General features: G+C 43.0%; 1 long non-coding RNA gene across 1 annotated transcript; it reads right to left on the bottom strand.

Moving 5' to 3' along the window:
* Nucleotides 1-33,918: 33,918 nt before the first annotated feature.
* On the bottom strand, nucleotides 33,919-61,829 carry LOC114794773 (uncharacterized). Its single transcript, XR_003750378.1, has 3 exons — nucleotides 61,649-61,829; nucleotides 61,387-61,559; nucleotides 33,919-34,021 (listed from the first exon to the last, which is right to left on the bottom strand). It is a non-coding gene; the product is annotated as an uncharacterized LOC114794773 (long non-coding RNA).
* Nucleotides 61,830-72,089: the final 10,260 nt, after the last annotated feature.

The raw sequence follows: 72,089 nt of genomic DNA, 5'->3' as shown, positions 1-72,089 counted from the left end.
AGGGAACAGAATGCGAAAACGCGCACAAGAGCGCAACTTCGGAAAAACGCACTGCTCTGCTCTCTGTGATGTGTTATTAACTGTGCTAAGCATTCAGAATGCGCGGCACCGGCACAGTCGACAATCCATATTCCACAGTGTTCCGGAATATTCGATTAGATAAGATGACACCTCTTAGAAAATGGCTGGTACTTGGCATGTGGGAACAGGGTGAGACTTCCACCCCAACAGAAAATGAAATCCATATTGATGAAGCGCTGAGGTGACACCGGATTGATGGCTTGTTAGTTTCTCAGTCATGTGGGTGCAGTACAGGTATATCATCGAGACATCCCGGCTCTCTCTGAACAGGGTGAGGGAAGGGAGGGGAGGGGAGGGAATGGAAAAGAGGACATCTGACACGCTCCTCAGCAGTGGAACCAAGAGTTCAGGTAAAACACACCAAGTCCATCAGATTCATTCCTGACCAGTTCAGAGGACAAGAAAGGGAGATTCAAAACCATCCACAAATCCGACATCACATGCGAAGCCGAGCCCCTGGGAACTTTCTCAGTCATATTTCTGGCGTTTCTTGATATTAATGTCGTTTATTTCCTGTTTTTTTTTCACATTTATTTTGGGTGTTCCTTCCCCCATCACTTTCACAGATTTCAATATTGCAGGAAATTAAAGTTTGCTCCAAACATAAGGAACAAATGCCTTGAGAAGGTAAATAAATAAAGCAGCCATGCAGAGGAGTCAATGGCAGTCGAAGCGCGTCTGCTTGATTAATCGCTTCGGGGAGGCAAGAGACAAATGAGACAAAAGGAGCGCCAAAAAAACCTACTAAATAAATCACATGAAGTCGGTGAAAAGAAGGAAAGGACGGCGAACGTTCAGCCTAAAGTAATGTCTAATGTCCCATAGAAGCTTATTGTCCAGAAATTACAAATACTCTTACAAACAATTACACCTAGAAAAGGGGCAGGAATGTGATAAAGTGGCAAAAAGGATTGCAAAAGATGACGCCAATTAAAACCCGGTTTGGACATTCACAACCATTTTGTCCTGCAGAAGACACTCTGAAATCAGGCAGAATAATGGACCTGTGTTTGTCGCTAAGTAGGTCACTAAGCTGAGGGAAGCATACGGACCAAAAAGGGACCACGTCGGGTCTGAAAGGAAAGTGTTTGACCCTGTTTCACACTGGCTGAGCCAGTCAATGAAGCTGGTCCCCCGTTCAAGCAATATTACTTGAAAGGCACGTCTGTAAGGTGGGACACAGACTCAAACTGGTGCGTCATGATTTGTTGTAGGGATGAAACAGAAGGATGTGTAGGCATATTTGTGTAAGGATTAGTACAAAGTTGCCGAAGTTAACAATTGACAAAATAACTAACCAACGATTCACGCGTAGCTCCAGCTAGATTATTTGACCAACATCTTTGTCGGTGATTCCAAACATGGCTCCATCAACTTGGGTGCATCTCAAAGGTATAGCTGTGTAAATAAGAAACACGCAAGCACGTACTGTATTAAAGACTCATCTGATGTTACCTGGCATGAAAGAGGCATGGCACAATAGAGGCTACAAGGGTGAACAATTTCTAATTTATAAACACTGGTAGATCACTATTGCATTTACATGCAAATATTATACGTAAAAAAGTCACCAATGTTACAGAAAAACCCAAATGAAAAGAATAGAGGAAGAGACAGAAAAAAGCCATGAACCAGCCTGCCCAGGAGGAACAAGGAGAAACAGGCCCAGAAACCCAGTAGGGGGAAACCCCCCAGGTCCCGGTGGATGGGGAAAAGGGGCAGTGGTGGCCTAGTGGGGGAGTGGTGGCCTAGCGGTAAAGGAAGCAGCCCAGTCGTCCCCACACACTGCTCCCCGGGCGCCTATCATGGCTGCTCACTGCTCACTAAGGGTGATGGTTAAAAGCAGAGGACACATTTCGTTGTGTCACCATGTGCTGTGCTGCAGTGTATCACAATCAATTTCACTTTTGATAAGAGAAGAAGCTTCAGCACACAAGATATTTTTTTTTTTATACATTTGACTCCCATAAAGTTCCAACAGACCAATCAGGATTTGTCCTTTTATGTCTCTGCCTTGTCTTTTTTCTCGTCGTGACACTTCAAGCCATTTGCTGACTTTTGACACCTCTTGTTTGGGGGGGTGGGGGGGGGGGGGGGGGCGGGGTGGGGTCACAGCTTGACAAAGATACAGGCGGGGGACCTTCATGCTAGACAAAAGCACAAAATGCCATGGACCTGGGATTTCCCATCTTGCAGTGGGATCCATCCAAATGAATAGGTGCTTTTGGGACTTGCTCAAACCTTGATTATCCTTAACAGACTCCTATATTAACACACAGTTCTGAATGTTTAGGCAGTAGTGAAACTTTGAACAGCATTGCATTGCTGATCAGAAAACAATAGCTTAACAAAGTCTCTTTCTCTAGAACATAATGTCAATGCTTCATGAAAACAAGGAATTTCTGCCAAAAATGACTCAAGTAAATCAATATTTGAGTTTTGTGTTTTATGTTAACAAAATTACTCTTTTGAATTGGGGATTGTTCGCACCAATTTTTTTGAAGACTTTTGCACAGTACTGCATAAGCAGCAGACAAGCAATATTGTACATGAACACAAGAGTTTACAAATGCTGTTGGCAAGAACATATCTGTTGAAGATCTGTTGTTAGTGCATTTGAATCAGTTTTTCCTGATCAAACATTTTTTTACTGAAGAGTAGCCTATATATTTATTTAAATAAAAAATATCTCTGAAAAAGGTCTTGATTTCTCAGTCTAGAAAAAAAACAAAACAAGGTAAACACTAAAAACAAGTGTATTAACTAGTCTTTAATAAAGGGTGTTTTTCATATTCAGGGTGCTCTTATATTTGGGATTTGCACTTGTGGCTCAGCTGGCTGATGTCTGAGTTTGTTACCACCCCAAGGCTTCCAGCACCAAAAAAACGTTAACTTCATTCCTACGGCAGCGGCATATGAGGCCTAGACTCGTCGTTAGCAACCCTGTTGTGTGATGTGCTCAACCTTGGCCACCGATTCTGAACGTTACCGCACTCCAGCTCATGTATTATTGCTTAAATGGGGTTCAGCTGTCTTATCCGAAAAAAGCTGGTCCCTTCGCGCAGATACCCTTCACGAATTCACATGCCGAACCAGAGGAAGAAGTTGACACCTCAACTTGTTTCTGGCAGGAAAGAGCTGGTGGCAAAGGAGCCACCAGCTCGTGAGTAGATGCCGCCAGCCTGGCATCGGTCCTGGAATCCCGGTTTGGGGAAAATTAGCGAGTGAGCCGGTAGGAGGCTGGAGACGTTTCCCAGGCCCCCTCATCAGCAGACTGTCACGATCACACTCTTGCTTACTCGCTCACTCATTGGCTCAGAGCGGAGTGGAGTCCCAACACTGTCTTCATACAGACATCATCCTGGACGGAGCTCATACCTGCACAGCAACGCCGCCTTCGATTATGTGTCCATGCAAACCCCGGCCTGTCACTCAGGTCCTGCTCCACGGATGATAAATGCGTCGTTCTGCTAAAAAGATTGCTTTCCAAAAAGGAGCGAGATGGAAACGCAGTGTGTGTGTGTGTAGGTGTGTGTGCCGGGTAGGGGGTAGAGTTGTGTGCGTTCCGAATTCTCCCCACCCATGCGGAACAGAGGAAATCAAACATCGAGCCCCTCCGCAGAGCCACCTTTTCCGAGTCAGTGGGTACAGATGCTTTCCCATCTGTGGCAGCTGGAGGGAGGGCCTGGTTCCCATCAGCATCGCCGTTTCCCAACAGGCGCGGCTCCGCCGCCAACACCTCACCCGCCTGGCCACCTTTGGGGAACCACTAGAAGAAATAAAATACTGTCTCTTGTCAAACCACCAAGAGCATTTTTGGACATGAAGGAGCAAAAAATACCCCAAACAAAGACAACTAGCTAAGGATAGAAATTTTATTTCAAAAGAAGGCCTATGTACACAGGCAGTATATAAATAAATGTGAATGTTTATATAGTTAAAATGAAAAGAAATGATGTAAAGAAAATGAAACAAGTGAAATCTCTAAAATGAAGAGGAAATGAACAAGTCGGCTGCACCCTGACCAAGGACCTTGTGTTTTTGCCACATCTTATAAATAGATTTGCTTCAGAGTATACGTGTCCCTACAATCCATCAAGATGGCAAAAAAAAAAAAAATTCTGGAGGAGACAGAAGCTGAAGGAGAACACACTTCAGTTCAGAAGATGCCATTTTTACCATTACAAACATGCAGCCGTCATGAGGAGGATTCTACTGGACGATCCTAAGTGCATCACTAGAAGTAAGTAGTAAGTAATGTATGTCGCCCTTTGTAGTTGAATTCATGTTGTTGTCTCTTTTCGGGTTCTCCCGATACAAAAAAAGACTAGGCAAAGTTTTACGCTGGACGTCCTTCCCTTCCCGACCCTCGCTCCATGTGAGCAGTGGGCAGCCATGAAGGGAGCACGGGGAGCGGTGTTTGGGGACGGTACGTTGCTCAGCGGCGATTCGGTGTTCTGTAAGATGGGACGTCTCGGAGGTGTTGAATCTCCATGCACAACAAAGGCACAGAAATGTCATTCGAACCGGCAACCTTTTCATTACGGGCCCGCTTCCTTGCCCACCAAGCCAACCACTGCCTGTAATTGATATAGGATCAAAGCATCGTACCGTAAAAACATATTTGAATGGAGAACATTGTTAAAGTTCAATTGAAGTCTAGGACTTAATCCATGAATGGTGAATGAAGGCCTGTTCACTGTCCTAGACTAAAAGGTAACTTCATCGAATAGACTGGTTCAGCAAAAAGTATGCAACAGTGCATGAGGGCTAAAAATACATAACACCAGATTGTGTAACGCAAGGATCATGTACTTGATCTGTAACAACCGTAAACCTATCTCTGCATTAACATGGGCAATCAGTAGACCCAAAATGACACTTTTTTGAAGTCAGGTAAGGCCAGTGGTGCCAATGTTCATTTGCTGAAGTATGATGTGAACTACAACTGGGCTGCAAGACTTGAATTGTACAATAAGACAACAATGGGAGCCTCCAGCCAATAAAGTCCAATTTCTTTTGACAAGCTGGTACCAGGAGAACTCTAGAGCACATTGGGGACCTGGATTACTCAATTGAGAATGATGGGTTAAGGAGACCACTCAAACTTCTGGCCATGCAGCCATAAGATAGGAGAGATAAAAAGCCTTAATGGCAGGCCTGTCGTCGTGTTTTTCTCTTGTTTATCACCCTGTCTTTCCAGCCATTTTTATTGTCAGAAAGCCCATCACTTTTCTGCTTGTTTGAAGACCATGTCATCTTGTCACTAAAAACCCTGGGACGTTCATTCAGGTCCACATCTATTCAAGCTTGCATTTCATGTTTGAAGAACAAATGTAATGAAAGGCCAAAAATCGCTCTATTTCTCCTTTTTGTACAAGCGGAATGAGTTAGTAATTGTGGTTGGGAAAATAAACGGCCGCAAACAGACAGCTCCGTACATCGTCACGCTGCCGATAAGCATGGCCTGTGTTGTTCTGGCATTGCAAGGTTTAATTGTCGCAGCTCTGAGGTTGATCCTTGATATGGCGCGGCGTTCCATTTCTTGCTTGTTTCTTCCCCTTGCCTTTGCAACCCAACCAAAAAACTACATTTTATTTTATCATTGCGATGCGTTTATTCCGTAAAAATAGGCGCGAGTCGTTCAGGCTCAGGCCCTCAAGGCGTGTCATCTCCGCGGAGCTTGAGAGGTAGAGGTGAATAAGACACACTCGATCCAGCGTTATTAGTCTGAGTTCGCTCGTAAACACAAACACACGCATGTAAACCCCTGCGAACCCGAGGCTTTTCCCACCTGAAGTGGCGCTCTTCCCTCTGGCTGAGTTTAAGGAGGAGAGGAGAGGCGAGAGAGGGTTGTAAATCCTCCCACCGTCGCTGCTCGTTCCTGGCGGAGAGACAACCAGGCACCATTAACACGACCCTCCTGGGATCAGTTCTTCCGTGCGTTATTAGTTGATTTATTTACTTATTTATTTATTTTGGTGATATTTATTACTGGCAGGGCTACACCAACACAAAACCCTGCACACACGTTACGCTGCACTTATTTCTTTCTTGTCCAAAAAAATTCTGCGTTTATTCATGAACCGTCTGTACTGTTAAATAAACAGTGGCCTCAGGCACGTTATGCATTTACAAAGTAACTCTGAAGTAAACAGCACTTTTTTAATATACTTCTTGAACTGAATAATAAAAAAAAAAAAAAATCCAATAACCACATGCTCCAATGAGAATAATCCAAAACTAAAATGGAAACACTAATTGCCCAGATCTAAGGAAGCCTGCTGCCTGGGCTCATTCACTTCATCTCCGATAACGAACGCGCAGTTCATATTACCTAACCCTCCGGGGGGGAAGAGACGAGTGCCATAACACATACATCAAGAATTATTAAAATAAAAAAACACAGCTCTATGGCCCTCGTAAATCTCGGGCAGGAGCGGAGCCGGGGCATTCTGGGTGGACCTGACTTGAGCCTCCCCGGAGGGCTGGGATGGCTGGACCGAGAGCCATTGTGATTAGGAAAATAATTTTAAACCACAAAGAGCTAAACAAAGGTTTAGAAGTTAATAATGTCAGGAACCTTGAGAAGAACAAAAGTAGGCTACATTGTGCTTTAATCAAATCATAATGTCCTATGAAAATTTAACAATAGGTTGGAGAGCGCCAGCCGAGATAATATCAGCGCACACGGAGTTAAGTAGGTTGAAATGAGGGCTCAGCGCAGGCCGTGAATATCTGTGTAATGCCATTACTGTGATAATGGCCAAATCTGACGTCCACCACCCCCCCCCCGCATCTCCCACCTCTCTCACTCGCTCTGCATGGAAACTGTCTGTGAATATTTTTCTTTTCATGCGTCTGAACGCAGACCCTTAAAGCCAACATGGCGCCCTCAACACTGCACAATCGCCCCCATGACTCCCAGCTGACAGGGTGGCCGCCGGCTTTCATAAACAAATAATTATCGCCCCTCAAAAAGTGGGGGAAAAAAAACCTCCCATTTAGATCACCAGAGACGCGCTCGCGTTCAATGAGCGAGATCAAAGCCGAATTCAAGGTTCTTAGCATAGCATCATATTTTGAAGAGCATTTGAACTCGTTCGCTTTCATGTGGTAATGAAAAAAAAAAAACCAAAAAAACGCACTGACACGTCCTGAAACCATCTGGGGACTTTGTGTGAGGTGTAAACAAAACCCAGAGATGTCCCTGCCGGTTTTGGTGATTAGTTAGGATCTGTTCACCTCCACCTTCATGGTCATTTTTTTTTTTTATTACCAGTATTAGAACCAAAACTTTTTATTTATGTTTGACCTAATGTCCAATCAACAAGTGGAGAAAGAGAAAAGGAACATTTTGCATATTATTTCAGACAAGTTAGGTGATTAACTGGGAGATGTTCACCTCACCCTGTTTTTATCTGATAGAGAAGAACCAAACATTTGAACTAGAATAAAAACATGCATTTTTTTGTGAAGAAGGCGCCCGGGGAGCAGTGTGCTCAGTGGCACCTTGGCGGCTTGGGATTGGAACTGGCAACCTTCCAGTTAGGTGACTGTTTTCTTGCCTGCTAGGCCACCACTGCCTCTCCTGAAGAATAAGTGGAGGAACATATTGCATCTATTGTCATGGCCAATACACCTCCAGCCCACCAGAGAGTGCCAGACCAGCCGGGCAGACGGCAGCCCGGAAACGGAAGTGAGAGCGGGCAGAGCCAAGTATAAAAGCTAGGTAACAGTTCCCTAACATGTTCTTTCCTGACAAGTTAGGCCTTAACAGGCTCTTAGTTTTGCAACTCAAAATATATAGAAATCGAATGAGAATTGCTGGTGTCTTCCTGTTGTAAGTCACTTTGGATAAAAGCGTATGCTAAGTGAAGTAAAGTAACGTAAATCTTGTTAGGGACGTGCTTGGATTTAACAGAAGAGTACTTGAAATATTTGCATGCTTGAAGGAGAGATGTACTCATATATAATAAATTACTGAAAACAAAGACATTGTGTTTTTGCTTTAATTTGATCTTTAAGAGTAGTGTGATGCATAAGAATGTTGCTTTGGCGTACCGCAGTGGTGGTGTGTTGGTTAGAGTGCATCTGAAAACCGATTTGAAGAAGTGCGCCCCACCAGCTGCCACTGCAAGGTACTTCTCTTTTATTTCGTTTAGCATCATTTGATGGAGTAGCAAAAGATATAACAGATGTCTTCCAGAAAAATCCTTGCTGAGAGATTCTCATCTCCACCTCCACAATTAAATTATATATTCCAAAAAGAATCGTAAAAAAAGTTTACTTGTAGTTCAATGAAACTAACCATTGCTATACAAGTGTGTTTAAAATAATAGCAAAGTAAAACTCAAATTCCTTTTTATAGTTTTTTTGTTTCCATGCATTGTGGGCACTGCGCATTTTGGCCCTCAATCACTGTGTTTAAATCTCGTTTGAAACTAACTTTTACACCCTGGCTTTTATACCAGCGTGGCATGGTTCTTATACAGTGGTTCTTATGTGTTTTTATGCAGTCCTTTCTTAAGCCCTCTTCTCCCTTCTACTGTTTGGCAGTTACGGTTCCGCAGCATCAGAACCATAACTGCCAGACACTGCAAGAGCTTCTCCCCCCGAGCAGTCAGAGCCCTCAATGCACTGCCGTCACCCAGGAACACTGTTAAACTCAACACGCATTCTTTTTGCACATTCGTACACATTTTGCACATGCTTGTCTTGTCTTGTGTGTCCTGTTTGAAATATCCAACATGTCCACTTACAAGCATCCTACATGATGTTGTCCAGTGTTACGAACCGGTCTAGGGGCTCCGGCCCGTAACAAAAGAAAGGACACAAACGTAACCCTACTAAGACGAAACGGATAATTTTAACAAGTATTTTATTAACAACTAAATATATAAATAAAGAAGAAATACATACAAAACGAATTACAACAAATAACGGCAAACAAAACAGGAAAACAGAGAAAAACAGACAAACACCGAAGCAGGCCGACACAACAAGTTGCAGGGGAAACCGGAAGTGATGTCAAAGGGAAAGGATAGGAAGGCGGGTGGGTGGATGGCACGGCAAGCGCAGCCCCGAAAAAGGAGACTGAGGCTCCTTTTATTCTGTCTGTCCCACAGCAGGTACAGGTGGGCTCAATTTACAAAATCACCAGGCACCTGCAAACAACACAAAACACAGAACAGAAACACACCCCAAAATACCAGGACGTAACACCAGTTATGTCCTGTACGACCTGCTCATTGTACAGAAAAGTTCTACTTTTCTACTGTAGAGAAGCCTGTACAGTATTTAAGCTTTAGTTTTAGTATGTATAGTTTATACAGACAGACACACACACACACACACATACACATTAAACAAACTACACTAATATATATATATAGTCTGTGTGAAACATTATTTCAATACACGGTATACTGTGTATACTTTTGTACTGACAATAAACCAATTTTGAATTTTGAACTCTTTTAACATAAAGTCTTAAATATTTTCTGTTTTATTCAATCCCTTGTTTAACTCAAATTTCTGCATGTTTGTCCTGTTCCTGACCAGCACTTTGGTCAGCTCCTTTGTTGTGTTAAAGTGCTTTATAAATAAGTATGGTATGTTATGGTATGGTATGGAATGGTAAGGTAATAAGTTCCTATTTGTTCCACAATGTCCAGTTTCTGCACCCACATCCCAAGATGTGACAGCAGTAAAATAATTTCTACAAAAAAGTGATATATCTGGTTAGTCATGTTGGACTGCCATTTTTTTCGACACAACTGTGTAGGAACATGAATAGGTCCTGCTGACCTCAGTTGCAATTTTGACGATAGGAGGGGATTGAAAAAGGTAATAAATGATAAGAGAGTAAATAGGAACTGCATCTAGAGTGAAGTTTGCATTTGGACATCAGTTAATAGAGTCAAACATTGATCACAAGCTGTGACAATATTGTGCAAACACAAAAGTTTACTGTGAGGACAAGACTCGATCTGCTGAATCAACAGGAGCACCCCGTCAAACGACTGTGTGCTGGATCAATTTGTGTCAGAAAAAAATACTTAAATAAAATTGCTATGTGAAGCTTGAGGCAACCTGTCAATCCGAAGCTATACACTAAAGGGTGGATTCAAACAAACATTCCAATGGTGGAGAAGGTCATATAACTGTCAAAAAAAATAGGAGTGTTCTTTACTTCTAACATTATTTCTAGATAGGGAAGCGAGGAAGACAGATTTTGGCCGTAACTCATTGTCGCATCGTGAGGCACAGAATGGAATGGCAGTCGACTTTATTGTCATCTCACTATATACAAGCACACATAGAGAGAAGAGATTGCGAAGGGCTGTCGTCAGCTTCTTAGCATTCTAACTTTAATAAATATGTTTTCAACTAAATATATTGTCATCATTGAAAACCCCTTGAACATTTAGTTCAATTTGAGATTCTTTTTGAATCTTTCAATTTAGTGGTTAGACATTTAATCTCTTCTGAATGAAAAAAAACAGCAGCAGCCTGGACTCATAATTCAATTCCATGTAATGGTCCATTCAATATTATTGGCATTGACAAAACTCAGCAAATTGGTGCAGACTGACATTTGCCCAGTTGCAGTGTGAATTGGATTCCCTCAAGTCGTCCTGAGTTCATGTCAGAGGTCTCCTCCATTAGCATCCTGCGATTTGAGTTATTGCTTATTCAAATAAGTGCAAATAGTGTTATGAGCTGCCTCATTCTCTCAGGTTCCCAACCAGCAAAATTACACATTACATATTCCTCGCCCTTGGGTTTTCTGAGAAGAAGGGGGAGCAAAAAAACATAAAAGATGCTTAATGTCAAATTTCACAGAAGAGTAAGTAGCTCTGCAAACTGCTTCATGAATCATGTATAACTGCTACTCTCCCTCATTCTTTTTCTTCCCCCATGATGTGCAAGTTTGGCGCTTGCTCTTTTGGTTCTTTCTTTAATAACACTGTTTTTTAAGTGTGCTGGCCTGTTTCCTACTTTTTTTTTATGAAACCTAAATACTTTTTTTTTTATTTTAAATTGTCATGGTACAAGGTGAAACAAAATATTTGCACATATTATATGGTGTTACACAAAAACACAATTTTAACTACAGATTCAAACTATTATTTATGAAATACAATATATATGAAATACAAATACAACGACAATAGAAAGTTAAGTGACTTCAACTGAATTCAACCAGCCTATACTGGCCAAAGAATTAGGAATACCAGTACGTGGAGCAAATAGTTGTAAAGTAAATCTCATTAAAAACATAAGCCAAAATGCATATCAGAAAAAATGTGAAATAAGTTATAAATGTTGTTAATTATTTTTGTTATTTTTCTACATTTCTTCTTTTTACAAACAACATGTACCCTCTGTTTTTAACCATCACCCTTGGTGAGCAGTGGGCAGTCATGACAGGCGCCCGGGGAGCAGTGTGTGGGGACGGTGCTTTGCTCAGGGCCACCTCAGTGGTACCTTGGTGAAACAGGATTCGAACCGGCAACCTTCTGATTACGGGGCCGCTTCCTTAACCGCTAGGCCACCACTGCCCCTGATATTTCACCCTAATAGCAAAATTCTTATGGGCCAGCTCCAGCCCACATTCACCAGCGTGCACAACAGTACAAGGAATGATGCTCCCATGGTGCACCAGATTTGATTTCGCAGATATGGACCATAATGGGCCCAATGACTGTCCTGACACAGACATGGGCCAGAATCATTTTCCAAGTCAGAGATCCAACTCTCTCCCCAGACCTTGTTGCCAAACAGGCAGTCTGACAATCAGACAAAATACTTTCGAAACTGGCAAACGCAAAGGATGCCTGCTGTCAGCCGAAATGGCCTGAGTGTCTCGCCGGCGCCGTAAAAAAGGCCAGATGCACCCACATGTGCTTGCTATCGAACAACCATGATTACATTTGCACAACAAGGCCGTCCAGTACAGCCCGAGTGAATCGCTCCATCTGCACGAATCCTTCTTTTTTGTCGAAAACGATAATGATGGCCATTAATATCAGGAACGAGCTGCCTCATCTCAAAAAGCGAAATGCCTGACATCTGTGAAGAGAGTACAACGTGTATTTCCTTTAATGCTGCTGAAACATTTACATCTTCTTAGTGGCACAATCCTGTTTGAGAGAGGAGACTACATTTCTTTCTGCATGCTTTGTCGCCCTAATTCCCAGGAGCTCTTTGCAGCGTACTTACTGCCAGGAAAATAATGCGACTTGACAATCCTTTAGCCCCGCAGTTCAATTGTAAAATAATGGTAATGTGTGAAGCGCAGTTCAGCGGTGTTAATCGCTCGTGACAGATAACCTGCCACCGCCCTTGCTCTCTAATGCATGAGGAAAAAAAAAAAAAAAGTACAAATATTCCAACACGTTTTCCGACCGGGTGCATGGGTGGAGCGTGCTGACGGCGGCATTAGCAAGTCGGTGCAGGGTGGTGCTGCTGATGCCGGCTCGTATGGAGGGCAGGGGATGGAGCGGTAGGTGGAGGGGGGGGGGTGCATTTGCATTATAATACAGGAGGGTAAAATTCAGAGGCACTCACTCTAAAGTGCCTCCATTTTTCAGCAGCTGACAGACCTGCTTTCTCTCTTCGGGTCGGGGAAGAGGAGGAGTAAAAGAAGGAGAGAAGAAGAAAAGAAAAGCACTTAGATCATCATTAGAAGACAATTTACAAAGCACTGGCTATAATGGCAAGGTGGCGCGTCAGCTGCGAAGGCAGCAGTTTCCTAAGCAAAGCCTGACAGGGGAAACCGTGGTGCCAGGTCGGGTTTTATCTCTTACAAAGTGAAAGGAACGTTTACCATTAAACCATTAAAATGAAGCTGGCCAGCAGATTAATAGATTACCTTAATTGATTCTTGAGTGGTTGCAGGCTGCTGATTTCTAAATGCAAATTAACCCTTAAAGCCTCTGAAAGGAAAAAAAAACCTTGCTAGTAATCTGCATCTATAGACCTACCCACCAGCCTCGAATTTATGGTGAAATAATTTCTGTCACCCAGTAAAAAAAAATCTTAAATTATCTTTTTATATAGTATAAACAATATATATAGTTTTTAAATTGTAAGAGACAGTTTAAGTCCTTGTTTGGATGATTTCAAAGTGCAAGTAGTGTTCGCAGACCCCTTGATTTTGTTCCTCCATAGCTTTTTTTCAATAGTGAAATTTGACCAATCTGGCAACGCTTGGTAGCCCTGTGGACATGACAAAAACCATCCATGTTACGATGATCTGATTTACCACAACAAAATCAGAAACCCAGTTACTTTCTAGTGATTAGGAATGTCAAAGTCAATGATCCAACGTAGTCTGAATGGGTTCTTCAGAGGCAAGGCAGGGCTGCTTCATCGTGTTTCTACAAACGGAGAGTCTTCTGGCAACCAGGTTTGTGAAAACAAGCATCAAATGTGTCACTTAGCACCAAAACTAATATTTTAACATACAAATAAACACACTAGATAATGTTTTTCTATGATTGTGGGTGTTTTGAGTAAAAAATCCCAGAATGATGGACAGTTGAAAGATTTAATTTATAAGAATAAAATATTATAGACGTACAGGAACATTACAATTTACAAAAAGCCCCATGTACATCCTTGACTTTGAGAAAGATTCTAAACAAGACTAACTTAATAGTTTTTACTATTTAAATTCAATGCTAAAGTGTAAGGAAGTATAATCATATTTTTTCTTTATATTACTCCTAAAGGAGTTGATTTGATCATTTTTTTTTTTTGGCTGCAGGGTTTCCAGGAAACTGCAACTTGGAAAACACCATTCATGGGTTGTTATGGTTTATTTGATATTGACGTGCTTCATACTGGCACGGCCGGATGTGTTTCCTACAAAGCCACTCGAGATCTCGCTCGATTTTATCACAGCTTAGGTGTTAGACACTCTCTTTCATGCGTAGTGGCCTTAACTGTGTAAAATGGCCATACCTCGCGGCCTCTGGTGGATTATTGGGTAAATTTTAATAGCAGGATTGTCAGTGGGCATAATAATCATAATAATAATTACAAATGAGGAAAAAAAAAAAAGAGATAATTAGTACCATTGCGTGATTGTGGCTCAGGTTCGCGAGTGAGTGGAAGTACAAGCCTACCACTGTCACCACTGGGTACACCTGGAGACGCACCTGGCACCAATCTGCATGGCATCGGAGCCTGGTTATAAGGAACTTTAGATACGCCGGCTGGGTCTGCGACATTTTTATGTGGACCGTGCCAATCGTTGGCAATAGTTTTATGCCCTCGCGCCGGTTTGGTTTTTGTATCGTAAATCATTGTTTCCAGAATGTCCCGTGTCTGCGCTTACTTCACCCGTCACCTCGCGTACATGGCAACCACGCTGCGCTTCCAGTTCGATACTGGGACAAAAAGTGTGACCCTAACCTGGTGTCTAACCAGAAGAGGCAAAATCCAACAGCTCCACGATGAATTAATGTTCACATTTTTACTTTACCAGAAAGAAAGAAAATTTAACAGCGCTCTCTCTCGGCGCTCGCGCACCGCAGCATCCCATCAGCGCGCCGCTGCATTGAATCAGCTCCCGCGGACGCCAGCCTCTGATTGATTCGATTTCGGAAAGTGCAATTCAGCGTCAGCACGTCTCACGTCTCCTTCCTCTCGGCCTGGTCTTCGGAGAGACACGGTGACCTAATTAAAAAATTGCTGAAGCTGAAATCCACAGTTTTTGAGATTTTCTTTTGTCCCTTTGCGACTTCTTAGCCGAACTGTAATGGATTGCACCTTAATAGGCCAGAGTAGACCTTAATAGAACGAGAAACGTTATTACAGAACCCATTTCCCTATAAACGTTACACTGGCGCATTCCTCCGACTTTAACTATCGCTGGAATGGAAGAGACCTCACTACCGGTGCAGAAGTTTGAACCTCCCTTCTTCAAAACGTCAAACAGCGATGAAGAGCATGTTGCATCAGAGGTCAAGAAGCATCCAGCTGGACTCAGAAATCACGCAATGTATTATCTGGCAGTTCTCACATTTGAATGTCTAGCTTTGGGCCTCAAAATACAGAGCTGCACGACAAGCACTAGTTTACTATTGTAACAGAAAGCATCATGATCTTTAATGATTGCATATGCGACATTGGTGGTTTAAATAATCCAGAATGACAAAGAGTGTGTGACAGCTGTCAATCACTGCGCTCCTGCCATTTTACACATCATTAATGATCATGTACTGCATAAGAGAAGTGAGTAGACTAAGTACCCAACTAATTTGGGTACTTAGTTTCTCAACTTCAATGTACAGAAATCTACCAAGCGGTTCTATCTTTTTTTATCTATTCCTGTAAATTATGAGGATGCCAAACCTGACACTGGAAAACAAGCCCCATGTCAAAGATTAGGCAACAGACAATAGAGATTATGTTTCACACCAAATGTTGGGCCATTATCGCATTTCATTTATATTTGAAAGATTTTATGAAATGGTTTTATTCTCTTAGGATTTGCTTGGGTATGTGTGTATGTGCGCGCCTTAACAGCGCTGCGCCTCTTTGTAAGTCAAAAACTGTCCTGCAAAGACAACAGCAGCGAATGCAGGGTGAGAGGGCAGATCACTGGAGATGAATAGTCAATCCCCAAAATCTCTCTCCTCTGCACTCGCACTCCTTTCCGAAGCTCTCCAGTCCGCTGCTCCCTCCTTTTCCCTTTGTAGCCGAGAGAGCCTTTGTAGCTCCGACGCTATGCACTCAAGTGTTCTTTTGGGCCTCAAAAGCCAAGAATGGCACGATAGAGCCGGGTGAAGCGGGTGGGCAGGGAGAGAACAAGAGGAGGAGTGAGCAAAGGGCTTGTAAACGAAGGACCAACACATCTCTCATAGCAGGGGGAAAAGCACAGATGCATTGGGGGTGGGCACGGAGGAGTAGATAACGGAGGCCTGAGGCCGGGTGAAAGGGTTTCCGTCTCGCAGGCCGGACTGTCACTTTATCTGAACGTCTCCCTCTGGTCTGAGGAAACCCTGACAGAGACAGACATGAGAACAGCATTAAACGCTCACCCAGTCACACACACACACATTCACATGCTGACATGCCATTTAACACCATATATTTAGTTCCGCCACTAAGTGTGCTTCACTTAAATGCCCTCCTCTCATGTTAGGTTAACACACTTGCCTTCACACACATTAAAAAAAAAAAAAAAAAAAACTCATTTCAATGCAGCCTCTTAATGCACTCCAAACACCCTTTTACCCAAAAATAGCATTACGTGCATATGCGAATGCAAATTCATTCATTAGAGGTTCACTCTGCATACATTATGAGTGACAATTCATAATGACTTTCATGTACATTATTTGTGATGCCGAATTACATGCATTTGTACACAAATGCCATTGGGTCAGAGGTTGTTTGTTATCTGGTCTGAGGTCATTTATGTCCTATTGCAATGGCTGCTACATTGTGTCCTCTGACCGTGCCGGTCACCTGTCCATTTATTTTGACACTCTTTTTTTCGAAGAAAAGAGGAAAATTTGTTTATATTAAGTCGTGAAGTGATTGTGACGTGTGATACACAGCAGTACACACAGTGAAATTTGTCCTCTGCATTTAACCCATCACCCTGAGTGAGCAGTGGGCAGCCATGACAGGTGCCTGGGGAGCAGTGTGTGTGTGGACGGTGCTTTGCTCAGTGGCACCTCAGTGGCACCTTGGCGGATCAGGATTCACACCCGCAACCTTATGATTAAGGGGCCGCTTCCTTAACCGCTAGGCCACCACTGCCCAAGTGACAGACAGATGTCATAGACCGGTCCGGACCGGACCCGGAACACTTGTGCAGGTTCTCCTATACAGGGTGGAAAATGGGTGTAGGGAATTGGGAAGGGGCGGGGCCTGCACTCAGTTCCCAGTTACGCTAGACGCTGGGGATAATCGTTTCAGGGAATTGTTAACACATGCATTATGACAATAATTCCTAAAAATGCATGTATGTTTTCTTGCAATTGTAGCTGAATGAAATATACAAGTTGTTCAGCACATAATACAGATACATAAACAATAACAACGCTGTAACATAAAATGAATGCTTAACGCTTTTTTTAGTAAGGTGGCGTACTTGGTATTGCATCCATTCGAAGTCAGAAAGTCGTCTAGCTCTCACACAAGCAAGCTGTGCATGCTGATGTGTTGTCCGGTGGTGGAGGGGACGAATCTGCTTGAGCCCACGTGGTGCGTTGAGTGCTTGCAGGCCCACAAGGCTGTTTATGCATCATTCCTGTAAATCCTGAATCTGACATCCAGTTACGGACTCCCTCCCTGCCCAAGCTGGAAATTAATGTCTGGATAGGAACCACCTCTTCTAGGGCTTTTGAAGGGTGCTGGCAAATGCGCTTGGTGTGAGCGCGTCTAAGCGCGACGGAAACAGATTTTTAATGTGCCTGTGTATGTTTATATGAGTGTGTTCAAGCTTCGCTTGGCTCATACAAACCGCTATTAAATAGTGAACCAGCTGCCCCTCCACAGGACCCGTACTGACACAAGCAGCAGGATCACCCGCCCTAATCAGCAGCCAATATCAACGCTTAATTACGGTCCCCCACCAAAAGCTCCGCCATTGCGAAGCCCCCTGTTGCCAGAATGTCTCTTCCAAGCCCAAAAACTGAATAAAAGACAAAATCTTTGGCGTTCTCATCCACTTAAACAGTAGGAGAGGTGAAATGCGAGATAACTGTACCATATCCATGTCCTTGACGAGACATGCAATGGGTGGGAATGGTGGTACATTTGGAGCCATTAGTGGACACAATATAGATGGAATGAATCCAGACAGTGGCATCATCTACATAGTGACAAATGACAATAGAAAGTATTTTGTCTTGTCTGGATGGGTTTGAATCTCTAAAACGCTGTAACACAAAAACCTGCATTTGTGTATCATTATGTCATAATAAATAAAATGTTGTAAAGCTTATATTCAGTACTTATTATTCAAATGAATTGTAGAAAATGGAGAGTTGAAATCTCAGCTCTGTTCAGTGGTGACTATAAAAGCACAATGTGCCCATATCAATGGGATTATAAAGAATTGAACTGCTGTGTGGACATTTGTCAGTAAAGTTAAGCACAAATGACTGTGGAGAAATGAAAAAAAAGGTAATGTGATCTGATGTGTCCCGGTTGACCCTGTTCCAGAGAGATGGACACATCAGGGTACGAAGAGAGACGCACAATGCACACATCATGCACCATATGGAAGCAGTGTTGCGGTCTTAGGTTGCTTTGGTAGGGAACTGCAGCATTACGTGGAATTCTTCCTAAATATACTTCCATTGGTGGCATGGACATATTTAAAGTCAACAATGCTAGGGCTGTAAATATGAAATAATGGCTCAGGGATCATAATCACACTTATTCACATATGGATTGGCCACCGTAAAGTCCCAATGTGCTGCAGAAAACTTTATGCAGTGGTTCAACTACAACAACAACAAGATTTATTTCTTATTTAGCCCACAATCACATAAAGTTTGTCTCAGTGGGCTTTGACAGGCCCTTACAGTTGACAGCCCCCAAACTTAGACATTTTCTGAACACGAAGAATAACTCTTCTAAAAAAAAAAACTACCATGGAAATAGAAATGGAAAAAAACCTGAGAAGGAGTGAGTCAGAAAAACCCCCTTCCAGTCTAGAACTTTCCTATCTTTCTGAAAGATTAATTCAACTCTGGACTGACACAAATGTACTGACATTGCATAAATTTATTAAAACAATACTGCAAATGTCATTGTGTACTCAGAGCTGAAGGTGGTATAACCAAATATTAGAGCATGCAACCGATTAATAGGCTATTAAAGTATTTTACTTCACGTCATTTGCACTCCAAAATTGCCCCAATGAAACCTTCTGTGATGGTGTTTAGCCATATTAATGAATTAATTAATGTCAGATGAAAATAAAGCTGTATTAATTATTCCAGTTTATCTTAAACTAATTAAGATCAATTTAGACGCTCTTGGCACAGTCGCGGCCCCTCAACGAGGGCCGGATGTGCCGCAGACCGGCTGTATTTTGGGTTTTAGGGGAATGTGAATGGCCCCTCTGAAACTCTGATTTGGCTTTAGGTATGACTAGTCGTTAATTTAATTACGAGAAAGTACACCACATAAAACACAGTCTATTTACCAGTGTTTTTTTTTTTTGTCAACGATGAGCAACAGAGGTGGAGATGTAGAGATACAAAGAACAACGGGACAGGGACTGCAGTCAATTGCCCTTATAAAGTCTGATTAATTAGAATTAATTAGAACAAGAACTACAATTACAATGATACAACGTGCCCAGAAACTCTCATAGGGTCTCCATACCAATAAGCACAATTCGGTAGCAGTGAAAGGAATTTAAGTGATATGGGTGAACCCACTTGCGAGTATCACTATTTTACTTCACGAATGCGAGTCGGTCTATACGGCACTATACTGCACCACCGTTACCATTTGATTAGGTTCATGAGTGACGAGACGAAATGAAAACGTAGTACAGGAAAATACGTGCGCTTGATCTGCAGAGTTGAACTTGAGGTCGCTTTGCTACTCAGTGACTGAGCATAGATCTCAAGGCATCCTTAAATTAAGGTAAGCAATTACATGGAAAACAACAATAATGGAAGTTGCATTTTTCCAGAAGCCTTTAAAATGTTCTCATAACTGCTCATCCTCATCTATTCATGGTGGCCTCCTCCTCGCCAATCTAGATGAGTCTCATGTGCATCTTGCCTAGGCCCACCAGAGTCTTTAGAGGGCATTTCAGTTAGCGAAGTATGTGGACATTAGGGATGCCATAATGTTAGTTTATGCTGCTTATTCATGTCATATTTACATTGTAATCAGCACCATTAAGTTAATGAGTAAGTTACTTATTCATGTAGATGACTTGGTTGGGTGGGTGGGAGAAAGTTGTAGTGGGGGACACTGGTGGGTGAAGCTTGTCTAGGGCTTCAGATGTGAGCGTGGAAGCCTCTGGTTTTCACTACATTCTTTGTTGACGAGTCTAAAAATGCGAGCGTTGAACGCGCAGTAATCAAAGCAAAAATGCAACGGCTGGGTTTGTTCGCTGTCATTTGATGCCATCCCAGGGGTGCATTTCCACTTCCTCTCATGTCTGATTTAATAAACTCAAACGATCTCAATCAGAATATCACATTAGGCTTCTGAATGCACTCTCAGAAACATAACCACAAAATATTGCTGGGGGTTTGTGTTTCATGTGGGTCCTTCAGAGTTCACCCAAAGACCAGTCTGATGAGCTGGTTGCCTTGTCTAGAGGATGGTCCATAGCTTCCTGAAATACATGAATGGCTACGTAGGGACAGATGGTGGAATGATGGATAGATATGTAAGAGTTTTAGAAGAAACAAAGCGAAATAATCTTTACATTCTCACACAGTCATTAAAATATAATGATGAGAAGACGAAGCTACTTGCAAACTCGCTCAATTACTGAATGCATTAAACAAATGAAAACATGTCTTGGTTTTAATTAGATATCTACTGAAGAATCTCACAGTGACCCATATGTGAGATTTCACCTGCCATGAAGGGTGAAGATGTACATGTCAAAACATGCTGGAACACCCTTTTCCATGGCTCTGATGTTGTCCAGCTCTGATTCTCATTGTAGGTTGTTTTGGTGGTGAACACAGGCGTGACTGAGTTGTCGTCATTATGGATGAATTAGCTTTTTGAATCACGACAGTCTGACTACCTATATTAGTGAAAACAACTATGGGACTTAAAATGTAAACGTAGAAGGATTTGTGTGTTTACACCGTATCTAATAAGTTAAACAGTTTATGCACCATTTTACATGTACTGCTAAAACGGTGCATAGTCGTGTCTTATTTATTCATTCAGTCTCGGTTGTCAATCACTTTCTGACCCCTAACTTACCAGCATCGTCAAATAATCATAAAGGTTAATATTTGGCCAGCTACTGAGAACCTAGTGGTGGAAGAGTGTACTGCAAGCAAAAAAGGAGATACTCTTGGGTGAGTACTGTGAGAGATACTAGAGGGTGGACTAGACACCACCGTCCCACTGGACTGGTCTTTACCCACACTTGAGACTTGGGTGCTCCAGCCCTCCCCACATTGAGCTCCAAACACCTGGCAGCAAAGCTGATGCACTCGAGTGCCTGCTAACTATCACACAGCGAACATCGTTGGAGCATCGAACAGATGGATCTGCTGACATTTTCCCGCTGCGTCTGCGCCATAATCCGGCGGTCTCCCATTTGTCCACCTCCTCAATGTGCCCCCCAATGCACGAACCTCCCCTCTCCTCCTATGGGGTTTTTCAGGATTCTGATAGCAGAATTCCGTAGCCAAATGGATAATCTGCAATTTGTTACAATTTATCATTTTTTCCCCTCAGTTTGGATACGCTCAAGCTCTGTCCAGGCCAGCAGCGGCAGGTGCTATCGGTCAGGGCAAGCCTGGCCCAACATAAAAATGTAAATGCCCGCCCTCATCCCACTCGACAGGCTGTTGTTATCCGTTTTTAACAGGCCACCTCTGATGACAGGCCATATTTCTAAGTCCACCCCCGGAGTTATGCTGGCGCTTTTAAACCCCGTAAACTTTGACTCAACTCATTCAATTAGACTTTTCAAAGCCGGCATGTCCGATTTACAGCGTCCCATGAACGCAAGCATTAGGTATATTTTCCCCCGCATTTGGCACATCATTTTGGCCATAACGGATTGGATGTGGGGGGTGGGGGGAAGCAGCGGCAGCAATAAGGACTTCTGCGTCGCTCATCCTTGCATGTTCAGTCATTAGGTTAAAACTTTGCCAGAAATCGCTCCGAAGAACACTTCAGCACCAGAGAAAGAAAAAGGTCTAATACAAAAAAAGGTTTCTATTCTCTGCCGGTCTGACTGCCAGTGCAGGTGCCACTCCAACTCGGCAGCTGTTATCAGTGCTGGCCACATGAGTTGGCTTCAATACTTTTGAGACTTTATTTAATAAGATTTGTCTGTGCCAAACGCACAGCCATATTGGGCCGTGGCGCAAGGGCTGCACAGGACTTTAAGAGCTATTAATATGAAAAACGGGCGTAAATCCTTCATTATAATGAGCTGTCAGCTTCTGGCAGTGGCGAGAGGTGCGGAGTTGTCACTTAGTTCTTGGTGAGATTTTTCGACAGGGTTGTGTACTGTAGGTTGGGGGCTTCTGCAGCTGCGTTGATTGTAATGAAGACTGAAAGTTGTGATGCGCATCTCAAATATGACCTTTCAAAACACATTAGGAGCAGAGTACCGCATACAAAACACCCAGAAAAAAGAACATTCAATCATTCCAAAATGCTCAAAGAGTGGAAGGCCTGTCCTTCCTCAATGGTGGACCTGAACAGTGGTGCCTTAATCCAGATATCATTAGTGAGGGCTATTAAATCCGTCTTTCAAAAACGTTGTTATTAACAACGTTGTTCACTGAAATAACTACATGAAAAAATTAATACATTTTATTTGATTACTTTAAAATAAATCGACACAGCTGCGTTTTTAGTTTCTTTGGGGGGGTCTGACCTTTGACATGGACATGGAATCTTATTCTGGCCAGAGTCTACTGGGTGTTTATATATACATACATACACACACCCACACACACACATATATACAGTATTTTTTATTAAAAGTTTGGACACACCTTCTCATGTGTTTTCTTTGTTTTCATGACATTTACATTGGTAGATTCTCACTGAAGGCATCAAAACTATGAATGAACACATTTCCCATGTTTCAGTCTATGTGGGAGGGGTTTTCAAGTAAGAATCTCATTGTGCTCTGTACGCTGTACTTTGTACATGTGACAATAAACCTCAACCTCATGTTTACCCTGCTTCCCTCCACACTAGGCGGAGACTGGTAACTCAGAATTGTCTATAGGTCTGAGTGTGTGAGTGGATGGTGTGTTTGTGTGTGTGCTCTCTGTGGTGAGTCCCCATCCTGCGCCCAGTGTCCCGGGACCTTGAGTAGGGATAAAAAGTGAGTTGAGTGATTGAGAGAATGCTGATGAGTCTGATTATGCCGAAAATTGAGCAGTAGGAGGATGAAACATAGGCGGCCAGTTTTATCACATTAAATATATACACTTAATATGACATAGCAGAAACGTACGGCATATGGGCACATTTAAACTTTGTTACGAGTTTGTAGTGTTCACATGCCGCTTCACCCCATGTGGCGGGAGAGTTAGCTGATTATTTCCATAAATAAAATCAAATTCAGATTCGCTTAATCGTTAAAATTCTGAGCTTTGAAGTACTGGCTGAACGGCAGATGGCAACATCTTGCCGGCAAGCGAGACGTGTTCAAATTACTCTTCCAGATGGATTCGCAAGATATCTGAGCGAGTATGCAGTCTGCTCTTTTCTTTCACTTTTTGGAAGTGTGACTACTTTTCATTGTGTACTCCTGGGTCTGATCAGATCTGAGTCCTGGCAGTTGGATTTAGCCAGGCGGCGGAGAAAAAAAAAAAAAAAATGAAATCTGGGACGATTTCACTGTGATATTAACACCTTGCGCCCGTCGCAGCCGCGTGCTCTGCGATTGTCATTTGCATTACTTTAAGCCGCTGACTTCAAACGGTCGGCTGAGGAGATTTGGAGCTCCCCCGAAATTGAGTTGACCTGTCCGACGCGCCGCTGAACGGCCGAGATGACGCTCAAACTGTCAAGATTTGCTAATTAAACACATCACTCAGCAGTCATGGCTGGCCATGTAAGCACTTTGCACAGCACGCTTTAATGTCGTAAAACCGCGGTTTAATGTCCTCCATCCCGCCACGTGTGGCGGGTTGAGGCAAATTGTGTTAGTGTTAGCGAACTGAGCAGCCATTACGCCAAAGCGACTGGCTAAATTACTTCTGTTAATATCACACATTGATTGAGCAGGAGTGAAAAAGAAAGGATCAAAGAGGAGGCGAAAAGGGTTGAAAAGAGATACGGCTGAAGAGGGGATGAAGAGAGAGATGGAGGGACAAAAGGCGACTCTCCTCATGCCTCCACCATACATCTGAAATATATGACACCATTTTTATACAGTACAAAATTGATATTCTTTCAGTACTTTTTTTATCAATGCTTCACAGATATTTTAATAGGTCACATTGGAAAATACACAATACATTCTGAGTATTTATTTCTGTTATTGCAAATTATTACCATGGTGACAAGTACCTCTTTTGTACCATCCGACCTCTACAACTCATTCAAAATACTGATGCTGACCTACAAAGCCAGACATGGAGTAGCACCATCCTACCTCACAGCCCTTATTACACCCCGCACTGCACCTCGTTTACTCCGAGCCTCCAGTACTGCTCACCTGGTCCCTCCATCTCTGAAGGTAAAAGAAAGTTATTCATCTAGACTCTTCTCCGTCTTGGCCCCTCGGTGGTGGAATGAACTTCCCCTCGAGGTCAGAACAGCTCAGTCACTGACCACTTTCAAACGGCAGCTCAAGACCTTCCTCTTTAGAGAACATTTAGAGTAACGTGTAACTTTCTTATTGTTTGTAAGTTTTGATTTTACTATTACAGTTAGAAGAAAACATTTCTTTTACCATATATTAACATATGATATATGAACATGTTAGAATCAGTTCATAGAATATTGTGACATTAATAAGCAAATCAATTACATATCTATCTATCTGTCATATACTGAGTAAGTGATAATATATTAAGTTTGAACAATTTTTTCATCTTAGTTTGACTTTACTCAAAAAATGGAATGCCGAATGTTTACAAAATGCAGTTTATGCACACAATTCATGGCCTGATGAGGACATGAGATGCAAGCCATTCATTTTTAAAATACTTCAGCTGGACATGAGGGAAATCAGGAAGACAATAATAATACAAAAACCTCCGAACCGTGGAATCAGATGGTCTTGATTTATCTACACTGTGATTTGCCAGTCATCTCTCAGCACCCTTGTATATTTTTGATGATGGCAAGAAAAGTGCCTTCAGCTTCACTGCTCTTTGGCTTTGGAGATTCTACATTCTCACACCTCAAGCATAGGAACAGATCCAATTTTAAATATGTTTCCTTGATTAGAGTTGTAATAGTGGTGGACACTGTCTCCCAGGGGTGTTCGGTTGGTGTGACATCTGGTGTCCATGGCATATCCAGAATGTCTGATGACTTCTGACAAGAGTTCGGTAGACTAAAGTATCATCTAATAAAATTGAAGAGTAGCAGGCCCAGAACTGAACATTGCAAGTCACAAGCAAAGCGATAAAATAATCCAAAACATGCTTTAATAATTAAGGCGCTGACCTTGAAGCTCTGCTGTCTGAGCTGTTATCTGTGGACCACGGGAAGTAACGGATGGGATCAGGTACAGCAGGCAGGTTTATGAAAGTTTTACTCGCTTCATTCTCTGGCCCTGGGCCTGCTGACCGCCAGCCTGGCAGCTGTCTGCCTGGGTTTCCTTTGTTTCTCACTGAGAGATTTGCAGGGGTCCACGAGCTGGTTCTTGATGGCAGAATCTTTGAAACTGGGGTGTCCATTTTTCTAAAACGCTGCCGGTGAACATTTTCACCGGTGGCTGAATGTGTGTGTGGCTGTGAACCACCCGAGCGCTGACCTTTCTGCGAAGGGGCTGATGGGAGACCCATTGTGCTGCTTTTTGGCTCTTTAAGGATCTCAGCTTTAAAGTTAAGTGACGGCATTTATGTGGCTGGGAACAGGTTATCCTCTATGGGTGACAGGGAATTTAGTGCCTTGGCTCTAAAAAAACTTTAAAACCCTGAATCAAGATGTCTGGGATGTCTATCTATCTCCCATTTTCAAACAAAAAACTCAACCAAAGAACAGGGGAAAAAATCTGTTAGCTCTGCATTACATTCTTCACCTTTTTTTTTTCTTTCCAGATTCTAATTGTAAAATAATATAAAATAATAAAACATTGTTTTATCATAAAACACCACTGTGTTTGAAAAACACACTGCATGCAACTATATATATATATATATATATATATATATATATATATAGTATGTTTTAAACATGGATGAACAAAAGGCTATGGTCATTATCTGCCTGAAGCCATTAAACCATTAATGACAGTAGATGGTATTATGAGATTTTATGGAAAATTTACATAATGATGTCACATGACTGCTCTCTAACCTACAGTAGGTTTTCCAAGGGATTAGCTCACACGTTTCGAGTTAGTGGTTCCCAGACATTTTCTGTTAGCCCCAACTTTGCAGAAATATTTTCACAACCCATGAAGATGTTTCCCGTTCAATTTGAAAAGGGTGTCATTGTGAATCAGCAAAATGAATCATGGGATTGTCGCTTTGCGTTCCTTATGACAGAAATTAAAAAAAAAAAAAATCAATCAAAAGCATTTAATGCAAATGATCTAGTGCAAACAGCGGCCACGCTGCAGACACACTCACGCTCAAACACTGACTCAAGGCAACATTGTGAACCGCCTTTGTTGTACTACCACAACTTAGTTTAAAGAAAAGTAGAAAGAAAGTGAAGTGATTGTCACATGTGATACACAGCAGCACAGCACACAGTGCACACAGTGAAATTTGTCCTCTGCGTTTAACCCATCACCTTGAGTGAGCAGTGGGCAGCCATGACAGGCGCCCGGGGAGCAGTGCGTGGGGACGGTGCTTTGCTCGGTGGCACCTCAGTGGCACCTTGGCGGATCGGGATTCGAACCGTCAACCTGCTGATTACGGGGCCGCTTCCTTAACCGCTAGGCCACCACTGCCCCAGTGTACATGTGAGCGCTCCACAAATGTATTGTTCCACTATGATGATGACTCCAATGGTACACAAATCTACCTCGCACCCTGAGAACCAGTTAAGCACTGTCTTGATAGAAGTGTCCCCTTTCTGTCCCAGCTGCTGTAAGACAATTTTTTTCATGGTATGAATAGATGAAACGGTCCATCCATTATAAATTGGAGGTGTTGAACACCCTCTGAAGAACTGTGACCCATGGCCTTTGATCACTCTTTAGGCTTAAAGCCTCACCTTGTTTCTGTAGCGCTTTCATTGCCAGAGTAAAACGGACCACAGGGTGTCAGGTTCTCAGTCCGTGACATGCCGTTTATGTGCTGTTCTGTACCGGTGTAGGGAACCATTGGCTGCACTCCACTTTCCAGACTGGAACAGGGAGTCCAGAACAAGGTGATTGCAGTGGGAGCCGCTCGCAGATGATGAAGTGGTGAGGATGACTGATGGCTGGAATTGAAGAGAAAAGAACAGGCTTTCGCGAATCCACTGAAAACAGCGCTTGGGTGTGGGGATGTGTTAGTGAGACAGGCGGGGAGATAAAATGGGAGTTAAGGAGCAAGGTGGCGGCACAGAGCGTGGTAAAGATAAAAGAAGAGTGGGAAAAAAAGTGTGAAAGTGAGTTTGAGAGGAGAGGGGAGGGGGAACAAGAAAATGTACAAACAGCAGAGTCTCTCGAAAATGAAACAGCCCAGGGGAATTAACTTAATGCGAAAGGCAAAACAGCGATGAGGTGAAATAACCAAAGGAGAGACAATCTAACACCCCCATCACGTAACGGTATCTAACCGTGATTAAAAATTGGATATAAACAGACAAGAACAACGAACGAAGCGGAATGGTAAATCTCTTCTCTGCTGAGTCTTCTGTTTGCTTTATGTAATGTTTGAAAGAGCTTTTCTCCAAGGAGACACCAAAATGGAAGTCCACACAAAAAAAATGTAATTTGCTATGGTAGTAGCTCTTCGCTCATTTTCTGTTGTAATTTAGCCGTTCCGTAGAGGGTAGTTTACGGTATCGTAGCCTCAGGGCTTTGTCCGGGCAAATAACCTCCTTATTTGTCTACAAGGGCCCTAATTTAGTCAAGCTGAGCAGCAAAAGCACACACAGGTTCTTTAAAAACAAGAAGAACATTTTTGGAAAGAATGAAAGCAGAATCTTCTTTCTGGAACGGTTCGGGTTTTTTTAGAGAACAGGGTCAATTCTAAATCCATGCGCTGTGGTGGATAATTTCTGTCAACCTATCATGGCATAATTAACAATACTATCAAGCATCCTGCTCTATTTATTTCATTCAGTCAGATTTTTCACATTTGTTTAGTGGAATTACAATTATTATACAGTTTTGTGTATAATTTGTCTTATTTTATTGTGTATTATTTGTTTTATCTGCTGTAATGCTGATGAAGGAGGAGGCACAGGCACATATGTCAAAATGGAATGGACTGATTTTGAAGAAACAAATGGAAAACACGGCATGATGGCCACTTGCCCCACAACTCAAATAATTGTCATATGTGTCGATTTACTTTGTGGCATGACCTCACCACACCAAATACCATCATCAAAATAAGAAAAAATGTTCTGAAAGAACGTTCTATTTGGAAATCTTCTGGGTTCCAGAAGTTCTGTCAATGAAAAAGCAAATGAAATTCCATCACGTTCTGCGAGCATTGAAGCTGTTCAATCAACGGTGCTTCTAGGTGCCATTTTTTTTAATACAGGACTTTTTTAAATACTGGACTAATATAAATATTTCAGAAGCTTGGGGCTAAAAGGGGGAAAAATATAGAGATGCACTGTATATTAGAAATATGTTGGGCATGACCAACATTTTATGTGGGGTATTCATAATGTAATCAAATTTTTATATTATGCTGTAATCAAGTGGTGTTTTTGTAAAAGGGTTTTTGAAAGTGTTTCCTCGTTTCTCAAATAAACTTCTCACCCTTGCTGCCTATACCATGCCTCCCATGGTATAGGCACAGCGCGATCATTCCCAACTGATTGGAGAACTGGATAGGGAGAAACTAGTGCTATGGTTACTTTCAGCCCTATTTCTGCCGCACTGGTAACCTCTACCAACCCAGCTGCCAACCCTATGCCCATTGGTCAAAGCATCAAAAATAAATACTTGTTCATGCTTCGTGAACTGGCCTTTCATGGTGGCATCATTGCACTGATAAGATGTACCGGGAGAGGGACAATTATTAGACAACTGATCGTCATATTGCAAAGACAAATATTCCCCTTCAGAGTCAGAATTAGTAAACAAAATTCAGAACACATCCTCACTGTACAACCTTTTTTTTTGCCATTTGGCAGCTTTGTCTAACAAATCTCACAGTTCACTCAGAAATAAACAGTACTGTAATCTCTGACTGCCTTCAGATCAACAACGCAAGGCTCGCTTCCACTGCTATTTACTCTAAATTTTGAACAGGAAGACAACGCAGTTTTGGTCTAGAGTTAATACTAAAGTAATTAAAGTGTATTTTATTAAATATGACATCTTGTCACAATTTAGTAACTTTAGCGCATAAAGGGTTAATTTGTCTTTCATCTGTATTGGCAGCAAAAACATCTTGTGCTGTGACTGGAAATGAGCCCCTGCTTGAATGTAAATGGTTAGAATGAGGGTCAGTATTGATCATACAAGCGAAATAGGGGTGACTCTGGCGTGGTCCTCATGTTAATCCTATGTAGGTGGGGTCACGGACACATTAAGTGCACACTTTAAATGCATGAAAGCCTGATGGCTCTGCATTTTATTGCTTCTAATCTGCAAACAAATGCACACTTGCATGTTGAGAACATCACAAGCTTTTGAAGGACACATGATTTGAATCTCCATCTTTCTTTTACCCCCATCACCAGATTTACTTAACCCTGTCTCCTTGCTGACATCACTTAAACTCATATCAAAGACCAACCTGCCACAGTGCAGTCTTGTACATGTCCTTTTCATAGGTTCATGAAGGATGCTAATTCAAGTTAGAATGCTGGATGGGCTTGGATTGCATTCAGACTGGATTTACTCAACAGATGGCAGAACACACGTGGGCCTCTGTAAGATAATTTATGCACAAAAGTTACTTGGAAGCTTCCAGAAGCCAGTGGGCGGGGTCTGACGTCCATGTGTCGAGGGGGAGGGGGAGTGAGGAAAAGGGGGGGGGGGGGGGGGTGCCTCATTTACATTAATGGTAAACATTTGGCTGAATTTAATAGATTTGTGGTTGGATTTCCGAGATTGTAGAGCTACCAAAAGTTGATATCAAAATGCTGAGATAATGTGAAAATATACAGTGACCACTAAAATAGTGCTATATCTGTGGCTCAATGTATTTATCTATTAGTGCAGGCACTGAATTAATGCACATAGTTGTTTTGAATGGCAAGAAATGAATGAGACCAAATGGTTAGCAAATAAATTCAGAGTTTGGAGCAATTCGGGCCAATTTTGGTAGGTGCAGGCAGGAAGAATGGACTCATGACTTGACAAGATGCAATACAGTCCATTCATGGTTCCAACCAACCCCCATGGTCGGAACTATGATAGGACTCCTCGTCCATGGCGCCTTACATACCCCAACTAGGCATTGCATAAGTCCAAGTCCTCCAATCTCCTCGTCTCGGTGATCACTTTGGACCATGCGATGGGTCTCACTGTTGTCTCCTCAACCCCACAGTAGCATTCATAGGCTGCAAGGTCCAGCTGCAGAAATCCACTAGAGGAAGTCCATACAGACGAGTTCTGGCTATACTGTACCAACAGGTTCAGGCCCAGGCAATAAGGGGAACTGGCACCCTGTCCAACATGCACAGGCTGTACAGTCAGTCTATGGCACACCCCACTTAATGGCCTCTTATCCTCGCCCTGAATGCCACCAGACATGGGACCATGGGGCATCATCAAAATAAGAAAACATTTCTGAAAGAATGTCCTCTTTGGAAATCTTCTGGGTTCCACTTGTTCTGTCAATGAAAAAGGAACTGAAATTTGAAAAATTTATATTAAAATAATGACTGTGTTTAATGCTGGTAAGAGATGGTATTTCAGATGATTCAAAAGTGGCATATTTCACAAAACGACAATGGAAATAGTTTTTCACGTTTACAAGACAAGCAGAAATGTTTGCAATGAGCAGGGGTGACTAATATGCAAAGAGCATAACTGGTAATACTGGGTCACAATAAGTGGATTAGCTGTCTGCTAGGTTATTGTCACAAACGCATGTAGACATGTTGCTTTATTATACTTTACGTTTTGGTTAAATACTTCATTGAAATAACCACAGGTAGGAAATTAGATTTCATTACTTTCCAATTGGAGATTTCAAGTGGGAGCTCACCTGTGATTGTATATTGTGTGTATTTAGTCACTCAGTTCATAATAGCGTTAGTTAGGCCCCTAATTACAGTCATCAGCTAGTGTCATTTTACACACATTCATGCACACACACTCACAGAGACAGACACATGTAAAAAATGTGTCTCAGAGGTATCTCTCATGTTACACACAAGACTTTACACACTCACCACTGTGGGGGCCATGAATAAAGGTGCAGCCATGTAAATGATCCAACTCTGCAGAGACAGTGAGAGAGGCGCCCCTGGCAGAGAATGACAGCCACCTCCGTGTAATAACTGTACACACCAGCCAAATAAAGCACAATTTACTCCCCATCTTCACAGGGCTCAGCGCTCTTGAGGAAGACGCTAGAATGTCAATATCTGGAATGCTGCAAAAATCTGCTCTGGTCCAATAACAACAGAGTTCCCATGAGAACCTAATGCCCACTTAGAGAGCAGGCTCTGTTTTCATCCAATCAAAAAGACCTTGACCCAATTATACATTTATCTGATACTCTTATCTAGACCTTCTTCACTAATTACAGGTTTGGTCCCCCGGAGCAGCGCAGGGTTAACTGTGTTGCAAAGATCAGAGCAGACACTCAAGTGCCAGAGGCAAAGTCCAAACAAGTCCACAGATCCACAAGGCAAAAAAGGGGTCACCAGATGTACAAGCAAGAGATCAAGAACCAGGAGACAGAGCCCAAACCCTAGGAAGCAGTGTATGCCAGCAGTTCTGAATTCGTGTCAAACAGGAACACTGGACCCAGCCAGTGAAGGCCTTATTATAACGGTCTCAGGAAGTAGATATGGTACGTCATGCTATGAAATCCTGAACCCATACCAAAGCAGCTGTCTAGGTCAATATCTAGTGAGTAGATGTTGTTTCACTCCTTTGTATAGCCTGGAGCAATGGCTTTTGTTCAGAATGTTTTCCTTCCAGCCCTTGCGTGGGTTGAAATTAAGAAGTTGATTCATTCGGTTATTTATTGGGCTTTTCTTGCCACCAGAAAAAAAATGTTCAAGCAGATGCGTGCAGCAACTGGCGAGAAATCCAGTGGAATCTCATTCTCCAAATCAGGCTCTTCACTCACAGCTCATCATTTTTTTTTTTTCTCATCCCAAATATTTGATTCACAAGCAGGTAAGTTACTGATAACTTTTAGAATATAAATGTATCATTTTAATACCAATTTAGCATAGATGCCTTTTATACACAAAAACTGATATATAATATATAAAATGTATATAATATAGTTTAGAATAGTTTAAGACAGACAGGCGCAAAGTCAAAATTTTCATTTGATAATTTCAAGTTTTATTCTTTCCTATGTTGTCAAAATAGGCCCAATGATTTTGTGGTGCAGCTTATTGGGAAAAAAGCATGAACCCAACATGGCCACTCCCCAGCGGTCGGGCCACTCCATGGTCGATTGGGTCGGCTTTCTCTGAGGCCTGAGCAAACCCAGCCAAGTACATGCTCCCATGGTGCCAGCCTGAGCCTGGCATGGCCGACGCCCGGCTCCCTGGAAGCCGGTTGTAGCACCATTGTATGGCTGCAGGCGCTGCTCTTTTCTCTAGGCAGGGACACTGGGCTGGGGCCGTAGAGAATTGGGCGGTGAGAGCTTGCGGTGCCGCCGGGCCATGTGGTGCCTAGTGGTGGCACCGCGCCTGCACCAACCTCCATGTCCTTCCCAGTGGTCTCGCGAGGGTCGATGCTTGCCTAATGAGCTAATTTTAGCATCTTAATATTTTTTTTTGTCAGCTCTCTATTGTGTTAAATTATTTTTGATGACCCGTGGTATGACCACTGAACTAGCCTTTCAGAAAATAAATAAATAAATACCTCGGTTGAGCTGACAGCCAACGCACAGATGGGCAGCATAAATTAAACTTTTTTTTTTTTTTCCTTCTTTCGGTAAATTGCATTTCATATTTAGACCGTGCTCTTTTTGGGTGAACGTGCACAGGCTGCCAGCAGTGGGCGTCGGCGGTCGGTCATGTGGTCTAATGCGCTGCTTATGGGTGGACGTATAAAACGGTGGCCTTGGGCTTGAAATGACGAAAAAAAAAAAAAAAGTCTGCCTCTCTTCTGCCCGCTTGTACCTCAGAACACTCCAATTTTTTTTACCTCTTGTGACACGGATGCGAGTTTTGGCGTGTGAAGGCAGCAATCTGAAAGTGAACAGCACTGCCAGGCAGCCAGAGAGAGGGAGATAGAGCATGGCGGAGAGGTGCACAGATAGGCAGGATAAGAAGAGAAAATATATATATAGATATATATATATAAAAAATCTGGAAAAATAAGAGCCAGGAATTGAATTGAATGAATCGGAGATGCAGAGACAGAGAGAGCGAGGGGTAGGGAGAAGAAAACAGAAGAGGGCAGCAAGATTAGCCGGTCAGTCATCAGTTCTCGGCCGCACCGCTGTGGGGCTGACAGAGTCCTTCATATGGCCAGGATGAGGGATGTACTGACCTTGGCCCTGCAGCCCCGCATCCTTCTACCTTTACGCTGAGAGAGATATGGAGAAGTTTGTCTTAGTTCCTTCACACACACACACACACACACACACACACACACACACACACACACACACACACAGACACACGTACACACCTGGGGCTAGGTAAGTCAGTGTGTGGTCTGTACAGGATCTCATGCAGGCTGAGCTGTCAATATTATCAACGGCAGCAGGTCTAGCCTGCAGAGCGGCCCGATCGTAGAAGAGTCGACACGCCCACTGCAGCCAGGCAGCTATTGACCAGAGCAGAAAGAGGGAGAGACTAAATATTCAAAAAGCACAATCCAGAACAGGGTCATCATAGCGCACACATTAATTTTCCTTCGGTTTCATCCATTTTTGCCCAGAGCTCAGACTACAGGACTTTCAAACTGGTTGGACTTCCGTGCAGTTTACACTACACAACTGTGACCTGCTGGCACCACAAAAGGTAGAATGCATAAAGTTAGTGTACGTAGGGATTGGGCGCTGCCAATTAACCAGTGTTCTGACTCTCAACCTCGGAATATGTGGCCTAAAACCATGCAGCCCGAACCAGTTATTATACATCACACTCACTGACAGAACCATTTTAACCACAGTATGGTTGAGGCTGCTGAAGCTCATCCCTGTACATTGGTCTCAAGGTAGGGACTCACTCTCGCCAATCCCCCTAACATGCATGACTTTGGCAGTCGGACACCAGAAAACCCACACCAACGTGGAGAGAGCATATAAGACTATTTTTTTTCCATCTCATACAGCATGCAGGCTTCTGTTTTTCATGCTCTCTTTAAAGGCAGTCTCGCTGAATTGAACAAATTTTAAACATATTTTTTTTTCTTGCTGCGGTAATCATTATTGAGGGTTTGTTGTTGCTCGCCCCGAGGATTACTGTACCCCTGAGGTGTAAAGACAAGGCATATGGAGCCTTTTGGATTTTGGTATGCAAATGAGCTGCATTCATGTTCACACCTGGATACTAATTACCTTATTAATTCACACCTAGAGCTCTTTCTCTTACCTTGCATATTAGCAAGGGCCTAAGAAAGAAGATACACTTTTTGGATACGCTTTGGATCTACTTTCACTACCAGCAAGTCAATTATTTATTTGTTTGCCGTCACAATAAAGAAATTATTTTTTTGGTGTCTCGAATTCTAGTGACACTTCAAACATTACTATTATATTCAATAGACAGATTCTTTTTCTTTTTTAGATCACTTTAAAAAGGCTAATGGTTTTGTTGGCTTGCCAGTCTGCCTTTTCTTCAGTGCCATGTCTGTTTTTAAGGTATCATGTCAAGTTAAAAGTGGTTCATCTTTACTGGGGCTACTCAGCAGATCACTGTCACATTCAATATCGGGGGGCCAGTTGTTCCATCCCTGATAAAGGGACACTACTGACAGAGGATGCAGTTCCGTGACTTCACACTCTTCAAGCACGGTACTGTTTTGCATAAGACGTGCCATACTATGCATAAACAAATGCAGCAAATGCATTATCCAAAAGGATTTGTCACGTTTACTAGTATTAATGCACATATTCATAGTCCTCAAAAGGATTGAACCTCATAGAGTACATGCTTGCCATGGTGAAAGCATTACAGCAACATATTTCCAATTTACAGTTTTAAATATAAACTTTATGCAGATTTTTATATGCATAGATTTTATATAACAGGACCCAAAATTAAGAGATTATTATTTTATACTGTGTTCAGTAGCATTTGTAAATTCTAACTCTAACTTGAAAGTGAAATTAAAGTGATTGTCATCATGATACACTGCAGGACAGCACACCGTGCGCACAACAAAATGTGTCCTTTTGCTTTCAATCCATCACCCTCAGTGGCACCTTGGCCATGTTCGCATGTTCACAAGGAAGAGGAAGTAATCTTTTAATTAATATAATGACAGCCTGAGAAAAATAATATTTTTGTGGTTGATTGATCAAGGTTGATTTATCACCCAAGTGTCAAATGGACAAAATGCACATCAGGTGCAGCATGACAGGACATAAACACAAAATGCTAATTTTTTTAAAACCCAAGTTTCCAACTCGTAATAACTATATTGTTTCAATGTTCATGTGCTTGAGACTCATAATTACGATATTTCTGATGGCACATCATTAAACACGGCTTGCCCTAAATATGTTAGCCTGAAACCAAGTGGCTCTTGGCACATGCGGCTCTTCAGATGAATGACATCGCAACACAACAGGTGCTTGCCTTTTCTAATACCCATTATCAGGACCTGGTGAGAAAATACCCCTAAATGTCTTACCCATGCAGCGGGTCATCTCACCCTGTGCATGAGCAGCAGTATTTCATAAATTATTTCTCACCTGACTATTGCTTACTACAACCAAGTTGCAGTAAGTGCTCCACTGAAATATGTGCCAGATTTAATACTTACAAATATTTGGTGCATAAGTATGGACCACTGTGACATCCAAGTGGTGTCTGGAATGTGTTTACTGCTTTTACGGCTTTCTGCCGGTTCGAATCCCGATCAAAGCGCCGTCCCCACATTAATCCTGTCGTGGCTGCTTACGGCTCACCAAGGGTGATGGTTAAAAGCAGAGGACACATTTCGTTGTGTGCACCGTGTGCTGTGCTGCAGTGTATCACAATGACAATCACTTCACTTTGACTTTTCTTTAATGCTAAAGTTGGCCAACCTTTTGTTTCCATACAGACATGAATAATAAAGGTCTACAGGGCAGCATTTTCTATAACCTTAAAACAAAATAAATGTCTCTGTTATTGATGATAACACACATGGAATCAGACAAATGAAGCTAGAGTTTTTATGTTAGCAAATTTGTAATTTAACATTTGACTAAAGCATTTGTTAACATTTGTAATTGTGGCAAATTTTTGCAGCCCTTATAAAAAAGTACGTGTCACAAGATCATTCTTTTGAACACAAAAGTCTTTATAAATCTTTTTTTTTTTTTTTAGGTCTTATAGAAATGTCCTTCAAAGGACACGTCCATTGTGTGTGATGAAATACAGTCCTGCATAGATCTTGTATTGACCTTTCGGATATGTTATTTTACCCTGAGGAACTCTGGCGGTGGTGCTAAGATAACAACAAATTATGGCTGAATGGTTTGCTTGTGACTGCGAGGGTTATGTATTGATCGGGGGCCGTCTTTGTGTGGGTGGAAGGAAACGCAGGACAGAAAACTCTTTCTGTCTCTCTCTCCCTCTTGTTCCAAAGATTGCAGACTGCTACAAAAAGCCAGGAAGGCCGCTTTCATTCGAGGTGATTAGACCCGATTCATTTTGATGATCTTGAAGACAAAACGGCGACTTCAGGCTGTATCAGCCCAGCAGGATAATGCAGTGAATACGGCAGAAGGGACTTTACACGCTGGCGAGGTCTTTTGTTCTTCACCTGCTCTGCAAACTGGCATGGACAAGCTGCTTTAACACACGAAGAGGTGTCCTTGCTTACTGGCTTCAACAAGCATGGAGCTCAGCTATTACTGTGCAACAATTCACTATCACAGCTTCTACACCCTTGATCTTGAGGACCATCTGAAAAGTCAGAATGTGTGATTTGTGGGGGTTCACTTTCTATTCTTTTAAATAGTTTTTTTTTTAGTTTAGCAAAATTTCATTAATTCTCCAACTAATATGACTTAACTAGAACTCCCAGAGAGGGGCCATTTGGCCCGGTTGTTTTTACCTAATGTCCTTAATCATGTGTAAGGGTGTGATAGTAGTAGCTTAGTGGGTAAAACACTCATCTATGAACCAGAAGATCCAGGTTCAAATCCCACCTACTACCATTGTGTCCCTGAGCAAGACACTTAACCCTAAGTTGCTCCAGGGGGACTGTCCCTGTAACTACTGATTGTAATTCTCTCTGGATAAGGGCATCTGATAAATGCTGTAAATGTAAATGTAATGTGAATGGTTGCCTTTGTTCTGCAAATGTGGCAATCTGCAGGCCATCAGTTCATAGACAGACATGTCCCAATCTACATTCCATCTTGCGGCCATGCTAAACTGTACATTTTCTTATAGTGTGAAGGATGTCCCAACTCATCAAAAACAAGAAGCTCTGCAAGCGATTTTTGACAGTTCTTCTGACTTCTTTTGTTGACTCTCCATTACATGTATATGTTTCTAGTTGTGGCTGTGAGGGAGTGGCCTCCATACTTCTTCAACCAACACTGTGCCATCTTCGCCGTCTCATACTTTGAGTCTTTTTGTGTGGGCTGTGTCTCCAGCCGACCTTTCTTCTGAGGAGGAGTTCTACTCTAAAACCTGGAACACATCTCATCACCTGAAGACATGTCAGAGTCCGAACTCTCTTGCAAGTGAATGGATACTTCCCCCGTCATCCGAGTCACAGGAGTCCATGTTTTGCAGCAGAGCCAAAACTTCTGCAGTGCACTGCAGCTCTTGGCGTCTTTGTGGCTTGTTTGTACCCGTAACCATACCACAGCCATGCATCCCTAGATTTACTACATTTTTATTTTCTGGTGAGAGTCCTGAGATGCTTTTCAGTAGCTGTATTTTTCAATATGTAGCCAGTAGCTGTATTTTACAACATGCTGGACCTGGTGGTGGCAAATTCCAACGTTCTGTACAAGGTATGTACAGTGTGGGAAGGCAAAAGAAGATTATTTTTGAGTCTTCTAAGCCAAGGAACTCCATTGCCAATTTATGCAGCAAAAGTCAATGGAAACAGATATGAAGGCTGCTGCTGTGCCAGGACTTGTATGGACAAGTCAGTGCCAGGTACAAGAGAACTGCACCAGAAATCGCAGCAGGTTTACCTGTGCAAAGTGTTTCAAACTCACTTGCACCAATTGCAGGGACAGTTGTCACTGGGTCTGCAAACTTTGAAACAAAGTTATAAATAAAACAGACTATTTTGTGAATGTTTGTCTATCATATTTGCAGGTCAGTCACTGTGTTGTGTATTTTGTATAGACTTTTGTGAGGCCTTCAATGTCACACACAGAGGTTTGGCCTGCCTTGGATCTATTCTGCGTAAAAAAACGCAAATGTGGCAAGCCTTACATTTCATGGGCTCTTCAGGTAATGGGGGGATGGGGAGTGACACATTCCAATGGGCCACCCATTAACAAATGAATGGGAGCCAATTGTTGGTGATTGAGTTCTTAGTTTCAAATCAAGGGGCCATTTGGCCTACCTCTGGTAGGGCTGAGGGGGGTCAGAAAAATCTGGGCATTCTAGTGTTAAGTGCATACTGTCTACAGGTAATGTAGTACCGCTTGTTGCACAGTGTGTTCTACTGCTGCATGTTCAGTTCTGGACCGGCAAGCCTTGTCTAATGACAATATCAAGCATTGTAATTACCCGATAAGACAATGCATGATGTAGCACTCCTAAAGCAAGGACAGAAATATGAATAAATCCTCAGACAGTCAATACATTTGATAACAACACAATTGGGCTATAGTTGTCTGGCAACACCTCATCTGACATGGTTTAAAAAAAACGTTGAGAATTCTGTCCCTGATCATGATCTTGAAAGAATGGAAGCTCGTAAATCGGTCCGGATAAGGGCATCCGCCAAACGGCTCAAATGTAAATGTAAATCCTAGTCCAAATGTCTAAAGGTTCAGACGTGAAAGACAAACCACCCAAACCTGTACAGTGACTATGAAAAGGTCCCATCAGGACTGCTGTCTTCAGTGGATTGTACTGCTTGTGCACAAATAGAGGTTGTCACTGCCTCACACACACACACACACACACACACACTGCTGTGCCATTTAACTCCAGTAAGACTCTGCTCCCCACTCCCTGTGGTCTCCCCACTCACTCCCTGAACTGCAAGCCATCCCGCTGTCAGAAATCTCTCCTCCTCCATCCACCTCCATCCCTCTCCAGTCTCTCTTTTCCCTCCTTGACCTTTCTGCTCTTTTTTCTTTTTTTTTTGGTTTGTTTGTTTTCTTTGTCCACCGCATTGTCCCGTAAACTGTGCAGCCTCTGTCTGGTTTGCAGTCCCTCGCCGTTTCCTGGTCACTTCCGCTGGCTGCCCATCAGATCGGTTTGAACTGTTGGACCTCTCGAATCCTCGCTGCTGCTCTGCTGTCGCCATCCCTGCCAGAGTCGGCCGTTTCGTGGGGACGTGGTCTCACAGGCGGCACATGCACTGGCACGTTATTCTTTCGAGTTTCGGCACTAAATCCAACATTTGTTTCCATTGCCAGTGTGTGTGCTTGTGTGTGTGTGTGTGTGTGTGTGTGTGTGTTTGTGAGTCTCTGGGCAATGGGTCAGACCCTCTAGAGGAGAGAGATGGCTGCTGACAGCTGTGAGTGGGCAGGTTTGTATTATCCACACATTTTCTAATACACATACCAACATAATGACCAATATTGTCACACACACACACACACACACACACACAAAGACATTTGGGGGAGGTGGAAGGGAACCATGCGACCACTTGAGTTATTATGCCCTATCTATTCCTTCCCCTTATTAATTAATATTACAGACCAGCCTTGGCTGATGAGAACCTCGTAATGAGGACGGCAAAGTAATGATATCTCATTATTTCCAACAGATCCCTGCTGGATGCGTGTTCTGCCAACAATGCAGAACTAAGCGTGCCTGCATGGAACAGGAGTACACTCACCGTTTGGCTTAATATAGCAGCAGCTTCTACACGTGCATCTTTGTACATCTACAATATAAACACGTTAAAACAGTTGTTACCAACTGCAACATGGTCTGGGGTCAGGAAGAAAACAAGGGTGAAGAAGATTTAAAGGATGTAGGTCTTGTGAGAAAACCAGGGCAGCCAAAGTGTACAAAAACTGTTTACAACATGGACTGTGCTAAAGAAAACCCCCTAGTCTAACTATTATTTACACACTGGCTGACCCTTACATGGGTTGGTGCCCGCCTGCTTCTCCTAGTGTGTCTAAACAGAGACACCAATTGGTGGTGCTGCACACGGGGTTCACACTGCGCTGGAAATCCAGAGCTATTTGCCAATCCACATGCACTAGTAAATAGTGAGGTGCACTGTCAGGTATTAATGGATAATAATGATAACACATTCAGGACAATAATATGTGGGAAACCCCATGCATTGATAACACTGGATGCTTGAACAGGAGCTGGGATGCTTTGGACACAATTTTTCCAAAAAAAAAATAGCTGAAAAGGATGCAGTGAAACATTTGAATCATACATAAACTTTCACATCCGTTAAATTTCACTGAATTAACTAATCATGAGAAGTATTAATTTATTTTAAAAAATCTGAAGGTTGGCAGTATGAAATTTGACAAATCTGGTCATTTTGCACTTTTTTGGTATTTTACAGCTTTTACTATGGCACAACGACAATGTGATTCTCAGGGTTAAGAATCTTAATCAGGCACATAACTGTATTAAGCGGGATTTCAACCTGTGAATTTTTATGTGAACAGGCCAGTTGCTGTTGTTTGAAGAGACCCATCTATACATGGGAATGAATTTTAGGAAATAATAATAATTAAAAAAAAAAAACCCTGATAAGTGCATCCAGGGTCACATGCTGGTCAATGCATTCATTAACGCGTCTCAGTAGTACAGGCTGCTGTCATTAGTGGCAGTAATGGGACGAAATGTGCCAGTTCCGTTCTGATGGATGGTAATGGACGGGCCTGGGGCTGGGACCGTTGGAACCGTGCAGTCGAGGGTCTTCCCGAGCAGCAGGGCAGGTGTGTTTGAAGCATAATAGTGTCGTTCGCTTGACAGGAGCGCGCCATCAATTTACAGTTCAATAAAGGATGGCGTTTCATGGGGGATGGTTTAAACCAGAAATGTACGAAGCGGTGTGCACAGTAACACACGTCCTTCAGTTTGAAGTGTCTGGAAGGTTCTTCACTCATGTTCATTATCTGGCAGCAGATAATTGGATTTCACCAATTAACAGCAAGTGATTTTATTTTTCCTTCTCCAAAGCATACGAGTGCAGAATAAGCAAAAATAAAACCAGAAACTCAACTATTTGCAGAAGAACATATGTCAGGCATGAGGATCAATCGCAACTCATACTTGGAACTCACAATGACCTTTAAAAGGAGTACAGAAATCATTTGAGCACATGGCTTTAAATTGCATACTGCGGGTACTTACAGTTCTGAGTCTGAATTCAGAGGCCTCATCCTTCCGAAAACGCATTGTAGAGAGAACTAATACAACCAAGGCCATCGAAGCTCTGAGGATCCTGGATGAACAAGGACATCCAAGCTCTGAGGATCCTTCAAATGACAAGTCTACCCAGTTGAAATTCAAGACATGCAATAAAGCTAATTGACTGCATGGCATTCTATAGTGAAATGTGCATTTTGGGACACAGTGAGTTGGGAGAGTGTGACTCTGATGCCCATAATGAAAACTTTGAGAAGAAGAACATGAACCAGAACTAGTATAATGCAGATTTATGCAATTAAATTCCAAATATTAAATAGTTTTGATTTGAAGTGGAAACCTGTATTAAGTCTCCTCGTATTAAACCTACTCCAGTGTCTGATGATCATTGTCACGATGAAGAAAAAAAAATAATTATGAACAGACCAATGCCTTAGTGAATTTGCATAAACCTGATTATGAAGTATGACAATAACACAAACCTCTTTGATCGTAGCTTAAAAATGTTCATTAATCTTTCAAGAGCGGCACAGATTATGAACTCGACTTCAGCACATCGGAGCACCCAAAAGGCCAAGTGCTGAGTGTTCCGCTCTGTTCTGGAAGGTCAAGTGTTTACCCCAAAGTGGCAGCTCTGACATCCTTGATGAAAATGGCCCAGGACAGAGGGTGTATATTACGGAAAATGATGTTTGTGTGGCACAAATTAATTTGTGTGTGTGTTGTTTGCGTTGTCTGCGCAGCCGGGCCAGCGTTTGCTTTATTCCCAGCACTTCTTATGCACACAATAATAAATCTCGGTGACACAAACCAGGGGTAATTAAGTGAAAACGATTTGCTTCCTGTAATAAACCACGCCGCATTTTAGACTATATTCTTCCGAATGCGACAGCCCTTGCAGCGCTTTCCAGGACAGACGTCAGAGGAGTAATTAGTCTGAGGGATAAGAGATCTCTGTACAAATTGCTGAGCTCTGCAACTATACTCCATTTTCCACTGAAACCGAGAGCTTCCGCTTCATACGTCATCGTGAGTAAATACTGGCTAATCTCTTTTCCCATTAAGAATGATGGAATATTTAAAAAGAATGTCAGACCGTATTGTACTGGTGTAACACGTATCACGTCCCATCACAATTACAGTAGCCAATAAACACTGTGTTGTTTGCGGCATCAATCTGTAAAAATCCGTGTAGGTTTGGTGGATTAATATAAGTATTAAGTCTTCAAATCAAGAGACTGTTAACTACACTTTTTTGGTGTTTCTTCTGGATGATTTATACCCATGTCACATGTTAAAATATCTGTATAGGCTTTTTTTGTTGTATTTTGGTAAATTCTACAGACAGCCTTGAACTTATACTAACATATAGAGCCAGTTTGAAATTTGAGGTCTTTTCGCGTGCCGTTTTTAGGTGTCGATGTTATCTGCCCTATCCTAATTAGGGGAAATGTTTGCATGTTTTTGTTTCATGCTTGTTGTCATGTACTCTTGTCTTACACAAATACCCTTGTCTACGTCAAGTCATGCGAACGCGCAAGAGTTCAGTATTCTTTTCCTGCCACGCCTTGACAGGTCAAATAGATTTAGACTTTTTTTTTTTTACTCTCAAAAAATTAGCCTTTCAAGGGCACAGCCGTGCACACAAATGCAAATTATAGTACAAAAATACGAAACAATTAGCAGTGGTACAGTGTTCACGTCAAGGAGAAGGGCTCATCCCCTGCACCCACTTTCGTGTTGTTTCACTGGAGAGGTGACTGGAGGGCACTTATCCCGTTTTTGGATTTACCTCTTAATTAGTGCACGTGATGTCCAGTTCTTGCATTCAATAAAATTGTGAAAGGACATTTAATTCAAGTTGTGCAGGGCTGGTGCCATTTTCCGGGCCAACATTGGTGACCACTGTTCCAAAGCCTAAAAAGTCTTAAATGATAAGAACATCCTAAAACATTCATTAAAGTTGACACTCATATTGTGTATTTGCTAAGGGTCAATTCTGAGAGGTCAGAGTTCATAATTTGACATTGACATTCATCACCGAGCTGCCAAAGTCTCTCCAGAAAAGCACTTCTGCGGACAAGAAGCGATCGTAAAGAACGGGGTGAGACTGGCCCGTTGGTGGAGGAGAGCATCTGTGGCGAACGATTGTGCGTTCGATCCGAGAGTAAGTGGAAGTCTGGTGGGTAATCTGAGGACGTGATGGCTCAGAGTGAAGCAGCGTGAGTGATGAATGTGGGCGATTTTTTTGGATTCCACACACTGCTGCCGTTCAGCTGTTTAGACAGGAGACTGTTGGCTCCATCGGCGAGGATATTATCAGACATCAATCACACACACATACACACACACACACACACACAGAAAGAAATTACAATTTAAGAGATCTGGAGACACATTGTGCCCTCGGCCACTTTTATGGCGAGAACATTAAATGGTTTCACTCAAATGCACACAGAGACAAGCAAGGTTTTCAGTAACATCACCCAAAATATTACAAATTGTGTAGATACTGCTACATTTATATAGTGTTTGCTGTACACCCTTGGCAGGTCATGGTAAAAACTTTGCACGAATGGAGGAGGGGGATTCCACAAGGGGACTGGGACGTGACACACCGCGTGACCTGCGCGGTGTTGTTGTAACAGAAGCGTGCTCCAACGTTAGGCCCACGTTTTAAAGTTTGACACTATACATTCATGTCTTTAACAGTGTACGTGTGGTAATTTACCAGAAATTTCATACTTAAGCTTAATAAAATCATTGGTCAATTATGCAAATCAATGCATTATGGGTCGATTGCAATAAGCTCACCTATTGCATCCCGATTATGTTGCAAACAGATCTGACCTGGTGATATAGACTGAAAGCACTTGTTACTTGTTATCTACTACGTCAAAAACCACTGTCACCGCAAAACTCTTGCCACCTTTTTTTTGGTCCCACTCTGTGCTTTCCTATGCTTGGTCTAGCTGAGATATGCTCATAGATCGACACGGCCATTTAATCATGGATCTGTCTATGTTCTGGTACACATGCTCAAGTATACTTGTCCAATTCCACCACGACAGGCGGCAATTCGCTTGTTGTTACTGCACTTTTTCCGGATGACCTATTACATCACAGACAAAAACAGCAGACAAACAATTTGGCTGGCGGCAAATACATGTGGAGGAGTGAAATGGACATCTTTGCAGCTCTGCAGGAGGAGCTTGACAAACAATCAATCACGTTATCTGGCTGTGTTTGTCCAATTATCTGAGAAGACATTTGAAGACAAAAAAAAAAAAAGAGATATGCGCAGCAGTGGAAACGCATTACTTCCTATTGGCTTTTTAAATATCGTAGAAAGTACGTACATATTACGTACCTACATAAATACTCTGTTACCATAGGACTTGTAAATATCAAATTAAGCAGTTGTAAGATGGGAAGTCACAAGTCCGTGACGTCCTGCGCTTTTGTCTTGCGTAGAGGTTCTTCACCTCCGTGTTCTCCATACCTTTGTCAAACGGCCTTCCCCCGAGCAAAAAGCACGAAAGGCCAGACAATTGTTTGGGGTCCCCTGCTTGTGTCTATGTATAAAATAAGTTGCTCCTGTGGACTCTGGGCACTTCTTTTTCCTCTCCATTAGGAAACTGAGTCTCCCATCCCCCCCCCCCCCCCCACCCCCCCCCCCCCCCCCCCCCCCCCCCCCCCCCCCCCCCCCCCCCCCCCCCCAGTTTCTGGGCCTTTCCCTCTCCCTCTTTCTCCTGGACCAGGTGACCTCTCTGTAGCTTGGCTCCTGGCGGTTCTCTATCTTTCTCTATTCTGTTCTCCTTTCTTCTCTTTTCTTTTATTATATCTCCTTTTTTACATACAATATTTACCCATAACTGAAATAGTAATCAACTGGTGTTAATAAATGTGAAACGTTTGACATCTATTGTGCCATGCCTCTTTCTGCCAGGTAACACCAGATTGGAGTGTTTTTAATACAGCGCTCGGTGTGGAGTTTTTATTTCTTTTTTTTTCCACAATTCACCATGACACAGAAGGCTGCATACACACTCGCAGGAGCAAAGCCTCCTTTTGTTGTCACCCTCTACACAAACGCGGGGCGGGAAGAGGCAAGGAGAAAAAAACCTACCTTGTGTCAGGCCGGAGCAGCGCAAATTAAAGATAAAAAGTCTCTGGCGCCCGCGGAACCGCCGTCAGAACCGCAAACCCTGCATTAACCCGCCCTTCACGCGGAAGCCTTTCGGAATTGCCTCCGAACGCTTCAATCCGTGTTTTACGCACCTTTCTCTTTAAAAACCTATTACTCAGGCTGCATCAATTACAGGGTGTCATCGCTAATACGTACGACGGGATGCTAATACGAAGAGACCAGAACATTAACGCTTTCTGCATTCATCTCCAGGAATAAAAAGAGGCTTTTTTTTTTTTTTTTTTCGGTCCGCCTCTTACAGGAATCGGGGAAATAGAAAAACGAAAGGGACGGGGCGGCGAGCAGGACGATTTAGCATGCCGCCGGTACGGTCGACGAGAGAGACGTGGCGGAGAACAAGGCCTTTCTCTGGGCCAGGGGTCCACATTAGCATACGCTCCGTACGCTGGCGTTCTGTAAAACGACACTGGGTGGGTGGGGAGGTGTTCTGGGGGGGGGGCGTTCTGCAGACGGAGGGCCCCGATTGATGGCGGCGAGTGCGGGAGAAGCAGCAGGAGTCTTCTGTTATTAGCGCATCTAAACGCTGTGTTAGATCTATTACAGTGCGTTTAGGTCTATGCCATTCTCTTTCATGTGTTAGACTCCTCGTCCTCGGGGACCGAGACACTCAATTTGTGTTAATTGGACAAACTTTGATCTCTTATTCGCCAGCTCTTCTTTTTTTTTTTGTTGCTAAAATAAGGCATCGCTCGTTCTCCCTCTCTCCCTGCGATTCGTGCAGTTTCTCCACATTTATCTACAATCCATCTCTAGTGAAAACATTTGACCTCGCCGCTGTAATCATGTAATAATGCGCTTGAACTAAGTGCATTAAGTGCACGTAGGGTTCAGACCCAGTAATGGCAGCGCATTTTCAGATGATGGCTGTGATGGCGCTGTCTGAAACAGATTTAGCCATCCGTTGTCAGCCTCGAGAAATGCAGAATCTGGAACGGCCTGCTAGTTCTGGGTTAAAAACTCAACAACCAGCAAGGCCCAGTTCCCAAGACATGTCATTGCACTATTACCGTTTTACAGAACTGAATAGTTTAAAAACTTTCTAGTGGCCTATATCTCGGAGAGGAGGAAGAAACATGAGGTTTTGCGTGAATGGTTAATGAGTGAATCTGACATTCTGTGTACTGTGTTTTTTAAGGTACTACATGTTGTATAGCTCATATATAGAGAGACTCATTATAGAGTCTCTCAACCATTGAACAGAGATCCTGGTAGTTTTAGGTGCTTTTGAAATGTGCACATTCTGGATTGTATCACTCAATATTAACACTGTAAATGGGTTGACACCATTTTGCTTCTCCCAGTTAGAGTATGAATGTGACTTTGCCCGTACACACACACAGACAAACTATATATAGTTTTGTTTGTGTGTATATATATATGTGTGTGTGTGTGTGTGTGTGTGTGTGTGTGTGTGTGTGTGTGTGTGTGTGTGCGTGTTGTGTGTGTATATATATATATATATATAAATACGTACGAAGTGACCAGGATGGAAGAGTTTACTTAATTAATATTAGAGCTTCTTGGACTTGAAGTCACTGCTGAAAACTCAGCTTTTGCATTTGATTCAAATTGGGTCTCTACTTAAATTATTAAAATTTTACGGTAAAATGTACATTGCTTTATTTATATGTTAATGCATTTTGTACCCTAGTATACTCATATTTCAGATTTACTTTGTGTGGTGTATATACAGGAAGTAAAAAAAAAACTGCTTGTTTTGCCCTGTGTAAAAAGACTTGTCATGAATAGGACACACACATAGAACTGCAGGCTATTTTATCATGTCACACTGACGCTGCATGCTGGTGGCTCTGGGGGGGACAGAGGTTGAGCTGGGCCGCTGTTGGCCGGAGGGGCCCGTGGCCTCAGCGTTGGCTCAGTGGGTGGGTGAGAAAAGAAATGAATGGGTCGTTGGCATGAGTGATGGCACCTAGATTGTGCCTTTTTATGTAAAAGGTGAAAACAAGAACAAGTGTACAGTACAGTGCTTCTCCAGATGTTGCAGTTTATACTGTGCATTATTTTATGCTCTGAACGGTCATGAAATTGTTGAGATCTTATTTACTGACAAATACACAAGAAGCACGAAAATACAAGTAGCTACTTATGTTGTTTCAATGGATTGTACAAAAGTAAGCGCACCCAGACGAGTACACAAAAAATCACAGAACCTACCCTGATAGCCCTGACAATAAATAACTGGCTACCTTTCTGTATTGTTTTGTGTTGTGTCTATACATTTCCACTGCACAACTCAGTGTAGAATATGCCAATTGCCAGAAATAGGACTGAAATTGCAAAATAAGCAATGCAAAGTCTTGTATGGTGGTTTGAAGTTGAGCCTTTTAAACTTATTCGAAAAGTTCTTTGATGAGATTGAGCGTGTAAGAACACTTGACAGCCACTTTATGATGATATGAAAGGTCTTGATTGCCTCAAGTTTCACTCAAAGCAGAATAATGTGAAAGTGCAGACGTTGGTCCGACAGTTGACTTTCATTTTAGACAAGGATGTGGGGTTGGAATAATTGGAAGGGGTCTTACGGTTTCAAAGAGCAGCGGTGGTGCTGAACTATTAGTGACCTCCGGAGAACAACGAGAGGAATGGTCCTGTTTCGCTTTTTTTTCTCTATATGTGTGTGTGAAGGCTCAAGTACTTGTGACTCGGCCTTTTCACAATGTTTCAAAGGGACCTGGGGATAAGTGCCGTTCGTGTCCGAGTCCAGAAAGCGCGAAAAGAACGGGCCTGGTGCTTTGATGTTTTCCGGAATAAAAGCGCAGCACCGAGTTCACACCATTGACATTATTGACATGGGGGGCTGAGCGCAGCACAGCCCTGTTTTGGGAATGAGGGATGCAAATCTGCTAAAGCCGCTGAGATGAGATGGGTGGCGGAGTGAGAGAAAGGGAGATGATTCCGGAACCCTCGATCCACTGCACACAAAGGCGCTGAGACAAAGTGGAGTTGCGGCGTCCTCCTGCAGTCTAATGAAGGTTCAGCCGCGGAGGATTATCCAACTTTGTGAACGGCTTTCCATGCCGTGAACTCGACATGTCCTGCCTCCCGCTGTTTTCTTTTGAACTCATTACTTCTCCATTTGACGGATGCTGTGCTTCAACAAGAACATTGTCACAGTGCAACAATGCATGAGATTAGGGGCCGACTGCGATATTCTCACTTGCATCGGGCGCTTGTGCTGTTCTGCTTGTTTTAGCTCTCTTAAAATGAGTCCGTATCCTCTGCAGTGATCTACTTTCTTTTAATTGCCATTTCTCAAGCTCATAATCAGACTTTGTTATTCATATGTAAATATCAGCAATTTTGGAAAAGCATATTTATTAGGGTGCTAGTAGCCTAGTGGGTGACACACTCGCCTATGAACCAGAAGACCCAGGTTCAAATCCCACTTTAATTACTACCATTATGTCCATGAGCAAGACACTTACCCCTAAGTTGCTCCAGGGGGGGACTGTCCCTGTAACTACTGATTGAAAGGCGCTCTAGATAAGGGCGTCTGGTACATGCTGTAAATATTTAAGCACAGACCCTAACCCCGTGCTGAGAGTTTGCAAAGCCCCAGAGCCGTGTCAGGAAAACTTGTGCCATTCCGATTATGCGGACACCAAGACCGGTTTGTCCGCTGTGGCACTAGAAGGACAAACTAGATAGAGCCGCCCGATTGTGAAAAATCAAATAAGACCATGTTAACAGAGATTTTGACGTCCCCAACCACAATCAATGATTGGAGACTAATTGGCCAATAGTTATTTGACAGTTACAAGCTATAGCCAACATGTTGGAGAGGGACTGGGACCTGGGATTTTTCATTGTGCAAATAACTTCTCAATAATGATTGTGTAAATTACCAAGTTAGAATGTTAGAAACATCAGTGAACTTACATTAAAATTTCCCAATTGTGGTTCGACAAACCTGTTGGTTTTCAGGCCTCAACACATGATTGATAAATCATAAAGCATATAACACAATAATTAATATGCAAATATTTAAGGGCATGGCTCTAAACAATGGGTTAAGTTGTGCTCTGCTCATCAACAGTGCACTTTAATGGAATGCCACTTTAAAGCCACCATGACAGGTGCAGACACGTCCAGGAGGTGTTGCTCTCTCTTGTCACCCCCTAATTAAAAGAATCCTTCAGGGCTGCCGATACATTTCAGAGCAGTTCAGAGTTCAGCCAAGCACCGAGGCAAAGGGCCCACGCTGAATCCACGGCTTATTAACACGCCATAGCCGGGACAGGGAAAGGAAGCATATGCGCCGCCATGTGCGCTGCCAGACACACGGCATTAATATTCTTCTGCTGTAACCAGGAAAGGGAACGGGGAACGAGGAACATTTACGGCAGAGTTATGGAGTCGCAGAGTAGAGCAGAGGCCCCTCCACAAGTTGTAGGTTGTAGGCTGAGCCTTATACAGTACACACAGTGATGAACAATGAACCAAATGAAAGCCCAGCGACTACAGGGATGCTTCCATACACAGAGAAATAAAGGTACACACAGGGTGCAATATTAAACCTCCAGGTACAACACTGTTCCTTTCAGTTGAGTGAACCTTAAAAAGACAGGACAGGTCCTGTGATACCATGTTGTACCTTTAAAGGAACATGCTTTGGGGAAAGTACATAGTTGTACCCATGAAACTAACCCCAACGTCTGTGTCTTTAAACCCTAGCTCATAACTTATATGTAAATATAATTTTAAATTCCAGTCATGACAGGTACACAATTGAGTCTAAAATGGTACAGATGACTAAGGTACTAATAGTACCTGCAAGGATAGGTTCATTATTGTTCTTCAGAAGGGTGCTGCCCAGCGACAAGCATTGTGTACCCATGTAGGTGCACAGTGGTACTTTCGTTTCTCTGTATGCATTCATTTGCAATGGACCGTTGAATGGTAACCAAATCATCAAAAAATGTTCCCATCATGAAATTTGCACCATTCAACATTGTTTGTCCAGCATTTGCATCACTGTTGAGGGATTAGATGTAAAAATATTGATATACATTCCATCGCATGCACAGTGGGGGTATGTGTGCTTCCTTGATTAATGCATGGATGCGTAAATCTGGAGGACGTGCCACGAGCAGGGAGAAACAGTAATGCGGGGTGTTATTTAACTGCGACACCCGCCTTCCTGATGCATGGTGAATGTCTCCTCACGTCAATATTAGCACTGCAGACACCGGTCAGCATTTATCTTCTGCATGTCTGCTAAGAGCTGAGCAAATGAATTTCCTCTGGGAAATTATCCACTCATACAGCGCCATATAAATACTGTTGTGTGGCGGACTGGATTACAGAGAACCCATCAGCATTTACTGGGAACGATATATTTTTATGGTTCTTCCATTTATGACACAATTTGATTACGGAGCAATGTTCCTTAAAAGGGACCTCGGCACAAATGATTTACAGGCAGACACGTCATGACATTTGAATTTCAGATGCAACTTTAACAACAGCGCTTTATTTCATTAGAATGATCCTTTTAAATCACAGTTCGAGTGGGCCGCAGAGTAGTGGCGGAAGCCATTTACGACCCTCTCATGACAACAATTAATGATGGAGGGGATATGCTGAAATGGAAATTCCAATCCAAAATGGAAATGGAAAAAAAAGTCACATATAGTGAATGGACAGTGAATATGTACTTAATTGAATTAAGGTAATTAATCCATAGCCCCCTACTTTTCACAAGGCAGAAATCACCCATATTACCCGATCAATGTGGTGGTTGTATTCTTTGGTGGCTGCAGGCACCTACTCTAATGCCACATATCAGATTAAGCTATCACCTCCAGCGCTGCAGTACATGCACCATGGAGTCAGCACATTTTGCAAATGTACTCCTGTAGCGCAAGTGGAGGACCTTTTAAATGTCAAGCCCCGCATCACCCCCGTGGCTCGCTGACCTTCTTCCTTGCCTCTTTGGCTTTATAAGGATGTGCCACTTCAATCAAATTACAGTAATTAAGTTACTAAGCCTTCTTTATCAGGGAAATGCAAATCGCTTAATTAAATTATTGTTTTCTCTCATGATTCACCTCTCAGAGTGAAGATTTAATTAACAGTAACAGAAGGTGTCAATGTGCTGCGCTCTCCCTCAGTAGGGCTACATGACGGATGTGTTCCCTTATGGACAGACTTAAAAGGATGATGTGCAAAACGGTCAGTCAAGTTTCATTAGTGTGCAACGGTGCATTGTCTGTCAGAGTACTTTGGGCCTGTAACTGGAGTAAAAGTTTGAATTCTTAAAACCTGAGAATTCAGCATCATTCAGTAATTACAAGTTATTCATAATAAGACACAGAATGCCAAAACTGTTGCCACAAAGCTGAGATCATGAAAAGCATTTCAGAAAAGCGTCCTGGGGGAAGTGGTGGCCTAGTTGGAAAGGAAAAGGACCCATAATCGGAAGGTTCCCGAACCTCAAAGGTGCCACTGAGGCGCCTGTAATGGCTGCCCACTGCTCACCAAGGGTGATGGTTAAAAGCAGAGGACACATTTTGTTGAGTCACCGTGTGCTGCAGTGTTTCACAACGACAATCACTTCACTTTCACTTGAACTAAGAGACCAAGGCCAACCTCTGAAATTCCAAAAAAAGTACGTGGCATGGTGTCATGGTATGTCAGTAGGTGTGCGTGTGTGAGGGGGGATGGTGAGTGCAGAATGAAGATGGCTGAATGAATTAGGAACTTGCAGCAAGTTAGTGAATGAAGAGCAGTTAACATAGATCATTTTTGCATACGTATGTATTTGTCCTAAGCTTTGTCACGCCGACGGATAAAGAAAAAACAAAATTGGAGTAGAAAGAACAGGGAACACATGCTCATATTTAACACTGAGCATCCTATGTGAGCAAATCGTCCCCATACAAAATTTCAGGGACGTTTTCCGATCTGTAAAACGATTTGAGTGCAGATGCCAGTTGTCTCACCAAAAATGGGCCTGTGACCCGCCAAACTGAAGACGGAAATAAAAAATTCCCAGATTGCATCTTTAACTGTAACCCACACTAGCAGCAGGCTGCGCTCTGCGGTCATGTCTGTAGCGACTTTGTGTGCTGGAAGGCGGCAGGATGGCAGGAAGACTTTGCAGCCTGGCATTTGCATTCGCTGGTGGAAATGCACTCAGCCAGCCCAGGCCGAGCAGTTGGAACAGCAGTTGTGCACGGCTGAGGTTCGTGGCAGGCTCTAGCTTGCCGCCTCGCCGTGCCAAGTCCCAATTTGTTGCGAAATTCTTCGCGGCAAAGATGTGGATGTTTGCACATATTTGTTTGATGTCGCTGGCAGAGGGGACGTGACAGACAAATCCAAGAACGGCCCGATTAAAACAGAATTCCTCGGCCATCTGCGTCCCGCTCCTCAGCAGAACTGAACAGAATCGACTAATGGTGATGCATTTACATCACAGTGCGCCTCCGCAGCGGAAACGTCCTCGAATGAACCCAGTACTGGTGGGCAACTTGGTTTCATTTTCAGAACGTGGCCCATGTTGCGGCAGTTTCGCACGAAGCTGGAAGAGCACATGGTCTGCTAACATGATATTCAACATTGAACGGGCGTGGGCAGCATTTAATCAACTTTACCAGCACCCAAAGGTGTCAACTGGTCTGGCCAAGATCTACAGAAAACCTTCAAGTTCTTGATTTGCATTTGAAGTATGGTTTAAATGTGACGTATTTTGTGACCCTGGAAAAGTTGGGGCAGCGGTGGCCCACTGCTCTCCAATGGTGATGCTTAAAAGCAGAGGACAGATTTTGTTGTGTCACCGTGTGCTGTGCTGCAGTGTTTCACAATGACAATCACTTCACTTTCACTAGTAGGTTTTAAGGGGTCTTGATTTAAGCTTCTGTATATTTTTATACCACTGAAAGAGCAACTAAATAAAATGTTATTAGGCTGTTTCAAATTAATGAGACCCACAATGAAGCTTTGCAGTTGCAAAAAAAAAAAAAGTAAACCTCCAAAAAACAGATCAATTTCCCCCTTTCCGAGCGAGAGGAGCCAGAGGAATAGAGTGGTGTCTGGGGGAGGGGTGGAGATAAAAAAAAAAAAAACCTACATACCAGTAGGACAGTGATGATTAGAAGCTGGAGAGAGACGATAATGGACAATTGTTTGTCTCAAGAAGATGAGACAGCGCCGGTGATTGCACCTGCATTTCACAGGAAATGGAAATGAAAGCAAGAGAGAAAGAGAGAGAGAGAGAGAAAGAGAGAGAACCCGCAGAACCGCAGTCGTCTAGACTGTCTGCAGCGAATCCATTTTGGGCAATTAAAGTGAAAAGTTAATCACCTTTTCCCAAAAAAACACTCCAATTAGACCTTCTATTGATTTGGTGACATAACGCTAATGTTTCCAGACGCACACATAATCGCCAGCTGCAGGTCGCAGGTTAATGGTGTGTGTTGTGTGTGTGTTGTGTGTGTGTGTCTGCCTTTCTCTGCTTTTTGTATAGAACCTCCTGACTTCTTGACTCACTGCGCCCTGCTCATGTTGGGAAACCACTAGACAAGCGCAACCGGTAACTTTCAACGCCACTTTGTTTCCTTTTTTTTATTTTTTGAACCCACGCCCCCGCAATGCTCTCACGGCGCGGGGCCATTTTCTCTGCAGTTCTCTTGAAAAGACACTCACGGACTTGTCCGCAGTATTCGCTTCAGTGGCAACGCCTCTCACGGAACTTGTGGCCTTTAGAACAGAGAGGCCGACCGCACAGGCACCTACCGCAGCAAGCGGCCCGACGAGAACAAGGTAGTTCTGATTTAGCTTTTCCTCCAGTAAATACTCTCATGGGAGGCCTGAGCCAGCAGCTCCCGCAAAACACACACACACACACACACACACACACACAAGGAAGGCCTTGTTGTTTTTGTTGTCTGTGGCCTTATTAATTGTGCTTGTGTTGGGATTGAAGTGGTCCTTGAAATCACAAGGTCCCCCTAGGCGTCATTGTGCCCAAGGTGGCCGTATTTTGTTCATTTAATTTTTTTCTTAAAATTGAATGACATGTCGAGTATAGCTGAAACACACAACCCACTATAAAATGACACAGACTTGTTGTGCCGTTTCACATTTTAAATATCATTTTTAGTACATTTTATCCAACAAGTATGAAATGCGTCCGTGTGTGCTACACTGAAATGAATAATGTGAGTGTTCCCTATTATGAAAATTTCACTAATGTTATTTAACATTACGAGTTCCCCCGGCCTGTCTCTGGTCCTGCAGTGGCTAGGAATGGTGACGTGTAAAGAACGCTTTGGCCATTCTGCTTCGCCATTTAGAGAGCGGCAGCTGGAATTTGTCTCCTTTTGTCGTCATGAGGATGAAGGTAACTCTCAGTTTCTCAGGAATTTCTCACCCCTCTCCTAAAAACGTAGCTCCACCTGCCGTCATGGCTTGGAAACGTGCAAAGCATTGCAGTTGCTCAGTGATTGGATGTAAAAATGAGCACAGATGTACACGACATTTGTGCCAAACAGGAAGTGTTGATGACCCCATTTCCGCGAATGCCCGCGCACTTCTATAGGCTGCTCTCTTCCTCGTCCCGCCTCGCTCCTCCTCATTAGCATTTAAGGCTACAGACACCGAAACTGCGTGTCCCGGGGAGAATATCATTGTGTGACTGGCTCAAAGAGGCTGAGTTTCTGAAATACTTCAGATACAGTATTAGAAGACCACTAAGACCCATAAAAGCAAAAAAAAAAAATGTATATCATAATAGTGGAACTTTCAGAGCTGAGGAGAAGAAAAAAATATGTGAGCTCCTTATGAACTCCCAGAGTTATCTTACAAAAGGCTGTAAATAGGGTACAAAAAGAATTTACAATATTGAGGAATGTATGTTAAACTGTCTTCTAATAGTGAACTATAGTGATGGGTGAAAGAGCGATTGTTGCAATTGGAAAACCAAATTGCGGTTAGGTGCAAAAGGAGCTGGTGAGTATGTGACTGTATGTCAGCCTTAGCCGCACGCCGCCAGCGTATACGGTCAAGCGAGCGCACCCGCGCTGTCACGTAGATAAAGAATGGAGAAAGGGAGAAGGTGAGAGGACATAAATGGTGTTCAGCTGGAACATGAGCCTAGTCGAGCATATGGTTCGTGCTGCAGCGACTGAGCACCGAGCACCTGTTCACAGTTGCTTTAGTAAAAAATGTCACCCACTTCCACGGTGATGCCGGTCACGCGGCCAGAGTCGCGTGGCAGCTTTGTTTTGCTGCCATGCTTCTTTGGCTGCATTCATAGAAAAAAAATTATTCATAAATGATGTATTCTTTTATTTAGTAGCCTAGTGGGTAACACACTCGCCTATGAACCAGAAGACCCAGGTTCAAATCCCACTTACTACCATTATGTCCCTGAGCAAGACACTTCTAAGAATTTACAATATTGAGCAGTAGTGGCCTAGCGGTTAAGGAAGCGGCCCCATAATCAGAAGGTTGCCGGTTCGAATCCCGATCCGCCAAGGTGCCACTGAGGTGCCATTGAGCAAAGCACCGTCCCCACACACTGCTCCCTGGGCGCCTGTCATGGCTGCCCACTGCTCACTCAGGGTGATGGGATAAATGCAGAGGACACTGTGTGCACCGTGTGCTGTACTGTGACAATCACTTCACTTTCACTCACTTAACCCTAAGTTGCTCCAGGGGGGACTGTCCCTGTAACTTCTATCCAAAATGCTTGAGCGCTGTGTCTACAACCAGCTATCACTCCATCTATCACAGAACAACCTCCTGGATCCTAACCAGTCTGGCTTCAGAACAGCTCATTCCACCGAGACTGCCCTTTTGGCGGTTACCGAGCAGCTACATGAAGCCAGATTGGCAAAACTGTCATCAGTTCTTATTCTCCTCGACCTCTCTGCTGCATTTGACACCGTTAACCACAAGACTCTCTTGTCAATCCTGAAGAGGCTTGGAATTCGGGGCTCAGCATGGCAGTGGTTTGCTTTCTACCTTGATGAGCGATCTTACCAAGTGACTTGGAAAGGATCCACCTCTACCTCACGTAGACTCTCCACTGGTGTCCCTCAAGGCTCGGTGCTAGGTCCTCTCCTTGCTATTTACCTATACAACTCGCAGCTCTCTCCTTCTGCAAATGCCCGCAACCTTGGCATAACAATAGACAACCAACTCTCCTTCTCAACTCACATCAGCAATCTTTCCCGCTCATGTAGATTCCTTCTCTACAATATCAGATGAATCCACCCTTCTCTGTCAACACAGGCCACCCAGATACTGGTTCAGTCCTTAGTAACCTCACAACTGGACTACTGTAACTCCCTTCTAGCTGGTCTACCATTATGTACCATCCGACCTCTACAACTAATACAAAATGCAGCAGCACGACTGATCTTCAACCTTCCCAAATTCTCCCACACCACCCCTCTGCTACGTTCCCTCCACTGGCATCAGGTTCAAAATACTGATGCTGGCCTACAAAGCCAAACATGGAGTAGCATCATCCTACTCACAGCCCTTATTACACCTCGCACTGCACCTCGTATACCGAGCCTCCAGTACTGCCTGGTCCCTCCATCTCTAAAGGTAAAAGGAAGACATTCATCTAGACTCTTCTCCGTCTTGGCCCCTCGGTGGTGGAATGAACTTCCCCTCGAGGTCAGAACACTGAGTCACTGAGCACCTTCAAACGACAGCTCAAGACCTTCCTCTTTAAAGAATATTTAAATTAAATTGTAATTTTCTTGTTGTCGAACTTGTGTACAGAATCTACAACAGAGTGAATAAAAAGACTGTATTCATAGTTGCGTCCGTCTAGTGAACCAGAATTGATCTCTTCATCGATGGTAACTTAAGCACGTTGTAAGTCGCTCTGGATAAGGGCGTCTGCCAAATGCCGTAAATGTAAATGTTAATGTAACTACTGATTGTAAGTCGCTCTGGATAAGGGCGTCTGATAAATGCTGTAAATGTATATTATTTATTTAATTAACTAATTCTGTTGCATCCACTGTTCAGGAGCCACAAGCAAGAATCATCATGCTGAATCTTTAGATAGACTGTAGTAGTCCACTGATTCAATTGTGGAGTTGCTCACAGGCTTAGACCATGGGCTGACACATGACCCGTTTGACTGGTGGTGCCTCATTGTCAACACTCTGTGGTGGTCAGGAGGTCATGTCTTGGACTAAATGTTGAACATGGTCTAACCAGCCCCTAGAGACTGGGATGCCAGAATGCAAAATACTGCATGATCTATGCACAGGCACATTTTCAGGGCTAGACATCTGGTTGAGCACCAGCTACAGCCAAGCACCACATCATCACCATATGTGCCTGCATTAGAAGTAAACTGGTTAAAAAATGACGCTCATCATCAATTACAGTAATTGAACTTGAAATAAATTGCAATATTTTCTTAAAAGTTGGTTCTATAGTGAAACTGAAGATTGGGCTTTTATTCTTTGTGACTAAATCTGTTTCCATTTATATATATATACACACACACCACACACACACACACACACGTATATATATATATATATATATATATATATATTTTATTTTATTTTATTTTTTTTTGTGGTCAGTATAATCTCACCCTCTTGCTTGTAGAACGGTCTGTCTGAAACCATGTGAATAACTGGCCTACCGAAACACCTTCATGGAAAAAAAAAAAAAAAAGAAATGGGAGAATCTGACAGCTGCGATTGGGTTCCGTGAGTAAGGTGTGGAGGTCAACTACAACTCTATTGCTCCACAGATACAGCTTAACTTCCCCAGATAACACTGAACACAGGCAATAAGCAAGGGCTTGGAAGGAGAGATGGGTGGAGATAGAGTGAGTCACGGGCGATGGAGGAGATTTAAAGAGAGTAAGGGAGTGTCAGAAAAAGTGACGATTTTTATCTCTGTGAGGACAGCCGTGGTGTTGTTGTCACCCGGAACTACAAAAGAACCTTTGGTGCAATATTTTATTTATTTTTACCTAACGGTACCGGGTGCAGTGTTTCACAATGACAGTCACTTCGCTTTCACTTTCACTTGTGTGTGTGTGTGCGTGCGTGTGTGTTTCTTTCCCAGATTTCTTCCCTGGGGCAGTTGTTGACCTAGCAGGTAATCGGAAGGTTGCTGGTTTGAATCCCGAACCTCCAAGCTGCAACTGAGGTACCACCGATCACCCAGTACCGTTCTGTCTGGGTGCCGGAGTATGCTGTGTGCTCTGAGTGCTGGGGTCCGTCACACTTCTTCAATGTCCCCATTGGTAATCTGATTGCAATTTCACTTGTAATGATTAAAATGTCAACGTCTTGCATTTATAGCCGTTGCTCTTGCAACACCACCAGTGCTAGTCATTTTTGAATTATGACAATTGTTCCAGCTTTGTCCCCCCCCCAAAAAAAAAACTGCTGGCAGTGAAAATTTGTCATTATTTAGGAGGAACGTGGCACCTGGGGCTGCAGTGTCTCACCAAATGGACAGAAAATAGATGCCAGCTTGGGCTCTGTCTGAATAACCGATTACAACCATCTGTGTGGTTATAAAATTAGAACCGACGGCCGGCAGTCTCACGTTCCTCCTTTTATTACTCTGTTTGGCCATAACAGTGCTGAGCCACCCCCCTCCGCGACCCCAAGGGAAATATTATGCTATTATGAAGGCTGTAATGTTTAAGTTGGACAGTCCTTGGTCCTGCAGATGGCACAGTACATTACATCCAAACACTAAAGTATGAAAAAAGGTTCTTTAAATCACTGTTAAATGTATACCAAATGATACTTTGTTGCCAAGCTAAAATTCTGATTGATATAATGATGATGATGAAATAATGATCATAATTTTCATAAAACAAAACACTCCTGTTCCTCTTTTGAAACCGAGATTGTCTAAAATTCCTTTTCTGTGCAGCTGTTCACTCACAATGAAACCAGAAACGCAAGCAACTATGGACAATTGCTCAGATGTTTCTCTTTGTCACCTGGCCAGTTGTGGTAATCGCCTAGGGAAGAGGACCAGTGACTGAAAGGTTGCGGGTTAAAACCCAATGAGGTCCTCTTGAGCAAGGCACTGTCCCCACACTCTGGTCCCCGTGGGCCTTTTGTGTCTTCCCACTGCTCACTAAGGGTGATGGGTTTGAATGCTCTCCTCATTTAGCGGCAGGTTTCCCATATCCAAAAGGCAGCTACACCAGGCACCTATAAAATGTGAGTGAGTTTCTCTTTATTGTGATGTCTGCATGGGAAACAAACATCACCATAGAGGATTTTTCCATGGAACAATCATAAAAGTTGAAATATATATCCCCTACTTGTTGCCTTGCTTCACTGCATCTCTTCAAAGGTCAATTTATCATGTGTCTTTTGTCCATTCTGATCTTCTGAACAAACCAATTTCTACAAATTTGTGCAAATGTTCACTTGGACTTCAAAGGTCAAGATTACTGTGTTAGTATGGTTGGAATCTGCTTGTAGGGGGAAAAAACTCAATTGCTGATTCCATTATATCAGTTTTAATTTAATTTGTACATTATTTTTTTGTACATTGTTGGTTCTTTGTTTCAAGTGATGCACATGCATAACTGTATACTTCCTCAATGTTTCACCACAGTTAATTCCAACCTTCCACTTCGATTGGCTGACAGAAATAGCGGCTGCATTAGGATCAGGCTACATTCATGGCAGAATGTTTTCAGCCTGAGTGTAACATGATAGATTGCTGTCCGAATGATGTTGCATAGCAACAACACCAAAGCCAGATCTTAGCCAATCGCATGGACCTGTTTCATTTCAGATGCAACATCTTAAGTTATTATATATATATTTTTCTGAAATTAATGGATAATAATATATAGAATGTGTTATTATATCACAGTACAGTCTCTTTGATCTATTATTGCTTAAATCAAATATAGCTTTCACTGTGGATGTGCCAATCACGTTCAAGAACCAGAACCAATAAGTTTTAAGCATACACCTAAAAATGTAAAGACTGTTTGAGTCTCCACATTGGCATTTTTTTTAATATTCTGCCTGTCCCTTCCACGGCTGTGTATGACTCCAGCTCTATATCCCACAGAGCAGCGGCTGATTTATTCGAGCGTCAAGGCCTGTGTGTTTTATTGTCAGCGCCGTCTACACATCGACAGGCACCAGGGGTGAACTCGCCGTATAGGAAGGAGTCCTGCTACTTTTCAGCCGGGAATGGTTTTCAAGATGAGTAACCTTGTATCTGGCATGTGGGCAGTGAGAGAAACAAATCAAGCAGAAACTCACCCATCGTCTCCAAAGCACTCGTTCAGGGAAGTTGGCTGAGGGTGGCTGTCCTTTTACTTTTTCATTTTTTCCCCTCGCTCGCTCCTCTCTCTCTCTCTCTCTTCTTTTTGTTGCCTTTTTCTCCCAAGAGCAGAGCAGTCAACATGCGGCCCACCTGTCAAAAGCAGGACCAACTGTGGCAGACGGGGCGTTTTAAGACGTTTGGAAATAAACTGCATTTCCCATCATTCCTCATCCCCAGAGAAAGTGCAGCTAATAGTACCTCAGCCCATCTTGAGTGGTAAAAACAGGAAAAGATACTTTTCAGCACACATTCCGACTCTGCCCAGCCCGGCCTGCCTCCATCAGCCGCTGTTGTCCCTGACGGAAAAGTGCTCTCTCTCCAGGGAGAACCTGAGCACTTTTCAATTAGTTCCGTTTCCCGGGCCCTGCTGCAGAAAAGCGTTGCGTAATGGCGTGGAGTGTTGTGCACTTCGGGAAAAGGAGGGGAGAAGAAGTCTCGATGGGGGGGACTAATGACTCTGCAGGGGTGTGAGCAGCAGGGAGACATGCTTCCCGGTGTTCTGAGCACTGGAGGGGTGGAAATAAAGCAGGGTTGGGCAGATGATTGATTTTCCGCAATGGTGATCAAATTGGAAATTCACTATTTTAAGTGCTGGCAGCCACACAGGGTTATCTAATGGGAGAATGAACACATGAAGAAAGTAGATCATGTCCATGGATGTTGGCTTGGTACAATGCGCAGACAGAAATGTGATGGAAACCCTGCTTTTGTCAAACTGCAGCTTGGATAGCACTGCTGAAAAATCACAATGTTGGAAGAAATATGTTTTCATCTGATAATAATGCATGATACACAAACCGACCATAACATTATAACCACCCCTCTTTTGTTGAGTAGGTCCCCTTTTTGCTGCTGGACTCCACTAGATCTAGATGAGTGTATGCTGGGGGTTCTGGCACCTGGGATGTCTGGGGAAGATCAGATGACAACAAAGTTGGGGTTTGTATATTATATGTATATTCTATGTAATATACAATAATTTAATTTAATTCTTTCTTGTTACCAATGTATTAATTGTCTTCTTTGTCATTGCTGTTGGTTTGCTGATTGTTCATGTGTATGCATATGTACATGAGACTGACTCTAATAACTGATTAAGCTCTTTTATTTTTAAGCTCAGCGAGACAGTGGAACATGACGTAACCCCGTGAACACAGTGTCCCTTATTGTCACCTCGATTGTACAGTCACAACGACAATGCGCCACGCCACGAGATTTGCTCTCTGGTGCCACCAGCGCACCTGATTCAACTAATCAAGGGCCCGACGAGTGGATGATTAGTCGGAACAGGTGCGCTGGTGCTGGACCAGAAACGAATTCACGAGGTAACCGTCGCCATGGGAACCCGCTGGAGAACCGCAGGAAGCAGCCTAGCAGGGTGGAGCTGGCGAGAGAGCCAGAGAGAAACATTTATGTTGCAGCCCCTGGCCGCTTTATAGAGACGCAAATGCACTGTTGGGTACTATGCTGTTCCTCACCAGTTTCTGACCGAACGACCCATCCTGGAACCTCTACCAACACAGACGTGCTGCTGTTTTATTGCAATTTTGCTATGCAAAGCATAAAGCAGTCCAAAAAAAAAAAAAAAAAAAAAGGCCATGGACCATAGCACTATTTTAACACAATTAACAACTATTTATGCCCTTAATTTATTTAAAAGTGGAAAGTTGAGGTTGCTGTCCTTAGATCCACTAACAAGTGAATTAAAATCACAAATTGGGTTTGTTCTAACATAATGCGCAAACATGGAACTGCTTTAAACGCAGGTAGGTGAGGAGCTAATTGCTTTTGAATACACCATTCAAAGATATTCAACGAAAGCAAAAAAAAAGTCTTAACATCTAATTTTTATTATTTAATCTCATTCTTAAATTTTAATATAAGGGACTGCTCCTTTTCATCAAAACAATTTACTATCATTATTAATTTTAATTTTTTAAAAGTGCCAGCTGGTGCTATTGCAGTTTTTGCAAAAAAAAGTTCTTCTTTTAACTGGTTGAAGAATTAAAATACTCTCTACGTAGTCCTCTTCTCCACACAGTCACCGAAACACTGAATAATAATTCTATAAATAAATATATAGAATAATAACAAATCTCGCCTGAAGATTTGTCTTATTACCGAGGTCCGGTCGATAAAGCTCACATTTCCCCAAAGGTTATCATACAAATTGGTAGTGCCACTTCCCAGCTTTAATATTGCCTGGTCTTAATCTGCTTTGGATGATAGCATTACGCTCATGTTGAGGTGCATCGGCTGTTCGGAGACAGGTCCCCACTGGTCACCTGATGGATGCTTCTGAAACTAATAAACTGTACTGATGGGTAATTGAATCAGGTAGAGGGCAGCGTTATATGACTTCTTCATCAGGCGACGCTGGAAAATACCTGCTCAGACAGAACTGAAGATGTTAGTGTTTAATTAATGTTAATTATTAGATTTTTATTGCTTATTTTATTACTGTGCCGAATATAAAGTCGAATATCACCTGCATAAATATGCCTCTTTCACTTCCACAACTCTGGAGCATAATAGAGAAAGTTTGCCTCATTTGAATTGGTGACCTGTCCCACATTGTCCCACACAGATGTGCTACGTGTCCCACATTTGCTCTGTTCATGGTAAAACCCACCAAAAATACCCAACCTTTCCCCTTAAAACGTCCTGATTTCTCCCCGCTAATCACCACGCGTTTTTCCAATCGTTCCAATTCATTCTTTGTTCTTCCCTGAACACTCTCCCACGGATCTCAACGAAATCCAGCTTGCTTGACGCCCAAGCTTTCCCAACTGCCGGCATCGATCTCTGAGCCCCATCACCACATCGAGCAGCGTGTGATTCAGTCTCCCAGAGTGCAGGCAAAGCTGGAGAAAAAAAGGAGAATGAAGGAACGTGTGTATGGTGTGTGTGTGTGTGTGTGGTGTGTGTGTGTGTGTGTGTATCTCAGGGGTGGGGGCCGGTGTGGGTCTCGGCTTCCCCGCATTTGCATGCAGTCTAGTCCCGGCAGTGTAATCAATGTGGAAACGGCTCGTATCAGCAGAATGACAGCAGGAGGAAGTGGTGGGCTGAAGGACCGAAGGGGGAGGAAACTCGTTTGGAAATTCCAAACTAGTTCACGCTAACTTTTGACCAACAGTGGAGTCCGTGATCCCTCGCTCCTCTGTACGGCCGTGGATGCGAATTCGCTGTCCTTGGTTGGAGAACAGCGGCTCGTGCGCAGGTAATGCTGTCGGCATTCGAGAAAGCTGTCCAGCTCCGGATCGATCTGCAGGAAGAGGCCTCGGCCCCGTTTGCTGTTCCAAGCACAATATGAGACCCATGGTCTTCGTCGGGGAGCTGAAAGAAACTCGTCCTACTTGCTCGTGCCACCTGTGTGTGTGTGTGTGTGTGTGCGCTTGTCCCACCGCCTGGCAGCTTCCGGAACGGTCCGCAGTGCCCGCGACGGGTTCTAAATGGGCTCCCAGCTTTCTGCAACACAGCAAATCAGTAGAAAGACAGAGCTCATGTTGCTCGTGCAATGGCTGACAAGGGGCGGAGAGAGAGAGAGAGAGACAGGGAGACAGTGTGAAGAGTTCACCTCCGCACTAAGGTGTATCTGAGTGCCAAATCGAGATTGGACGGGCGTCAAGCCTTAAGCCTAAAGGATGAGGACAGAAAGGGAATGAAGGGAGGGAGGGTTTATAAATTATACAATCCCATCTGATGGCCTTTGTCTACTTTGTGACTTTTTGTAGGCGTGTGTGTGCGTAAGTGTATGTGTGTGTGTGTGTATCTGGGCATTTGTGCATCTGCAAGTGCGTTCCTGAGACAGGATTCTGGCATAGAGCTTTGGACAAGGTCAGCATAGACAGAAAAAAACTGATGGCGCAACTTGGAACTTCCTTGAACGGCAGAACTTCAACGACTGGAGAACCGACAATTTCTTGCAGATTCATCAAGCCTCTGTCTTTTTCGGCACTTTTGTCGGTGCCAGGTCACTAATTCCCATAAAAGCTTTGTTCGCCGCGATGGTAATGGGGTCATGTGAGTGTCTTCCATCGTCCGTGGGACAGAACGTTCCTCGTCTGCCAAAATAAGTAGGATAGTAGAGTAATAAAGTAAGGAAGCAAGCATTTCTACCAAATTAATGATTTTTTTCCCCCCATCCCACTTCCAAAGGATAATGAAATATCAATCATTTTGAACTGAACACCTCAACTAATAATTTGTCACGCTGGCATGCGCCCCTCGTCTGCTCACAGGAGAGCAGAAAATTGATTTTGTTTCATAGCCCCCTTTTTAAACACCAAGTAGAGGGATTAAAGATTTATTAACTCAAAAGCTTCATTATAGTTTCGAATGCGCGGCAGTTGGCCACAGTGGTTTGGCCTGGAATATTTCAGTGCGCCTTTACTCAATCCATCCATTCATCCATCCATCCATCCATCCATCCATCCATCCATCCATCCATCCATCCATCCATCTGTGCATTCCTTTTGTCCAGCCGAGGGTCAGGGAAGACTGGAATCGAGCCTGTCCCTGCAGGAACAACGGCCAAATAATACCAATGAATGGTGATGGAAAAAGTTTGATCTTCATAATGTATTTAAGAGAGCATATGGTTTACTGACAAAATTCCAAGTTGTGATAAAAGTACCTGTACTATTTTGAATAAATGATAATCAGCATTTTTAGCAGCATCTAAGAGGCAGGCATTTGGTAAATATCATATATTTCGTTGAGTTTCATTTGCAAAGTTTCATTTTGCTGCTCATTTCGGGTTGACAGAGAACCAAGAGAATAATTTCAAGGCCATGACGTTAAGGGATCTTCTTATAGTTGAATCAGTGGTCTGTCACAATATATTTTTAGTGTTTGGTATTTGTTGATCCTTTACAATACCAGGACTGTTTCCGCACTTTTAAAATAGAAAAAGCTTCTAAAACTAAGTCAAGATAAAGATTTTTGGGCTGCAGCATCCATTGGCACAACAATCTTGGTGTCCTGCCGTTCTCTTGGACCCACATATTCCATTGATTTCATTTCTGGCTGCCTCATAATGCCCCCAACGAGATTGGTGGGCATACGATTTTTTCTCCACATGAGGTCAAAGAGCTCGGCCATAATTGTTCTTTATTACTTTTTTGGCCTCCCCCCCAAACATATCCATATATCACATTTATGCCAGGGCAGTCAATATTGCACAAGATATTTTTCCTCCCTTCTTCTTTTTATTATTCCTCTCTTGGATATAAGGAGATATGGATATACTACAATCTCACACTGGGGTGTGATGGACTCCACCAAGGCGAGGGTGGATAATTTAGACACCTTTGTCCTTTCTTTCTTTTCCTTCTTTCTTCGTTTCCTTCGTTCTTGCTTGCTTTCTACTTGGCACCAAGCTTATGCCTGTCAAGCACAAAGAAAGGCTTAGAGGAATCCAAAAAGCCTTCCCAGGGGGTGTCTTCCTCCCTACCCATCTTATTTCTGTCCCCGTTTCTCAAAAAGAATAAGTTACCTTGCAAAAAAATTACTTATTCATCTAAGTTAAAGAAGGCTTTTGGAGAAAAGTGCATGACAGTTTTACACAAGTACTGCCATATTTCAGCACCGGGTGGGAGGATTACAAAGGACAGTTGAAAAATGTTGAATGTGTGTGAGAGGTTATGAGTGATTTATGAGAACATGTCCTCACAAAGACAGGAAAATCATGAATGAGGTTGTTGAGATTAACGCTTAATTGATGTTAAATATAAAATATTAAGAAAAAATATAAACACATTTAAATTAAGGTCAGATCTTCCATGTTACCACAAGTCTTAAAAAAAAAAAACAAATGTACAACTTTGTGTGTGTGGTGGGCAGTAGTTCTTCAAATATTGCCCTTTGAACCTGAAGTCTTTCCTGAAGAAGAAAGGAAGGTCTCCTTCAGATCAGCTAGTGTCTGTCAGGAGCATACTGTGTGAAATTGGATTATGGGCTGTTATTGACCTTTGACCTGTGGTGGGTGGGTGTGTGGAAGCTGGAACAGGAAGCTGGAACTGAATCGGGTGGGGACGACTTTGCGGGAACATTCAGCCTTCAAATCTTCCAAACCTCTGAACTCTGTCTAAAGAAATATAATGTGAATGTTTCAATTCACAATCGAAAATTAAATAGATAATTAAGAGATGTACGAAACGTATGACTTACGGCATTATTTACCGAGTTTAAATTGATTGAGGTTCTTGTTAAATTTGTTTCATACACATGATATGTTGCACTTTTAAAATGTTCTAGCATGATTTCAAGCATGTAGATTTGAAGGCCATGAACGTTTGTGCAAAACAAAAAGTTTGTGACTTTGTGGATAAATAATCTGTAGCTACAGGCTATGAAATATTTTGAAATTGTTCTATTGCTGTCTAGTGTATCCATACATGCCTTCATGAACGACTGAAAATAAGATGCATGAATATGTTTATTAATTATTCCTTGATTATATGAACACATGACCCTAATGCATGAAACACATCCACATTTGTAAGTGCTTCAAATTGCCAGATTGTTGGAACTGATTGTGACGCCACGAGTGCCCCTGGAGGCCGCAGGTGGCACCACTTGGCTAATTTGGGGTCCTTAACACCAAACAGGTGTAGGGTGCGACTTAAGCCATAGAGAATGGCATTTACCCATGAGCAAGCTATAGGGAGGTAGGCCGATGACAGCGATGAGGAGGCAGGCTGGTCTGAGGACAGTGCGGAGACAGCGTGGAGACAGCACACCCCCCAGTTCCTGTGCTGTCTAGTCAAGAGCTTGGTGCCATGCTCCTATCTGCCTGGGTGACGCAACAAGTGGCCAATGGAGAGCCAGAGGCTTCCAGCACGAGAGAGGATGAGGACGGCAAAGAGGCGGTAGACTGGTCCGGACCCGTCACTGGGGAAGTCCGCACCTCCTCGCCTGACCTCGTTTATGCAACCCAACTGTCTGAGCACTCCCTAGCTGGTGCACAGCTGGTGCCATGAGCCTGCACCATTACTGACCAGCGCCAGTCCCGATGCCCTAGGTGCTGCACCTCGCCTTCCTTCCTCTCTGGTTTCAGTGGATCTCACTGCAACCATCGGCAGCACATACACTTGGGCCACTGGCGTGGAGTCAGCTCTTCGGGGCAATCTGTCTTGGCGCCGCGCCCTGGTTTCCAGGGCAATGCTGGCCAAGGCATCATGGGTCCCGATCCCCAGGACCGGAGCAAGAGGACCTCCTTTTTTGCTTGCCTTTGTGAAAGTCTTTTGTGTCTGTGTTTCTAACCCCTACCACTTTTTTTTTTTACATCTGGCAGGTGAAAAGTGAAAGTGAAATGATTGTCATTGTAAAACACTGCAGCACAGCACATGGATGGTAGTAGCCTAGTGGGTAACACACTCGTCTATGAACCAGAAGACCCAGGTTCAAATCCCACTTACTACCATTGTGTCCCTGAGCAAGATACTTAACCCTACGTTGCTCCAGGGGGACTGTCCCCTGTAACTACTGATTGTAAGTCGCTCTGGATAAAAGCGTTCTGATAAATGCTGTAAATGTAAACAACGAAATGTGTCCTCTGCTTATAACCATCACCCTTGGGCAGCCGTGACAGGCGCCCGGGGAGCAGTGTGTGGGGACGGTGCTCAGTGGCACCTTGGAAGCTTGGGATTCTAACCAGCAACCTTCCTATTACAGGTTTGGTAGGCCATCGCTGCCCCCAATGCTTGTGATAAAATGCATATGAGCCCTAGTGAGGAGGCCCCTGACCCAACTGCACCAGCCCAAAACCAGATCGTCCACCATTTGACGATATGCAATGTTTCAGTAAACCCTGGCCCCAAAACTTCCTCCTAACCCTATTATGTATGACTCGTGAAAGTGTATGATATACATTAATTACACATGTAGTTCGACCCCAAGCTGAAGGCACTATATTAATGTATATTAAATTATTCCCTATCTTTCCATTTTTAACTTTTATTTTGTACAGTCAAAAGTGCAGCGAGAGCCTTTTGGGAGATTTCTAGGTTTCTGAGGAAATAGAGCAAAGATATGTGAATGTCTGTCGATGGCAAGACCCCCAGCTAACTTTACTCAGGTCAGATTATCAACGTTGCACCACTCTTTTTAACAAGTTGCTCCTCCTTTTCAATCCTGTGCTCTCGTCCATTTTCCAAAAATAACACACCGTGCTGAGAGGTGGCATGTGGTTATTTCTGCCGTAGGCCAGTTATAATCAAAATCTCTCCTGTTGGCCAACGTTATATCGCAAACCGTTTATACCTTTCAGACTGCACAGTACTAATAGTAATGGGAACATTGTATTAGTTATGCAATGTGCCCGTTCATTAGACTGACGGGGAATATTCATGAACGACGCTGGGAAGCGGGATGCAGCATCTTGGTCATGCCGACTGGTAGCCACATTTTTATTCCAGAGGGACGGTGAGCAGCAGGTACAGGCCCGTAGGGGATTGTCATTCCGGCATTCCACAATAACAAAGGGGCAACGCGGGGAATATAGTCGGCTCTCGTTCCCGTCCTGGGTTTGAAGCAAATCTGACGTAACAGGGGTCTAGGGGTGGGGGCGGGCAGTGTGGGGGGCAATGACTTATTCATGAAACTAGCTGAGGATGCATAGCGCTAGCATATTAATGAGCTTTTTTTTTTTTTTCTAGTAAGTGAACAATGCGTGGTGTGCTCGGGGACGGGTTTTTAAAGATGGGAGACAGGTGAGCGCGGTCAGCTGGAAAGACTAAAGGTTGAAGTCAGGGGGTGTGGGGTGGGCATCAGCTTCATATTGATGGGCGGCAGAAGCTGGAGAATCCAGACGCTTCATCAGCAGAGAGTTGTCACACTGTTCCAAAAAAGGAAGTTTGTCATTTTACCACTCCTGCCATTGACTTTCTTTAAGTGGCATCTACTTGCTGAAAAAAAAGTGAAAGTACGACCACAGGGGACCCATTTCCTAATTATTATGAATGAAGAATTAATTGATTGGGTGGTATAGTGTGGTAGTAGCCTAGTGTGTAAGACACTCGCCTGTGAACCAGAAGACCCGGGTTCAAATCCCACTACTACCATTGTGTCCCTGAGCAAGACACTTAACCTTAAGTTGCTCCAGGGAGACTGTTCCATTAAATACTGATTGTAAGTGGCGTCTGATAAATGCTGTAAATGTAAATGTTGATTGTCATTGTGATACACTGCAGCGCAGCACACAGGGCACAAAACTGAAATGTTCCTCTGCATTCAACTCATCACACTTGGTGAGCAGTGGGCTGCCATGACAAGGGACAGCACCTTGCTCAGTCTCACCTCAGTGTCACCTTGGCGGTTTGGAATTCGAGCAACCTTTCGATTATGGATCCATTTCCTTGGCTGCTATCTTAACCACTGCCACTGAGCTACCATTTTAATTCATTGGCGGAATTTCTGAATTGCTCACAATTTCAGGTTGACAGAAAGAAAATAATTCAAAGAATATATCCTCACATTCAGAGAGATGGGTAAAATACCAGAACAATTTTAGAATGTTTTTTTTTTTTCCAGTTTTAAAATAACTCAGGATACAGATTCTTGGCTGCATCATCCATTGGCACTTTAGTCATGGCTGTCTGCCATTGTCTTTGACCCACAAATTCCATTGATTTCATTGCTGGCTGCCTCATAAAGCCCCAAACGACATGAGGTCAAAGGGCTCAGCCATTAATTTCTCTTTATTACTATTTTGATAGTGAATTGCTAAATCCAATTTGACCAAAAATCTACAAATAATTATACCAATATTGAGTGCATTTGCATTACTGGTTATTGCATTGTGCTTGATTAAAGCAATGAATCAGTTCACTTCCTACAATGAGCTCCTGTTGAGCATTGATGCTGGGGTCATGTGACTCTGGCCTTCTCTGCAATATAGAAATTAGTATTGCAAATTTGATTCTCATTTTCTTAAGTCACTTATTCAGGAGAGGCTTGCAGGGTAAGAAGAAAACCAATCTGATTCACATATTGACTTTTTAAAGCTTTCAAATTGTCAGTGGGCTGATTTAGATATTTGGGATAGGGGGCTGATATAAGCAGATTTAGAAATAGACCATGCATTGATAATGATGGCTCATGGATACTAGCTCAAATACCGAATTATTTGCAATTTGATATTACTGATTATTTCACAGTTGCTGGAATGCCTTGATTTAATCAGGACATTTTGCCTGGACTACACTATGTCCTTCCTTAGCCAAATATGTTTGGTTGCACATGATTGTCTTCTAGAAAAATACTATATTAGAAATTACTCCTAAATTTGTAATATAGCATTAATACTGTTTCAAGGCTCTTCCATAATACTTTACTGGCGAGAAAGAATAGAATAGAATGAAATAGAATAGAATAGAATAGAATAGAATAGAATAGAATAGAAGAGAAGAGAAGAGAAGAGAGAGAAGAGAAGAGAAGAGAAGAAGGGGAAGAGAAGATAGAGAAGAGAAGAGAAGAGAAGAGAAGGAGAAGAGAAGAGAAGGAAGAAAGAGAAGAGAAGAGAAGAGAAGAGAATCTCTGGGTTGCATTTCAAGTCCTAAGGATTCACTGACTCAAGGATTTCTCCTTTTAGCAGATTATAGTTAAAGCCTGCTTTTCAGATCACACCCCCCTCTCT

The sequence above is a fragment of the Denticeps clupeoides genome, chromosome 1, assembly GCF_900700375.1.
Source record: "Denticeps clupeoides chromosome 1, fDenClu1.1, whole genome shotgun sequence".
Lineage (NCBI taxonomy): Eukaryota > Metazoa > Chordata > Actinopteri > Clupeiformes > Denticipitidae > Denticeps > Denticeps clupeoides.
This window is presented reverse-complemented; position numbering and strand designations above follow the sequence as displayed.